Below are 72,089 nucleotides of genomic sequence, written 5' to 3'. Positions count from 1 at the left end.
AGATGTCATTAATTGGTGAGATAAAGTATTTTAAAGGTTTAAAAATACTGCAAATGAAAGATGAGATTTTCATTACTCAATCCAAGTACATAAAGGAAATCTTGAAGAAATTTGGCATGGAGGAATGTAAACCTATAAGTACTCCAATGACTACTAACTGTAAACTATCAAAGAATGATGAATCTGCATTTGTTGATGAGACACTTTACCGATCTATGATTGGAAAGATGCAATATGTTGTTCACAGAAGGCCAGATATAGCACATGCAGTAGGAATAGTTGCAATATTTTCTGCAAATCCCAAAGAATCCCATATGATAGCAATCAAGAGAATTTTCAGATACCTGAGAGGCACTGAAGATTATGGCTTAGTATATGAAAAAAAGAATGATTTTGATTTAAAAGTTTATACTGATGCTGATTGGGTAGGAAACATTGATGACAGGAAAAGCACAAGTGGTGGAGCTTTCTTCTTGGGAGATAGACTAGTAAGTTGGCTTACCAAGAAACTAGGATGCATTTCACAATCAACAGCTAAAGCTGAACATGTCACTGCAACATTGATTTGTACCAATATAGCATGGATCAAGCAACTATTGGAAGGTATAAATGAGAAAGTTACTGAGCCAGTAACTACATTCTATGATAATACTAGTGCCATTAACATTTCAAAGAATCTGGTAATGCACTCTAAGACAAAACATATCTCTATAAAGTATTATTATCTCAGAGAAGAAGTTGAAGAGAAGAAAGTTATGCTGGAATATATAAGTTCAAAGGAGAAAATAGCAGACATCTTCACAAAGCCACTGCCAAGGGACACTTTTGAGTATCTCAGAAGCAAGTTAGGGTTCCTACCCCTATCTTCTACTCACTGACAAAGTTCGGTGAAAGCATCAATTCGATGACTCCATCAAATATTATTTGTGGATTGATGTTGATTTACGCACTTTAGAAGATTTTTTAAAGATGTGCAGGAAATAGTGATTGGAGACAAGTTGCTCTGACTGAGACTGAGATGACACATGTGTAACACAGCAAGGCAAATCACTTCACAGGGGAAGAAACCTTGAATTAGCTCTTTTTCTTTTTGGCATTGTTGTCAAAGGGAGAGAAGACTAAATGGAGAAGATAACAGAAAACCAATGACAGGGGGAGAAGACTTTAGGAGAACGTTCGAACAGCTCAAGGATAGAAGTCTAAACATCAATCTAAATTTGCATCAATTGGAACAAATCAAGTTGGTGTTACCATTTAATTGTTGTTTTGCCATCAATGCCAAAAGGGGAGATTGTTGGCATTTCAATAAGGATATTGAGAAGGTTGTTGGAGATTATTGATATAACTAAAGAAGGATGATTATTGTCTTAATAATATTGTTTTGTCATTGATGTCAAGAAATTGATTTTCTGATTCAATATGATGTTGCCATATCTTGAGAAGTATGTGTTGATGAGTATTAGGAGGTCAGTAAGTGACACAGAAAGAATGTGATAATAAAGGGGAGATATCAGTTATTCAATGGGCAACTATTACCGAGCTAGACAATGATGAGATCATGTTGTTTTGATTGTTTTGATATCCTACACATGTTGTTGATTATAAGTTTAATACTGTATTATGTCACCGAGCAAGGAACCTAGTCGATAAACCCTAAGGTACCTAGTCAGTAAACCCTAAGGTTATCGATATCGGTTAAAGAAGGCAGAATGTGTTCCGAGCGAAGTTTAGTATTAACCAAGTAACAACCGAGTTATAATAGTTCGCATTGCATGAATAAAAGCATTATTTAATGAAGGATGCTAATGAGCTAGAGATGAATAAATGATTAGTTTGTTGTGCAAGAAGTTTGTTGAGGATCGATGACATGGAAAATACAGGAGGAAGATCTACAACATAGATTGAACTGCAATAACCTAGCATGAGTTCCAAGGTGAGCTAAAATGTTTTTAGATCATAGGATACATTGAACCTAGTCAAGTTTGAAGATCTGATAGCTAAGATTGATAATGGGAAATGTGATCAAGGAGATTAAGTGGTTAGAAATTGTTTATAAACAATGCATGTGGGCAAATGAATGCAAATGATGCTACAGGATTATTTATTGAGCTCAGAAGCTTGAAGATCTGAATGAAGAACAGATTGAGAAGCCCAGGAAGCCCATCAAGGGACTAGATAAGTCTTATGACAAGATTATTTTGAGGAAATAGAATCTGCTTTAGCATTTCAGATGTGAAGTTGCAGATATATTTATTACTGTTATTTATTTTGTAAGTGACAAGAAATCTCTTAACTGAGTGGACCTAGCAGTCTTATTTGTAAACCTTTTAGCAAGGTAACATTCTAAATGAGTGTTTGAAATCCTTTGACAAGGTAACTTCTAACAAAGTGCAAGACTCTAACAAGTCTGAGGAAAATCCCTTAACCGGGTCACATCTAGCAATTTGTTTGTAATCTTTAACAGGATTTGCTTTTAACCGAGCATACTCTAGAAGGGTATATTTCTTAGTGGGTCCAAAATCCCATAGTGGTTTTTCCCTATTTGGGTTTCCACGTTAAATCTGGTGTTATATGTGTTGTGATGTTATCTGTTCATGAGTTTGAATGTTTAATAGTTTTGGTTACGTATTCTGAAGTATAAGCTACTAAGGTTGAATCTGTTGAATATATTGAAGATTAAGTTTGTATGTTTCACGCCCCCCTCTTATCTTTTTTAATATTAGCATCAGAGCTTTACAATTGGTATCAGAGATGTGGACTTTGGAAGAAAATTTTAAAGGCACTTGAGGCAAAGATCTGAAGATGTATAAAAAGGATGCACCAAAGCTGAATAAGTCAAGTTTCTGCACATCGCAGAAAAGGATGAAGCCGCACTTATCAGGAATTCGAGAATATGCAACATATTATTTGAAGAATGATTACATAGCACCTATCACCAACCTCATGACCTTGGAAGAGATAAAGGCAAAGCAAGAACATATTCAAGCTATGATTGAAATAACACCAACATTGACCGACTCAGAGTTTAATGATCTAGAAGGCTGAAATGATGCAAAAGCGATGTGGACCAAGCTCATATCTCTGTATGGTGATGATGAACATGTTCAAAGAGGAAAAGTAGATAGTCTAAGAGGACAACTTGAATCCATGAGAATGAATGAAGGTGTGAACATAACATAATATAGTACAAGGTTAAAGGAAATTGTCAATCAAATTAAAGGAGCGGGAGGAACTATTGAAGAAAAGGATGTAACAAGTAAGTTGTTGAGAACCCTTCTACCTGCTTATTTCATTCGAGTCTCTACAATAAATGAATTAAGGTCTATACCACACATGTCAGTCTCTTTGGATGCCACTATCGGTAAGATACATGCATTTGACTTAAGTAATTTTGATAACAGTGGGTCTTTGGTAATAAAGTAGTATCTGCATTCAGTTCTTTTCATATTGGTGATTTTGATGACTATAATGATAGAATGAATAAGTATTCAGAAAGAAATTATAGTGGAGCAAGTGAGAGATTTCGTAAAAACATGGAAGAAGTACACAAACTATATGAGGAAATCAGAAAGCAAGAAGAGTTTGAAGCACTATTGGCCAGAAGGTTACCGAGAGGCAACGTTAAGTATAAAGGAAAGTTACCTTTAAAATGTTTCAATTGTGATAAAATAGGACATATGGCTTCTAACTGCCCTAGCAAAGAATCTAGTGAAAAGAGAGAATGCCGAGAAGACAAACATAAAGACAATCACTACAAAGGACACTGAGACTTCAGAAGGAGAGATAGAAAGACATGCCTAGTAGCTGATGAGGAATCCAATGATGATAAATCTGATGAAACTGATACAGAGGAAGTTGTTTATGTGGCAATTAAAGATGGATCAGATGAAGAAAGGTATGAAGAAAAAGCCTTAATATCTCACATAAATAATAATGATTCTTGGATTATAGATAGTGGATGCTCACATCACATGATAGGTGATAAACACAAGTTTATTAAATTAGAAAACTATGATGGAGGATATGTAAGATTTGGTAATGATGCACCATGTCCAGTGAAAGGTAAAGGATCTATAACACTTCTTGACAATGCTAAATGTGATGATCTATACTAGGTTGAAGGTTTGAAATACAATTTGTTGAGTGTAGCACAACTAAACAATATAGGATACCGAATAGAATTCCAGAAGGGATGTGTCAAAGATCATGACAAACATGGAAAGATGGTTGCTATCGGGACACAAATAAGAGGTAATACATTTCATCTTGACTCAACTTGGAACAAATGTCTATATACAAAAATAGAAGATACCTAGTTATGGCATAAAAGGTTTTGTCATCTAAATTTTGATAATCTGATCAAAATAAGTAAGAAGCAGTGAGTAAGAGGTCTACCGAGCCTGGTAAAACCTAAGAATGCTATGTGCCGAGGATGCCAGCTGGGTAATATGACAAGATCAAGCTTTACAAGTAAGTCCTACACTTCTAGAGGGATTTTAGATCTAGTACACATTGATCTTTGTGGTCCCATGAAAGTTCAAAGTTATTATGGTGATAAATATTTCATTATTTGTGGATGATTATTCAAGGATGATGTCAGATATGTTTTTAAAAGAAAAATTAGAAGCTTTTCAAATGTTTAAATGATACAAGGCAAGAGTTGAAAATGAAACAGGAAGACAACTGAAATGTCTTAGATCTGGTAGAGGAGGAGAATTCACTTCTAATGAATTTAACTTATTCTGCAATGATCATGGTATAAAAAGGCAAGTGTCTTCACTAAGAACACCTCAACAAAATGGGATAGCTGAGAGAAGAAACAAATCAATTGTAGATTGTGCCAGAACCCTGATGATAGAAAAGAGGGTACCTCAAACATTTTGGAGAGAAGCAATCAACACTACAGTTTACACCCTGAACCGGGTAAAACTGATGAAAGGAACTATGAAGGCACCATATGGAATCTGGTATGACAAGAAACCTAATGTAAGTTATTTTAAAATCTTTGGAAGTAGATGTTATGTTCACAAAGATGATAGAAATGGAAAGTTTGATCAGAAAAGCGAGGAAGGAATATTTCTTGGTTATTCTTCTAAAAGTAAAGCATTTAAATGTTTGATCAAATCATCTAACAAAATAGTAGAAAGTGCAAATGTGAAAATTGATGAATTTGCAGAAAGAAATGATGAAGGAAATTCCAAAGAACCAGAAAATTATGAAGAATTTATTTATGTTCAACCGAGAAGTCCTACCGAGAAAGTTGTTGAAGAAAATTAAGATAATACCCAGTTACCGAGTGATGAAGAACATAATACAGAGCGTACCGAGCCTATATTAGCCAAATATGTCAAAAAAAATTATGCATCAAGTCAAATCATAGGAGATAAGGATGATCCAGTGATAACAAGGAACAAACTGAGACAAAACACATGTCTGATATCTGAATTTGAACGGAGAATAGTAAAAGAGGCATTTAACAATGAAGATTGCGTAAATGCTATGACAGAAGAGATTGATCAAATCAAGAAGAATGAAACATGGACATTGGTTCCAAGACCGAAGGACAAAAATGTAATCGATACAAAGTGGTTTTTTAGAAACAAGCTAAATGAAAAAGGTGAAGTCATTCAGAAGAAAGAAAGACTAGTTTGCAAAGGTTATGCTCAAGAAGAAGGAATAGATTATGGTGAGACTTTTGCACTTGTGGCTAGACTTGAGGGAGTAAGAACATTGTTGGCATATGGTACTTTCAAAAATTTCAAGGTATATCAAATGGATGTTAAATCTGCATTTTTGAATGGTATACTAGGAGAAGAAGTTTATATTGAACATCCTGAAGGATTTGTTGAAGACAAGAGTAAAGATGAGGTATTTAAATTAAACAAAGCTTTATATGGTCTGAAACAAGCACCTAGAGCATGGTATGAGAGACTGCACTATTACTTAATCAAGATTGGATTTATAAGGACAAGTGAAAACAAGAATATGTAAATGAAGAATGATGAGGATAATGGAATACTGATCTCATCCATATTTGTTGATGATATTATTTTTTGTGGAAATAATTCTCTATGCAAGAACTTTGGAAATGAAATGTGCAAAGAATTTAAGATGTTATTAATCGGTGAGATAAAGTATATTATAGGTTTACAAATATTGCAAATGAAAGATGAGATTTTCATTACTCAATCCAAGTACATAAAGGAAATCTTGAAGAAATTTGGAATGGAGGATTCTAAACCTGTAAGTACTCCTATGACTACTAACTATAAACTATCAAAGAATGATGAACCTGCATCTATTGATGAGACACTTTACCGATCTATGATTGGAAAGCTACAATATTTTGTTCACAGCAGGCCAGATATAGCACATGCAGTAGGAATAGTTGCAAGATTTTCTACAAATCCCAAAGAAACCCATATGATAGCAATCAAGAGAATTTTTCAGATACCTAAGAGGCACTGAAGATTATGGCTTAGTATATGAAAAGAGGAATGATTTGATTTAAAAGTTTATACTGATGCTAATTGGACAGGAAACATTGATGACAGGAAAAGAACAAGTCGTGGAGCTTTCTTCTTGGGAGATAGACTAGTAAGTTGGCTTAGAGAGAAACTAGGATGCATTTCACAATCAACAAGTGAAGTTGAATATGTCGCTGCAGCATTGAATTGTACCAATATAGCATGGATCAAGCAACTGTTGGAAGGTATAAATGAGAAAGTTACCGAGCTAGTAGCTATATTCTGTGATAATACTAGTGCCATTAACATTTCAAAGAATCCTATAATGCACTCTAAGACAAAACATATCTCTATAAAGTATTATTATCTCAGAGAAGAAGTTCAAGAGAAGAAAGTTGTGCTGGAATATATCAGTTCAAAGGAGCAAATAGCAGACATCTTCACAAAGCCACTGCCAAGGGACACTTTTGAGTATCTGAGAAGCAAGCTAGGGGTCCTACCCCTATCTTCTACTCACTGACAAAGTTCGGTGAAAGCATCAATTCGATGACTCCATCGAATATTATTTGTGAATTGATATTGATTTACGCACTTTAGGAGGTTTTTTAAAGGTGTGTAGGAAATAGTGATTGGAGACAAGTTGCTCTGACCGAGACTGAGATGACACATGTGTAACACATCAAGGCAAATCACTTCACAGGAGAAGAGACCATGAATTAGCTCTTTTTCTTTTTGGCACTGTTGTCAAAGGGAGAGAAGACTAAATGGAGAAGATAATAGAAAACCAATGACAGGGGCAGAAGACTTCAGGAGAAGGTTCGAACAGCTCAAGGATAGAAGTCTAAACATCAATTTGAATCTACATCAATTGGAACAAATCAAGTTGGCATTACCATTTAATTGTGGGTTTTGCCATCAATGCTAAAGGGGGAGATTGTTGGCATTTCAATCAAGATATTGAGAAGGTTGTTGGAGATTATTGATATAACTAGAGAAGGATGATTACTGTCTTAATAATATTGTTTTGTCATTGATGTCAAGAAATTGATTTTCTAATTCGGTATGATGTTGCCATATCTTGAGAAGTATGTGTTGATGAGTATTATGAGGTCGGTAAGTGACACAGAAAGAATGTGATAATAAATGGGAGATATAAGTTATTCAATGGGCAATTATTACCGAGTTAGACAATGACGAGATCATGTTGTTTTGATTGTTTTGATATCCTACACATGTTGTTGAATATAAGTTTAATATTGTATTATGTCACCGAGCAAGGAACCTAATCGGTAAACCCTTAGGTACCTAGTCGGTAAACCCTAAGGTTATCGATATCGGTTAAAGAAGGCAGAATGTCTACCGAGCGAAGTTCAGTATTAACTGAGTAACAACCGAGTTATAATAGATCGCATTGGATGGATAAAAGCATTATTTAATGAAGGAACCTTTTGAGCTGGAGATGAATAAATGATTGATTTGTCATGCAAGAAGTTTGTTGAGGATCGATGACATGGAAAATATAGGAGGAAGATCTACAACATAGATTGAACCGTAATAACCTAGCACAAGTTCCAAGGTGAGGTAAAATGTTTTCAGATCGAAGGATACATTGAACCTAGTCAAGTTTGAAGATCTGATAGCTAAGATTGATAATGCAAAATGTGATCAAGGAGATTAAGTGGTTAGAAATTGTTTATAAACAATGCATGTGGGAAAATGTATGCATAGTGATGCTACAAGATTGTTTACCGAGCTCAGAAGCTTGAAGATCTGAATGAAGAACAGATTGAGAAGCCCAGGAAGCCCATCAAGGGACTAGATAAGTCTTATGACGAGATTATTTTGAGCAAATAGAATCTGCTTTAGCATTTCAGATGTGAAGTTGTAGATATATTTATTACTCTTATTTATTTATATGTGACAGGAAATCTCTTAACCGAGTGGACCTAACAGTCTTATTTGTAAACCCTTTACCAAGGTATCATTCTAAATGAGTGTTTGAAATCCTTTGACAAGGTCACTTCTAACAAAGTACAAGACTCTAACAAGTCTGAGGGAAATCCCTTAACCGGGTCACATCTAGCAATGTGTTTGTAATCTTTTAAAGGATTTGCTTTTAACCGAGCATACTCTAGAAGGGTATATTTCTTAGTGGGTCCGAAATCCCATAGTGGTTTTTACCTATTTGGGTTTCCATGTTAAATCTAGTGTTATATGTGTTGTGATGTTATATATTCATGAGCTTGAATGTTTTACAGTTTTGGCTATGTATTCTGAAGTATAAGCTACCGAGGTTGAATTGAATCTATTGAATATATTGAAGATTAAGTTTGTATGATTCACCCCCACTTCTCATCTTGTTTAATATTAGCATCAGAGCTTTACAATTGGTATCAGAGATGTGGACTCTGGAAGAAAAGTTTAAAGGTACTTGTGGCAAAGATCTGAAGATGTATAAAAGGGATGGACCAAAGCTGAACAAGTCAAGTTTCTCCCAATGGCAAAAAAGGATGAAGCTGCACTTATCAGGAATTGGAGAATATGCAGCATATTATTTGAAGAATGATTACATAGCACCTAGCACCAACCCGATGACCTTTAAAGAGATAAAGGAAAAGAAAGAACATATTCAAGCTATGATTGAAATAACATCAGCATTGACCGACTCAGAGTTTAATGATCTAGAAGGCTGTAATGATGCAAAAGCGATGTGGACCAAACTCATATGTATGTATGGCAGTGATGAATATGTTCAAAGAGCAAAAGTAGATAGTCTAAGAGGACAACTTGAATCCATGAGAATGAATGAAGGTGAGAACATAACACAATACAGTACAAGGTTAAAGGAAATTGTCAATCAAATTAAAGGAGCAGGAGGAACTATTGAAGAAAAGGATGTAACAAATAAGTTGTTGAGAACACTTCTACCTGCTTATGTCATTCATGTCTCTGTAATAAATGAATTAAGGTCTATACCAAACATGCCAGTCTCTATGGATTCCACTATCATTAAGCTACATGCATTTGAGTTAAGTAATTTTGATAACAGTGGGTCTTCGGTAAATAAAGTAGAATCTGCATTCAGTTCTTTTCATATTGGTGAATTTCATGACTATAATGATAGAATGAATAAGTATTCTGAAGGAAATCACAGTGGAGCAAATGAGAGATTCTGTAAAAACATTTAAGAAGTACACAAACTATATGAGGAAATCAAAAATAAAGAAGAGTTTGAAGCACTATTGGCCAGAAGGTTACCGAGAGGCAATGGTAGGTATAAAGGAAAGATACCTTTAAAATGTTTCAATTGTGATAAAATAGGACAAATGGCTTCTAACTGCCCTGACAAAGAGTCTAGTGAAAAGAGAGAATACTGAGAAGACAAACATAAAAACAATCACTACAGAGGACACCGAGACTTCAGAAGGAGAGATAGAAAGACATTTCTTGTAGCTGATGAGGAATCCAACGATGATAAATCTAATGGAACTGATATAGAGGAAGTTGTTTATGTGGCAATTAAAGATGGATCAGATGAAGAAAGGTGTGAAGGAAAAGCCCTAATATCTCACATAAATAATAATTATTCTTGGATTATAGAAAGTGGATGCTCACATCACATGACAGGTGATAAACATAAGTTTTTTAAATTAGAAGACTATGATGGAGGATATGTAAGATTTGGTAATGATGCACCATGTCTGGTGAAAGGTAAAGGATCTATAACACTTCTTGACAATGCCAAATGTGATGATGTGTACTGGGTTGAAGGTTTGAAATACAATTTGTTGAGTGTAGCACAACTAAACAATATAGGATACCGAATAGAATTCTAGAAGGGATGTGTCAAAGTTCATGACAAACATGGAAAGCTGGTTGCTATCGGGACACAAACAAAAGGTAATACATTTCATGTTGACTCAACTCGGAACAAATGTCTATATGCAAAAATAGAAGATACTTGGTTATGGTAATATGACAAGATCAAGCTTTACAATTAAGTCCTACACATCTAGAGGAATTTTAGATCTAGTACACACTGATCTTTATGGTCCCATGAAAGTTCAAAGTTATTATGGTGATAAATATTTCATTATTTGTGGAAGATTATTCAAGGAGGATGTCAGTTATGTTTTTAAAAGAAAAATCAGAAGCTTTTCAAATGTTTAATTGATACAAGGCAAGAGTTGAAAATGAAACAGGAAGACAACTGAAATGTCTTAGATCTAATAGAGGAGGAGAATTCACTTCTGATGAATTTAACTTATTCTGCAATGATCATGGCATAAAAAGACAAGTGTCTGCACTGAGAACACCTCAGCAAAATGCGATAGCTTAGAGAAGAAATAGATCAATTGTAGATTGTGCTAGAACCCTGATGATAGAAAAGAGGATACCTCAAACATTTTGGAGAGAAGCAATCAACACTGCAGTTTAAACCCTGAACCGAGTACAACTGAAGAAAGGAACTATGAAGACACCATATGAAATCTGCTATGACAAGAAACCTAATGTAAGTTATTTTAAAATTTTTGGAAGTAGATGTTATGTTCACAAAGATGATAGAAATGGAAAGTTTGATCAGAAAAGTGAGGAAGGAACATTTCTTGGTTATTCTTCTAGAAGTAAAGCATTTAAATGTCTGATCAAATCGTCTAACAAAATAATAGAAAGTCCAAATGTGAAAATTGATGAATTTGCAGAAAGAAATGATGAAGGAAATTCCAAAGAACCAGAAAATTATGAAGAATTTGTTTATGTTCAACCGAGAAGTCCTACCAAGAAAGTTGTTGAAGAAAATGAAGATAATATCCAGTTACCGAGTGATGAAGAAGATCATATAGAGCCTACCAAACCTATATTAGCCAAATATGTCAGAAGAAATCATGCATCAAGTCAAATAGTAGGAGATAAGGATGATCTAGTGATGACAAGGAACAAACTAAGATAGAACACATGTCTGATATATGAATTTGAACCGAGAATAGTAAAAGAGGCATTTAACAATGAAGAGTGGGTAAATGCTATGAGAGAAGAGATTGATCAAATCAAGAAGAATGAAACATAAACATTGGTTCCAAGACCGAAGGACAAAAATGTAATCGATACAAAGTGGTTTTTTGGAAACAAGCTAAATGAAAAAGGTGAGGTCATTCGGAACAAAGAAATACTAGTGTGCAAATGTTATGCTCAGGAAGAAGGAATAGATTATGGTGAGACTTTTGCACCTGTGGCTAGACTTGAGGGAGTAAGAAAATTATTGGCATATGCTACTTTCAAAAATTTCAAGGTATATCAAATGGATGTTAAATCTTCATTTTTGAATGGTATACTAGGAGAAGAAGTTTATATAGAACATCCTGAAGGATTTGTTGAAGACAAGAGTAAAGATCAGGTATGTAAATTAAACAAAGCTTTATATGGTCTGAAACAAGCACCTAGAGCATGGTATGAGAGACTGCACTCTTACTTAATCAAGATTGGATTTATAAGGACAAGTGAAAACAACAATATGTACATGAAGAATGATGACGACAATGGAATACTAATCTCAGCCATATTTGTTGATGATATTATTTTTTGTGGAAATAATTCTCTATGTAAGAACTTTGGGATTGAAATGTGCAAAGAATTTGAGATGTCATTAATCAGTGAGATAAAGTATTTTATAGGTTTACAAATACTGCAAATGAAAGATGAGATTTTCATTACTCAATCCAAGTACATAGAGGAAATCTTGAAGAAATTTGGAATGGAGGATTGTAAACATGTAAGTACTCCTGTGACTACTAATTGTAAACTATCAAAGAATTATGAATCTGCATCTGTTGATGAGACACTTTACCGATCTATGATTGGAAAGCTGCAATATGTTGTTCACAGCAAGCCAGATATAGCACATGCAGTAGGAATAGTTGCAAGATTTTCTGCAAATCCCAAAGAAACCCATATGACAGCAATCAAGAGAATTTTCACATACCTGAGAGGCACTGAAGATTATGGATTAGTATACGAAAAAAGGAATGATTTTGATTTAAAATTTTATACTGATGTTGATTGGGCAAGAAACATTGAAGACAGGAAAACCACAAGTGGTGGAGGTTTCTTCTTGGGAGATAGACTAGTAAGTTGGCTTAGCAAGAAACTAGGATGCATTTCACAATCAACAGCTGAAGCTGAATATGTCACTGCAGCATTGAATTGTACCAATATAGCATGGATCAAGCAACTATTGGAAGGTATAAATGAGAAAGTTACCAAGCCAGTAACTATATTCTGTGATAATACTAGTGCCATTAACATTTCAAAGAATCCAGTAATGCACTCTAAGACAAAACATATCTCTATAAATTATTATTATCTCAAAGAAGAAGTTCAAGAGAAGAAAGTTGTGTTGGAGTATATCAGTTCAAAGGAGAAAATAGCAGTCATCTTCACAAAGGCACTACCAAGGGACACTTTTGAGTATCTCAGAAGCAAGTTAGGGGTCCTACCCCTATCTTCTACTCACTGACAGAGTTCAGTGAAAGCATCAATTCGATGACTCCATTGAATATTATTTGTGGACTGATGTGTATTTACGCACTTTAGGAGGTTTTTTAAAGGTGTTCAGGAAATAGTGATTGGAGACAAGTTTCTCTAACCGAGACTGAGATGACATGTGTAACATAGCAAGGCAAATCACTTCACAGGGGAAGAACCATGAATTAGCTCTTTTTCTTTTTGGCATTGTTGTCAAAGGGGGATAAGACTAAATGAAGAAGATAATAGACAACCAATGACAAGGGGAGAAGACTTCAAGAGAAGGTTCAAACATCTCAAGGATAGAAGTCTAAACATCAGTCTGAATATGAATCAATTGGAACAAATCAAGTTGGTATTACCATTTAATTGTGGGTTTTACCATCAATGCCAAAGGGGGAGATTGTTGGCATTACAATAGAAAGGAGATTGTTGGCATTTCAATAAGGATATTGAGAAGGTTGTTGGAGAATATTGATATAACTAAAGAAGGATGATTATTGTCTTAATAATATTGTTTTGTCATTGATGTCAAGAAATTGATTTTCTGATTCAGTATGATGTTGCCATATCTTAAGAAGTATGTGTTGATGAGTATTAGGAGGTCGGTAAGTGACATAGAAAGAATATGATAATAAAGGGGAGATATAAGTTATTCAATGGGCAACTATTACCAAGTTAGACAATGATGAGATCATGTTGTTTTGATTTTTTTGATATCCTACACATGTTGTTGATTATAAGTTTAATACTGTATCGATATCGGTTAAAGAAGGCAGAATGTCTACCGAGCGAAGTTCAGTATTAATTGAGTAACAACCGAGTGATAATAGATCGCATTGGATGGATAAAAGAATTATTTAATGAAGGATGTTGATGAGCTGGAGATGAATAAATGATTGGTTTGTCGTGCAAGAAGTTTGTTGAGGATCAACAACATGAAAAATATAGGAGGAAGATCTACAACACAGATTGAACCACAATAACCTAGCACAAGTTCCAAGGCAAGGTAAAACATTTTCAGATCGAAGGATACATTGAACCTAGTCATGTTTGAAGATCTGATTGCTAAGATTGATCATGGGAAATGTGATCAAGGAGATTAAGCAGTTAGAAATTGTTTATAAATAAGGAATTGTTGATAAACAATGCATGTAGGCAAATGTATGCATAGTGATGCTACATGATTGTTTACCGAGCTCAGAATCTTGAAGATCTAATTGAAGAACAGATTGAGAAGCCCAACAAGCCCATCAAGGGACTAGATAAGTCTTATGACAAGATTGTTTTGAGCAAATAGAATCTGCTTTAGCATTTCAGATGTGAAGTTGCAGATATATTTATTACTATTATTTATTTTGTAAGTGACAGGAAATCTCTTAACCGAGTGGACCTAACAGTCTTATTTTTAAACTCTCTAGCAAGGTAACATTCCAAATGAGTGTTTGAAATCCTTTGACAAGGTCACTTCTAACAAAGTGCAAGACTCTAACAAGTCTGAGGGAAATCCCTTAACCGGGTCACATCTGGCAATGTGTTTGTAGTCTTTAACAAGATTTGCTTTTAACCGAGCATACTCTAGAAGGGTATATTTCTTAGTGGGTCTGAAATCCCACAGTGGTTTTTGCCTATTTGGGTTTCCATGTTAAATCTGGTGTTATATGTGTTGTGATGTTATATGTTCATGAGTTTGAATGTTTTATAGTTTTGGTTATGTATTCTGAAGTATAAGCTACCGAGATTGAATCTGTTGAATATATTGAAGATTAAGTTTGTATGATTCACCGCCCCCCCCCCCCTCATCTTGTTTACTATTAGCATCGGAGATTTACAGTTCACTACCTTTGGAGGGGGTATCTTTCAGCATTAACATGGGAGCCCTTGAGCATTTTTTTAGAGACTTCATTCATCATTATTTTTTTTCCTACATCTTCCCTTCATGATTGGGGAGACTTCATGGATACAACTTTGGTTTTGTTTCTTCCCAAGGGAACAAATTTTGTTCGACATTCATGGAGCAATTTATTCATTTATTCTCGATCTTCTACCATTGGTTCAAATTCTACATTGAGGGGGGGGGCTACCTAGCTTTTCTTCTTCTCTCATATGGGGGGGACTTTTTCCTTACATGGGGTTTTGTCCTTCTCACACTTCTATGAGAGTTATCCTGTATATATTTCATCTCTCTTTTGGGGGGGAGATTTTTTCCCATTGGGTTTTTCTCTCTTTTCCCTCTTTGTGAGCGATTTTAATTGCATTGGTTTGTATGTATTTGCATTTGTACATGGGTACCTAATATGTCCTCATAGTCAGGACCCATCTTGGATTGCATAGTTGCATTGTAGAGTTATGTTCATTCCCTAAGTTGTACTTAAGGGGGTGTGTTGGTGTAATTAGTTATTCATGTTGGATTTTATTACACCTTACTTTAGTTTACTTAGGATAATGTATTTCATAGTATTTTGCGTATGAGATACTTGGGCATTTGTGTCACATTGGGATAGTGTGTGTAGGAGAATTTCTATCTTTTGTGGTCTTATCTTGTTGTTACATTCCACATTCGACGGGTGATCCACCTCATGTGGAATATTGTATTGTTTTTCCTACCTACCACACCTATTTCCTACCTACCCTTATTTCTTATTGAGCCACATGTCATGTTTGTGTGCTCACATATCCATATAGCCTTGCGTATATAAGAAGGCTCATATTTATTGTATGTAACAACTATTGAACAATTGATCATTTATCTATTGATGAGAATATAGTTTATTCTTGTCCTATTTTTTGTCTCTCTATTTTGTACTTTTCATTGAGCTCTTGATCTTGGCAAAATCTCACACTCCTTTTAGTGTTATAACTCTTATTGAAAAACTTGTATAGTGAGGGTTGTGTTCTTTACTACTTCTATGTAGTAGCCAATTAGGTCTTTGATGTTGTTAATAAGGGTGTCCTAGTTTTTTTTTTATTTTAGCCACTTCTGCTTCATTTTAAGCTAGTTTCATTTTTTAAAGACGTTTCTTAACATCAAACAAATAACTAGAAAATTATTTATATTTATATGAATTCATCTCACCATTTTGATGAAAATAATATAATTTATAACTATGGATCCCCAATTAGAGTCTAGGAAGGACCTAATGTCATTCAAAAAAAGATTATATCTTAAATTTAAATACCCATTCCATGAATCATTGGAAGAAAAATCGCCAACCATGACATATTTCCTAAGTAACATGATCAATATTTATATATATAAATGTTAGATTAAAATGAAATGTATTTTAACAATAATATATATTAGTATTTATTATAATTATCAGTGGAGATTCTAATTCAAATTAGTTTATCCATATTAATTTTTACCACTTGGATTGTGGCTAAAATGAATGGTCCTTAGAAAGTTTATTAACATAATTTTTATATTCCTTGAGGAATTTCCATTGAAATAGCGGATAAAAAAGAGGCCAAATAATTAATTTAATTTATTTATATTTTAAAGTAATACAATTATATTTCATGATTTATAAAACTCAATTGAAAATTTTCCTCTATAAAAACAAAATAAAAGATAACTACCCATTCATAACCATTAACGAGAGAGGAATATTGTAAATTATTGAGTAAAATTAAATTGCATTTTATAGATTGAACCCTACCTTGAGTGTTTCTCTGAAGGAGAAAACATGTAATCCAAGATTTGAATTGAATTGAATTCTTGAGAAAACCTTTTTTTGATAGACATGAGTCAATCCTTGAATACCATGCTCTTTGTGTTTGCTTGAGACCATACAAGGCCTTCTTAATTTTGTAAACATAATTATCTTTATAAGATATTTCAAAACCTTTAGGTTGTGATACATACACTTTCTCATCAATATATAGATACTAAAAAAAAATCTTTACATCTATTTGATAAATTGACCAATAGTACTAAGATGCCAAATAAAAAATAAATTTGATAGTGTCCATTCATGCTATAGGTACAACTAATGCCTTCTTGTTAAGTGTATCCATTTCCTACCAATCAAACCTTATGCTTATCAATTCTCCCATCAAATTTATAATTAATTTTCAACACACACCTTTCAACAATATTTTTTTAACCATGAGGTAGGTGAACCAAAGTTTGTTGGCAATGTGGAAGGATTGATTATGTGTTGCATTGATGTTTTGTCATTGATGTCAACACTAGCTGTTATGGTTGGTTACTGACAGACAAGTTTTTGTTACTGATAGAAGATCTAGTGTTACCGGCACTAGAGACTATCGGTTGGACACTTTCAGCATGTTTGGAATAATGGAATATTTTTGGTTATGTGTTACGTGCTTTTGGAGCATGTCTTGGTTAGATGGTGTTGACTTGGTGTTCAGATGCTATCATACACTCTAGTAAACCCTTACCGGTAGATCTTTTATTGAGAATCTTTGACATGATGCATAAGTAGTGTTGATGTGGTTTCTAGGATGCAAAAGATGATCTTCGATCATACTTAAACCAGGTGAAGACATCACTTTGGCATGGTGGACCCAGAATAGGTTTGATGCCTATCTAGGTTATGGACCAGTATCATGTTAACATGTTCTCTACATGTTACTAAGATGATTTATGGATTGGTTAATATTGTTTTGATATATAGCCAACATGGCATATCATTGTAATATGGATGTATGTAATGATATAATTATAATATCTTTTAGGTGGCCGGCATAATTGGTTTAGGCCTTAGGGTTTGTATCAATGAATGAAAGATCTCATTGTAGAAATATGGATATGACAAGGAATGTAATGAGTGAATATTGCAATATGATTCAGGCAGAGGATTTTGTCGATCATTGAAGATCAAATTGGGTTTATGTAAGAGGTCAGAGGCCTTTGGTATTGAGCTTAACCGAGACTGTAATCAGGCATGGTAGATGTTATCTCTAGCAGTTCACTCTACTGGATTGTTGTCCAATTATCTTTAGGTGTTTTTATCCTCTTTATAGTCAGTGAGACTCTTTTGTAATGAGCAGTGCGCTCCAGGTAGTGTGCCTTCCTCTATATGAATCTCCTCCAAAGTATTACAAGGTTGACACATTATAATGAGTGCATTTACAAGGACATTTATTATATTACAATTCTTTCTATGCCTCCAACCACCAGAATTTCTTATAAAAAACAAAACCTTATAGCTATGTTATACTCTTCAATACCTTATAATGACTATTTGTTTTTTTTAAATGGAGTTCTGAGGTAAAACATATGGTCTATTGAAGAGAAAAAGATGTTGATTCAACCTACAATATCTGATTGAAAATGACATTTTTTTCTTATTAAAACCACATGGAGGGAAAGTGCTCATTTCCAACTTCCCATCAAGTAATCATTCACAAAAATATGATACCTAAAGCAGAATTTATGCAATTTTAAAAAAATGTTGCTAAATCTGCCAACTAAAAATGGCTCATGCCTAACTCAAAATTGTGTTTTGCAAAATTTATTGACTTTATGTAAAAAATAAAAGATCCATAGATAATTATTTTATGGTTGGAAGTAAAACCAAAAATTTATTTTTTTACAATAGAATAGAAACTAGTTTTCTACAGCCAAAACTAAAAGAACTCTAATGAAATTATGATTTTTTATTTACTGTGTCATCCAAACTTTGATTTAGGTGATATAAAAGTTAGTTTTGAGTTTCTTGATCCTTCTAAACACTTCATAAATTTTGGAAAATGCTCCAATAGTACCAAAAATATGTAGTGACCTAGATCTCACAAGAACAAATGTATATATAGACCAAATTAACTAGAAGCTTATTTTCCATTAAATTGTTCTAATTTTCTAGGTCACATGAGAATGCATGAGAAGAGCACACTTATTTTTTAATAAAAATATTAGATATCTAATATTTCAAATCTCTCTAAATATTAGAAAAACAATGAGCTATACTAGATAACATGACTTTGACACCATGTTAGATTTTGTGAGAAATGAGAACTGGTCCAAGATTTGATCTTTTTGTAGATCACATTAAACTCCAACCAATAGATGATCAAATATCAAAATAGATGTATTAGGTTAAATCTAAAATGAGATAAAATAAATAGAAACAAAGAAAGAGAATTTGGAGAAGACTCGCAATACTCTCACTAAGATATCATTGAACTAGTGAAGGTGAGAGTAGAGTGTTGATTGTATAGAAAAATGATACCATCCAAGGGATACATTAAGGGATACATTAGCTACTACTCCCAATAAAAATTTGGAAGGTTTACCTACTTGATAAAATGCCAAAATGGCATAAGGTCCTTACATTAAGATAGGAAATGATTTATGAAAGTTGGCACATAAAGCCAAAAGACGGTGAAAAACCCAACTACCACATAATCCACTTGGGAAATGACAAAATAGAGGTTTTGAGAGGTTTCATAGCAAGAAAAAAGAGAGTGTATAACTCAACTACCAATTTGTGGGTGAGAGTGACACATGTAGTTGATGTATTTTTCCATGTATCCTCGTATTAACCAATTGCAATAACCTAAGCAAACTTCAATAAATTTTGTAGTAAAAATAAATACCCCCAAACATAAGGAAAGTAAAAACTTACACTAACACCATGTAATTTTCAAAATCTCTATTTGTATTAAATTTAGTCTTGTAAATCTATTTCACATCTATGCAATAATTTCCCTTAGGAAAATCTACTAATTGTCACGTACCATTCTTTTCAATACATTTAATTTCTTCATTCACTATATTAACCCAATGTTTTTTAATTTCAGCCTTAAACTACGTAGGATCATGACTAGAAAAGGAAAATTTTGATTGCACATCTATTCCATCTCCAAAATTATAAATTTATTGTGAACTTCTAGTTTTCTTACTTCTAATTTTTCATTTCAATGATGTAAGTTTAGGATTAGAATCATTACTTACTTTTGATTATTTGTGTTCAAGATACCTTTATGAATTGTATCATTGTGGACTTCTTTCTAATTTACCCTCTTACATACTTGATTGATCTTTTTCTTCTTCTTCATTGTGAGCTATTGTTGTTGCAAGTTAAAAAAAATTGTCTATCCTTCCATCATAATTTTCTTATTCTTTGAATAAAACATCTCTTCTAATAATTATTTTTTTGGTGATGAGATTAACAAACCTATAAGCTTTGGAATATTCACAATAACCAATAAATATGTCTTTCTCTCCTCTATTATCCAACTTTCTTCTTCTGTCCTTTGGCACATATTCAAATTCAATACAACCAAATATTCTAAAATGAGATACACTATGATGCTTGCAACTTCATGCTTATTATGGAATCTTGTCTTTTACACTTTTTGATGGACACCTCTTCAAGATAAAAACTACAGAAGCTACTAATTTAGCCCAATATTCATTTGGTAAATTATTTCCTTTCAACATGCTTCTTGTCATATCCATTATTGTCTTATTCTTCCTTTCTATAATGTTTTTTTGTTCAGGTGCACAACTTGTAGTAAATTGTTTCTTTATTCCATGGTTCTTACAATAATTCAAGAACTCATTTGATTTATATTCATATTCTCTATCAAATCTAAGTACCTTGATGGATAAGCCACTATTTTTTTTCAAACAATGCTTTGAAATATTTGAATTTTTAAAATTAACCCATTTCTTCTTACTAAAGTCATCAAGGAATGTTAGAAAATAAATTCTCCACCTAGCAATGGTGCTTGAATTGGACAACATAAATATATATGCACAAATTCTAAATGTCCCAATGCTCTACATGGCATTCCTTTAGAAAAAATTTCTCTATGTTGTTTAGTCAAAATGAAACTTTCACATGAGTTCAATGGCTCTTTACTTTGGGGTAATCCTTTTGCCATTTTATTTTTATGTAGAAAATACAATCCTTTGAAGTGAAGATGGTGATACCTTAAGTGCCATACCCATGTTTAATGTATACATGTTTCTTTGAAATATGCTTCAATTTTTTCTACCTTTCCACTCTTCATTTGAAGTGGAAACATCCTATTATTTATCATTGTGACTTTTGCAATTATCATGTTACTAGGATATACATCAAGTATGGTGCATAAATTATTCTAAAAAATCACTCTATAACCTTTTTGTATAAGTTGAACCACACTTATGAGATTGTATTTCAAACAAAGTATTAAATAAATATCTGTAATGGTCCTCTTACCCAGATTTGTTACCACATTGATTGCACCTTTACCCATGTCTTTTATTATGTTATCATTGCCCAATTTTACTTCTAATTTGACCTATGTATCCAAGCTTTAAAATAAGTCTCTATATCTTATCATGTAATTTCTACAACCACTATCTAGATACCAAAAGCTACTAGAACTTTCTTGAGCGTATTACATGTAATAAACAATGTCATTGAAAAACATTTTAGAAAAGTTTCCATTTCATTTTTCTACATCTTCTTTTCTCTTTCAACATTAATTTGCAAAGTGACCATACTTATTGTAATAGTAACATAGAGTATTACACTTGTTATATCTTTGTGCTAAGTGATTATTATTGTATCCTCTAGAATTGAAACTTTGACTTCTTTCTCTTAGCTTAGTACTTCTCCTCCTTTCTCTTCAAAATTTGTTTCTTGCTCTTCCTTTGAATATCGAGTTTCCTCTTTATCTACCTCTACCAAATATCATATGTGATTACAATGCATCCTCCAATGAAATGTTGTTATTTTTATTCAACCTATATTCATGAGATAACTTTGATTCAAACAATTTATATATAGACAATTTCGATAGATCTTTAGTTTCTTCAATGGAATCCACAATAGTATCAAACTTGTTTGGCAAACTTCTACGGATATTTAATACAACTTTTTGATCTTTTAATTCATCACCATTTAGTTTAGTTTGATTACCAAAATTCATGACTTGAACTGAGAATTCATCTATTAGATTTAAATATTTAATTAAAAAAAATTCAAAGTCCCCTCTAAGTGCTTGTAATTTGACTACTTTTGCTTTAGTTGTTTCCTAATATGTATTTTCTAATATCTCCCATGCTTTTCTTGATTGTAGTTGCATTTTTTAATCTCTCAAAAATTAAATCATCCATACCTAGTTGAATAAGTTGCAAAACCCTTCCATCCTTTTTCCAATCTTCTTGAGTTTTTTTATTTTATTTCTATTTAATGTTGTCTCATCATCTAGTTCATTAAATCCTTTTTCTACTATCACTAATAAATTTTAAGATCAAAATAAAGTTTTCACCTTTATAACCCAATTGTTATATTTCTTAATCGTTAAAAATAGGATTTGGTGATGCAAATAATTGATACTCAACATCATACCCAACAATTTTGGGTCACTTGAACTTACTTCTCTCTCCTCCAATGTCTTCAAATTTATTCTTGTTATATTTTCTAGCTTACTTCAAATTGGCCTGGATAGTGAGCCTTCCGTATATTCTCTTAATTGCTTTAAAATAAATACCTTTAAATATTGAATTCCAATTTTTGTTTGGAGGAGTGGCTTTCTTCAATAATTTCACTCATAATCAAAGTCATAGCTAATATCCTTATAATGGTTTCAAACCTTACAACCATTTCTTTCATCACTTAGCTCTCTTATGAAAACCTATAAAAGATGTAACTTTTTTGTTATGATCCTTGGTAGTGATAGTATGGCTTTAGTCCTTGCACTACTTAATAGACTTCACTTCTCCTTTAGCAGCGAATGACATAAATTGGTGACTGCAAACAATATTTTACTTCTACAATTTCCATTTCCTCATCAAACTGCGACCTCAAACTAGCAATCTTCTATGATTTCTCTAGATGTGATGTAATTCACTTTGTCTTATCCAAGATATGATCCTTGTATATCACAAAAATATTCTAGAAATTGGGTGAATTGTAGCACAAATTCTCGACTTAGAATTATTCCAGTCTAAGTCTCCTCAACCAACTATATCCATATATTGTGGCCTTGATATAAATATGGATCATTATAGATTAAATTTTAGATTATTAAATAATGTTATGTATGATTTTGATTTGTCAAACATGCTTGTGTAGGTGAGCCAAATAAAATTTATCATGACATTACCATGTGAAGTGATAATAATAGTGGGAAAAAAGGTAACCTTAGAAACTCAATCCAAAGATGCATCCAAATCATCCTTTTATTTGAAGAGTCACATATCCAAGGTTGAAAATTGAGAAAATATGGAAAAAAAAGGTTTGCAAATCATGTTTAAGGATGGCCTCTACATTGTTAATCTTGACAAATGGAACAAAAAAACTATTTTGAATTGCATCAAGACAAATTCCAAATTTAGGACCAAATTTTTGTTCCCATATTCTACATGAATTTTGGGAGAGCTATCCTCTAAAATTATGCTATAAAATTTCAATACTTTAGTCACTTAAATGCATTAACAAACTCAAGCATGGATAAAATGATATTCATAGAAGGATCATAAAGCTTACCTCATAAAATATTTTCAATGCAAAATTTCATGGATTCTTATTTGAAGGAGTTATGACTCAAAGCTACCAAACCATAAATACTAGTAGAAGTTTTTAGTTTGATACAATTTGAAGCCATGTAAAAGACTACTCAAAAAACTTGAAGTCAAATGGAAGATTATATTACATCATATGCCAAAGGAACAACTAACATAAATATGGAAAGAAACTTCCAAAAAAAGACACGAAACCTAGTAGAGAACATCCCACAACCATCATGGTCTCCTTCTTTGACATTGCATTCCCAAAATGATTTAAAAATATTGTCACCAAGAAAAATATTGAAAAATATTATCATCAATAAAAATATGAATCTGATTTTTTTAATATAAAGTTCATCATGAATTCAATATTTGTCTACGAGACTCAAAATTTGAATTGGATGTAGACTTAAGATTACCTAAACCCATATAATTACCAATATTTTAATTCTCAAAACTTTGACATAAAATTATTTACAAATGATTTTTCTTTTTTTTTTTGTTTATATATCATGAGATAACCTAGTGGCCTAGCCCAATGACCAACCACACCTTGCCTCAGTCTTCCCTTTTTTTCTTAGTATTGAGGTATAGAAGGGGTGATATGAGACAAGAATACCTTGATTTATAACTAAACGGGCTCAAACAAGCTAGCCACCGAGTAAACCCTATGAGAAAAATAACAAGTGCAGAAAATTTGCAAAGAAGAACAATAGAACATAACACAGGTTTACGTGGAAAAATATGGTAAAAATATACCAATAAAAAACCAAGTGGGCAAATTATCTTTCATATTGATTCTCAGGAATTGGGGAGTTACAAAAATCATACTTCAAAAAATGACTTCGATTAGCCTAAAATGACCAATTTGTAGAGTCCTACTAGAAGATAACTTATTAAATATAGTAAGTATGACTCACACAACTACATATAAAACACAAGTCAAAATTACTATTTATAGAAATTTTCTTAACAAGACTTTCTATTTATAGTGGGCAATCCATGATGATGCAACCACTCCTAGCTATGAAGGCCATGATGACTCAACCACTTCTAGATGGGAATCTAAGATGACTCAACCAGTGCAACTAAGAGCCCAATTTGGACTTAAATTTCCAATATTCTCCCACTTGAAGTCAAATTTCAAACTTTGAATAATTCCTCTACTGAAAGACCACTACTGCCAATGTTGTCTATCATCACATAATCTGTAGACTAAGAGAAGTTTTGCACCAAACGAACTTCTCTCTACTAATAGGTTTCATCATAATATTTGCAGGGTTTACATTAGTATGAATCTTCCAAGCTAACAACAACACAGGCTGGAAAGGAGGCAATTTGGCTTTATGGACTTTTGGGTGAATTGCAAGTTAAGTAGGATAACATGGTACTGCATTGTGATAGTCAAAGTGATTTACACTTAGCATGAAACTCAACACACCATTCCAGAATAATATCAATATGCTTTGTTCTAGAATGGTATATTGAAGCACTGCAGAACTTTCTCTAGAACAATATCAATATTAATATGAATAGGAAATGTAGTCCTAACTTTTTGTGCATTCTACATATTGAAGCACTATAGAACCTTCTCCACATAAGCTTTCTATGAAAACCATAATTTTTTGTTATTTATGTCTCTATGTATCTTCATTTCAAGAATTTAATTTGCATTGCCTAAGTCCTTCATCTGAAACTCCCTAGCAAGATGATTTTTCAAATGGATGGTTTTATACATCCTGGGACCTGCTACCAACATATCATCAACATACAATAGAAGAATAATAAAGCTGCCATAATCATACCTTTAAACATAGGCACAATGATCAACCTCATATCTACTAAAACCCAAAATAAACTTGAAAGAATCAATCCACTTGTACCAACACCGTGGCACCTGTTTCAAACCATAGAATGATTTTTTTAGCTACAAACAAGATTATCTTTGCCTCTTTCCTCACAACCTTCTGGTTGTTGCATATAAATCTCCTTAGATAGATCACCATGCAAGAAGGTTTTTTTAACATATAACTATCCTAACTCCAAATCAAGACTAGCAACAAGAGGTAAAACAAGTCTAACTATACTCAACCATACAACAGATGAAATTTTTTAATCAAAACCAATACCAGATTTTTGTACATATCTCTTGGCCACCAACCAAGCTTTATATCTCTCTAAATTATCATTTAAATCCCTCTTCAACTTGAAGACCCACTTGTTCCCAATAGCTTTTCTCCCCTTAGGCAATGACTCAAGCTCCCATGTCTTGTTCTTATATAGAGATTCCATCTTCTTCTATAGAAACTCTCCATTTTCTTGCACATTCAACTTCATAAGCCTCCTGATATGAACTAGGTTCACCAACATTAGTAAGTAATGCATAAGAAAAATTACAAGAGAATACCTTATAGGTGGTTTGATTACTCTACTTTACCTTCTTAAAATAGGTACTGATTCATCATGTGGCTCAATTAGTTGTAGTTCTTCTTACTAATCATCTAATTTTTTATCAAGAACATCTAGATGATCATCACATTTTTCTACCTCTACTAGATTAACTTCCATAGCTTGTTGTTCTTCACCTCTTTGTATTGCTTTTTTATTAAAGTAAACATCTCAACTAACAGTAATCTTGTGAGCACTCTCTTAGCTGAGTGGGTGGTCCAGTTTTTTGGTTCAGCGTTTTTTTGTTTATTTTTTGTTGTCATTCTGTGTGGGGTTTGTCCCCTATTCTTCTTAGTTTTTCAGTCTAGTTGGCTGTTGGCCTTGGTCTGTAATACTTTGGCTTTCAAGTCCTTGTAAAACCTGTTTACCTTTATCAAAAACAATAATCTTGTAGGCAACACTATCCCACAATCTATTCCACTTTGTACCTTCTACATAGACAACAAAAATATATTTTGTGGACCTCTTGTCCAGCTTATTTCATTTCTCTTTAGGAATAAGTACATAATAATTATAACAAAAAAATATGGAGGAATGAGTAATCATTTGGTTTACCTTTCTATATTTTCTTCTAAATTATATAATCAAGAGCACTAGTGGGAAATCTATTGATCAGGAAACAAGTCGTATTTACAGCCTCACCCTAAAGTTTTTGCTCCAAACCGGCAATACTCAACATGCATCTGAGTCACTCCATAATTGTACAATTCATGTGTTCAACAACATCATTTTTTTGTCGTATCATACAAACCATCATCTATCTTGTAGTGCCATGCACACTACAAAATTGGTTAAATTTTACTGAACAAAACTCACCTTTGTTATCAGTTCTAAGACATTTTATCGTCTTACCTTTCTGATTGTCTACTAGAGCCCTAAACCTCTTAAAACAAAAAAATACTTTAGATGTCTTCTTGAGAAGGTAAATCAACACCTTACAGGAATAATCATTTATAAATGAAACAAAATATGACAAACCTCTGATAGATGCTACTAGAGCTTCCCAAGTATCTGAATGAATTAAATCTAATACATCTTTGCTTCTGGTAGTACTTCTAGAAAAAATCAGTCTATTATGTTTTCCAGAAAAAAAATGTTCACAAAAACTTAAATATTTAGATTTTGCACTTGGGAGAAGATTTCTATCTAGCACTACCTTGAGACCTCATTCACTCATATGGCCTAGCCTCTGATGCTAGGTTGATATGAGCCAATCTCTGCATTAGATACCACAATGCCCTCTCGAATGTCAGTTTGTCCAACCAGCCTATAGAGATTTCCAACTTTCTCTCCTTTTAGTACAACCAAAAATACCTTTTTTACCTTGAGACAACTATTTTCACCACTAAATCAATAACCTTGTTCATCAAACACTCCAAGTGAAAGTAATTTTTTCTTTAAACTAGGTACATGCCTAACATGTTGAATAGTTCTAATTACTCCATCAAACATCTTGATTATTACCTCTCCTTCATCAACAACCTCATATGGGTTGCAATTTCCCATGTAAACCATACCACCAACACACGACCCATAGCTAGAAAACTAGTCTCTGTGTGGTGTCATATGAAAGGAAGCACCAGAATCAAGAATCCAAACATGAAGTAAAGAGCTTCTCATATTAGCAATTAATACCTCTCCATCTTCCAATGGTGCTTGAACTTATAGAGTGTCAACCTCAGATATAGGTGCACTAGGATTCTCCTTGGTTGCTTTGGGCAGCCTGCAATCCTTCTTGACATCTCCATTCTTGCTACAATTCTAGCATTTCACCCCTTTTTACCCCTTGGATTTTGAGCTGGTTTTTCCACGCTAAATATTTTCTCTTTCCTGAGTTATGCCTCTTACAGCACAGGCTTCATTAGAAGAAGACCCTTGAGATGTCTTCAGCCTTGAAGCTTTAGAGATTAAAGCAACCACCACATCTTCAATGACTGACTTCCTACTTCGTGTAGAATTACTAAGAGCCATAACCAACTGATCCCAACTATCTAGAAAGGAGCAAAGCAATATTTCTACCTTATCTTCTTCATCAATTTTCACACCCACTGAAGCCAACTTCCTTGTCAGTGTGTTGAAATTGTTGAGGTGATCTGTGCCAGATGAATTATCACACATTCTCAAATTATATAGCTGCCTTCGTAGCAGAATTTTGTTTGACTAAGACTTTGTCCCATATAGCTTTGCAAGCTTATTCCACAAGTCATGAGCAGATTTCTCTTTTGTAAGATTAAACATAACTGAACCTGCTAGAGATGACTGGATTGTTTCTCTAGCTATGCTATCCATGGTATTCCAATTCGATGTGCTCATATTTGCAAGTTTTGATGCAACTCCTTTAAGAGATCTCTCACATTCATCCTTCACTAACAAAGCTTGAATCTTAAGCTTCCATAGTGCAACATTCTAACCATCGAATTTATGCACCTAAAATCTGGTAACAACACTATTTATAGCCATTGCTCACTTCTCAAAACAAAAATTTTTTACACCACTAACCTATGCTCTGATACCAATTGTGAGAAAAATAACAAGTGCAAAAAATTCGAAAAGAAGAACAATAACACATAACAAACAAATTTAGGTGAAAAAACCTAGTAAAAATATACCACTAAAAAACCACAGGCAAATTATCTTTCGTCTTGATTCTTGGGAATTACAAAGTTACAACAATATTCAAAAACTATACTTCAAATCATGACTTTGAGTAGCCTAAAATGACTGAGTTCAAGAGTCTTACTTGAAGACAACTTACTAAATATAGTAAGTATGACTTGCACAATTACATGTAAAACACATATCAAAATTACTATTTATAGAAATTTTCCTAACAAAACTTTCTATTTATAGTGGGCAATCCATGATGACACAACTACTACTAGGTAAGCCCATGATGACTCAACCATTGCAAGCTAAGAGCCCAATTTGGACTCCACACTCCAACAAACCCAACCAACTAGAATTCACACCAGAATAATAATAAAACAAAATTCACGACAACACAAATAATAATTTAACTTTGGATTTATAATTTATTTTAAGAAATTATTATTTAAAAAGCAAATTGCTAAAAACTTCAGTTTCTTATTAATTTTCATAAAATTTCACGTTTTCATCTAAAACATAAATTATTCAAACATACTATTAACCTGATTCTCAAACTCATCATTCACTTAAAGATGTCTCAGTTCATCGAAGGAAAAAGTTAGAATAGAGTATCTGCATGTCAAACATAATGATGGTTAAATAAAATGTGGCAAAACAACATCTGGTTTGGTCGAGAATCAGCCGATCTGGCTTAGCCTTTGACGTTTACAATATGAAGGCTATGTACAACTCATATTTGTCGTTGGATGCCAATGTTTAATGCAAACAGCAACAAAAACAGCCTCTCAACTATAAGTAACCATTTGCTATTGGTGGATCTCAATTTGCACTATAACATGGTTTAAATTAAGCAATAAACTCAAACTTATTATAACATGACTCTAAGTTTCAATTCCAACACGTTTTAAATTGAACTCATGTTTGTCGTTGAATGCCAACGTGTAATGCTTATCAGCAAGAAAACCCTCTCAAAAATTGAAGTACCTTTTTGTTAATAAAATGAAGGAATAGACTCTGTAATTTTTATGTCAAAGCTTATCATAGCATGGCTCTAAATTTATCTTAGAGTAAATATGAATAATTCAGTTCACGGTTGAATTCTGATAAAACATTATACTTGAAAAGAACAAATAAGGCCACCATGTGTTTTCTACTGTTAAAAGATTGTAAGTTGAGCCTTTAACATTGGGAATCTCATTTTACTGTACTTGCCATATCAAATAATAGTTAAAATTATTGAAAATTATGTTTCTATCAAACGATCTGTAATTCTGTTGTCTACTCGTCAGTTCTGACATTTTACAATTCAAACACTCAAAAGAAATACACATATGCACAACTCAACATCATCGGAAATGTTGTCTCCTCATAACAAGATATCCATTTCTCTAAACTTCAAATGGGAGAGGCATGTTCTTAATTTTATTTTGGTTGAGCAAAAGAATTATCTATTGGATTTTTTTCTTCTTTTCATATTGCTTTTATAAGGTTAATATTGATTTGTTCGTAAAGAGGCTTGAAAGTATTCATATCATCCTTCTTCGGATGATTTCTATGTGTAAGTTTAGGTACATTGGTTGTACTTGATATTCCTATGATGTAGGAAAGGAAGAGGGCTTTGTTTTCTCCATATCTCGATGTCCCAAAACTCTTTATTTCATTATTCTTTTTAATCTCAATGCATATTGTATACCTCATGGATATTATCATAACACTCATAGGGAGATTCCATACATATATTGAATGTTAAATGACTAAACTTAGAAACAAGTATACATTTATCTCTTTTAACTTTACAATTCTAACACCATGTACATACTCTAAATAATGATGCACCATATAAGGCATTTCTAAGTTACATATAAAATATATTAAAATATGAAATAATTTAGAAAAAGTCCTCAAATTACTTAATCCCCACTTGTAGAGGCAAGATTATGCATTAGAGAGTATCAAAGAGTGTTGTATTAGCCATATTTAAGGAAATAATAGAATATGCATAGTTGTCTTGTTATAAATAATTATTATATTAAAAATATTTTACATAAATATTCAATTAGTTGGTTCACAAAGAATTTCATCATATGGGCAAGCATGCATAGAACCTTGAAATTGAAGTAGTCAGTAGTAATCATTATGGTGAATCTCCTTATCATAAGAGGAAATAATTGAAGGTGTAAGAGGATAAGGAGACCTACCATAACACATGACAACATTTATTGCTCATGTGCTTGGATTCATTAATTAATCACAATATTTCTATCTCATATCAATTATTAAGTGGCTAATTGATCATAAGAATACTTATTCACATAGTTTAATTAATTAGTTAATCATTTACATCATTGTTATCATTACACATTGCTTAATTAGTTGGTTCGTTGATTACATCATTATCATTTCATTTTACATTTACAAAAAAAATTGTGAGATAAATCAATTTATTAAACACATAAATTAATTTCCCCATCTTGGCCTTTAGTTTTCCTTTATTGCTTTTTAGAAATAAGAGATATATGTTAGAATAAGTTATCGACTTATGGCTTCCCTTACCTTAAAAATTAATGGTGTTGAGCTTGAGTTGCATGATAACTTATTCCCACTAAGAAGCTTAGGAGAGCAATCATCCCACAATCCAAATGCATCTTACCTAACTTACCTATAAACTATTCCCCTCAACCTTCTCATGATGAGGATAACCCTTCAATACATGTGTCTAATGGACAATTGACGAGGCTTGACAAGGAATTGGAAGGTCTTCAAAAATTTGCGAGTAGAGAACACCCGGTTGAAAAGGCAATCCCTTTGACTAAGAATCTAAGGAAGTTGATACAAGGTGGTTCACATGGTGTAGTATAGCTCACATAGTGGATGGAAACACTATGAATATAGCTAGTTGTACATGAGTACTTATATATACTAATCCTAAATTACAAGTTGAGATACCAATGTGCATACCTACAACAATCCTCACTATTCTTACATACACATCCGTTGTTATATCTTTTGTTGCATGAAATTGTAATGCCGCAAATCTTATAAGTAGGTTAGATAATCCTATCAATCAACATAGTTATGTGCCACCTTCAACCAATCTTCCTTTTGTTTCTCCAAACACCTATCAACCATCTCCACCTCTCATTTACCATAATGTTCCACATACCTACCATGTAATATCCCTTTAAACCTACTATCATAGTTGAACTTTTCACAAACTAATTCACCTATTGATGCCACTATAAATGGATCATTATTACAACAATAATCGACCAACTTGAAACAAACCTAGTCCCAAACAATCGTCCCATCATATTGCACAAGTAGCTTGCATTCAATTGTGATTCTTAAGACTCCCATACCACAACACATACTGATACCTCATTTTAATAAATATAATGGGAAAGTTGATCATAATACTGATGTGTTGGAATTGAGCACAGTGAATTAATTTTTGAGGATGATCTTGTTGTAAAACTTTTCCTTAGATCCTTGAAAGAAACTACCTTGGATTGCTTTTTCTATTTGCCTAATAACTCAATCAATAATTTTGAACGATTAGTATTTCAATTCTTGTAAGATTTTTAAAATATTACTGGGCCACAAGTTACGTTAATTGATTTGGTGTACCATAAATAGGGTGTGAAAGAGAAACTAACTAATTTTATTAGTAAATATCAAAATTTGTATTCACAAAATTATTATTCTCTTTTTTATGTTGATATTTAGAGGCTTTTCATTGGTAATTTACAACTACATATTAGAGATAAAGCACCTAATTCCTTCCACGTGCTATTTCCTTCCACCACTTTGTGCTATATAAAGCACCTAAGCAAGCAGTCTTGACACGCTAAAATTTAGTTGAAGTTTCAATATTGAGAGAGTTTGAGCTTCATTTGCAGATTCAGATCAGCAGCACTTTAGCTGTTTTTAATACATTAATCATGTCAAAACGTTACTCGGCAAATTTTATGTTAGTGCTGTTTACATTCATTGTCTTATTTGATTCTCTAGCATGGGCAGACTTGCACAACTACACATTCGTTGTAAGTAGATTTCTATATATCTGTGTTTTTCATAAACTAAGATGTTTTATAATCTATCGAGGGGCTTAATGAATCTTGTTATACCTGCTGAATTGGATCTTCCATTAAATTAGCAGAATGAGAAAGGCAAGCTCAGGAGACAGATTTATTGCTGTTATTGAGTTTCTAGTTGATGTTTCATCTAATCTTCATTGTGTGTTTTAACGTTATGTAATAGAATTGACAATTACTACAATAGTATGATAGAGATCATAGAGATCAACAGTTTTTCATTCGTTGATTAATCAAGGGTAGAGCTGTAAACACAAATACGGTCCAACACAAATTTCTATTTAAGAGATCTAAAGCAAAATTTTCTTCTTTTTATTCTATTTGCACAGATGGAAACCACAAATGTTACCTGACTGTGTAAGACTTCCAGGTTCCACTCTTTATATTCGAAATGGGGACACACTTAATATTACAGTTTATAACAAAGCCAAGTAAAACGCCACCATCCACTGGTAAATTTTTGCTCTTGTAGACTGTCAATTCCATTGATGATTCAAAACATATTAACAAGAACTTGATTTTCAGGCATGGAGTGAGACAGATGGACCCGGGTACATTACACAGTGGCCCATCCAAACAGGGGAAAAATTTACATACAACTTCACAATTACTAGACAAGAAGGAACGTTGTGGTGGCACGCCCATGTGTCATGGCTCCGTGCAACAGTTTATGGAGCAATGGTCATTCTTCCAAAGAAGGGCATCTCTTATCCATTTACCCAACCCCAAGATGAGTTTCCTATAGTTCTAGGTAATGGAAAGTTAAACAAATTTAATATAAATCTTATTTGCTTATTGATTTTTAAAATATCATTAGTCAAACGTTTCTTCAAAAATTGACAAAGGGCGTTTAACCTTTAATATTAAAATGCTGTTTTAAGTTATATTTTTAAGCATTCAATTTTCTATAAGTAGGTCATATTCAGGTTATTTTTTATATCTCGTCTTCTTGTTTTCAATATTGTGTTATATCTATTGATTAGACTTCTTACTAGATTACTTGTGATACTCTAAACGTATACAATTCTTCAATATTCAGAAAACTTATTTTTGAGATGGAAAACTCTTTATAAATCAAATTGTCTTGAAGAACTTAACATTGATGATCCAACAACTAAATATTGAATTGGAAATATTATCTAAAAGAAGAAAGATATTTTTTTTTTTGACAATCATAGAGAGGAATAATTTGTATGATGTATGGATTTAAATTGTTTTATATAGAAAAATTAGGAAATTTCTGTATGCTCGTCATTTAAAATTTAAAATTTAATTATTGTCCGTTAGCTCATGAACCCACTCTTGTTGATTCTATACTTTTGCTCTCTAATTTGCTAGAATCTCTATTTCTGACTTGTTATCAAGGATGACTGTTTTAGAAAATTGTTTACTTACATTTTATTGAATGAAATAATCAAATTGAACAGGGGAGTGGTGGAATAGTGATCCCATCAAAGTCGAAGCTGAAGCAAAACTCAGTGGAGGTGCACCGAATGTTTCAGACGCTTTCACTATAAATGGACAGCCAGGAGGCTCCTATAACTGCTCAAAATCAGGTATCAATTTTCTCTTCAAAACAGGCACTGTGAATGTAACCAAGGCTCACCCAATTCCGTTTTTCACTAATCATAATCAACACTGCAATCAACTTTAATGAAATTTTATGTATGCATGAACAACAAATTTCTCTGTAGAGAAGGGGAAAACCTACCTCCTTCGTATCGTCAATGCTGCAGTCAATAATCACCTATTTTTCAAGGTAGCATCACACAATCTCACAGTGGTAGCCGTGAATGCCTCCTACAGACGTTCTTCTCACAGCCAATCAAGCGGAAGCCAAATACTATATGGCCACCAGTGTATACACTACTCAAGGATTTTATGACAAAACCAATGCAACTGCCATTCTAAACTACGTGGGCTCTAATTCATCTGCCACTCCAATTGGTCTAAACCTTCCAGAATTCAACGACACTGCAACTTTAGTCAAGCCTTACGAAGCCTGGCTTCAGAGGAGCATCCAGTGGACGTTCCCCAAAACATAAGCGACAGTAGCATCATAACCGTGAGACTCGATTTACTTCTTTGTGCAACCGGCGCTAACTGTAGCGGCCCTGACAATACCAGAATGGCTGCTAGTATGAACAACGTATCAGATGTCTATACCACCGACTTTCCTTCACCTCCACCCGTTGAGTTTAATTATACTGGCGATGTACCTAATACTCTCTGGGCGCAAATTTCTGGCACAAAAGTGAAAGTGATTGAATATAACAGTTCAGGTGGTGTTCCAGGGAACCAATATCTTCCAATCAGACAATCATCCAATGCATATTCATGGTTATGACTTTTATATTGTAGGAGAGGGATTTGGTAATTATAATGAAAGTGATCATGACCCTTTCAATCTAGTCGATCCACCTCAACGAAATACTGTAGGGGTTCCTGTCAATGGATGGGTTGCTATCAGATTCAAAGCTGACAATCCAGGCAATAAACAAAGTTTCATTATTTTTCATGATTCTAGAGATAATATAGAGCTTGAAATTGAAAAATTGAAAATATGTATGGAGGATTGAAGGATTTTTCCGTTTGTGCAGGTGCATGGTTCGTGCATTGTCACTTTGATGACCATGTAACATGGGGGTTAGTAACGGTCTCTCTTGTGAAGGACGGCACTCGTGCTTCGGAAAGTTTGATCCCTCCTGATGACCTCCCCAAATGCTAGAGCAAGTTCCAATGTTACATTACTTTTTAATATAAGAATTTGAAGCTCTAGAAAGTTCGAGATCGTCACTTTTTAATATTGTAATAGCGAAATCAAGACTTAAATAAATCATGTAACATTGATCATGTTATTATTTATTATGTATATGTTGTTTGTTGATGCTATGCTTGCATCAAATTGCAAACAATCTATATTAGGATGTCATTATGGGTTTGTAGATTTCACTTTGTATGTTAGAGTTTGATTTGGATACACATGATCTGATTAAGAATTTAATTGTGTGAATTTGTGAATTTTATTGTTACATTTTGTAATGGCTTTTTGTGCTATAATCTTGGTCAATTCAATGACGTCTATTAAATTGATCATTCTAGCCTAGTGGAAGTGCTTAAATTTTTTATATTGATCCTAATATATCTTATGGTGTAATTATGTTATTGTGGTCTATATTATGTGTGGTAGCCATATCATGTTCCTCTAGTTTGAGCTTCATATTCATTCATGTTGCAATTTACAATGCCTTGATTCCCTATATCATGCCTTGGTTCATATTTCATTGGCCTCAAATACTATGTCCCTATGTGTGTGTGTGCTTTGAATCGTTTGAATGTTAATTGATGCTTGTCACACTCATAGAACTTAACACATATCTTTAACTCACTACCTTTATTCTTCTTGATTATATTGATTATTCTTATCACCTATACACTATTCGAGAGTTGGTGCATTGATGCCATAATGTGCTACATGTCAATTTTTTATTGAATTAGGTGTGAGATCCCAAACAACCTAGTATCTCCTTTGTACATTCATATAGCTAACCTATCCTATCTACCAAATTTGATTATCTTCTATTGCTTATAGTTCATTCTTCTTTCATGTGCTCACCACTCACCCACATTATTAAATATATACAGTGTATAACACCACAATGCTCTTTTTTTTAGATAATAGTATATTGGCCAATGATTGTAGCCCATGTGATACTAGTTAGTAGAGATGGTGAGTCCAATTCTCCTCCAACACCCTTATTTTTCTTCTAAGATTTTACATTAGCAACATCAAGAGGCAATATTTTCAATGGGGTGTAGAAACATGATCCTACATCTATGAATGCAAACTAAGATCTGAATTGTCCACATATATCATTGGGAAACCTAAATAGTCTAAAATACTATCTTGTAGGAGAGTTAAACACTTAGATCTATTTTCCCTTTTTGGAATGTGTAAATTAATTAAGATGAGTGTATGGCTGATCTAAGTTTAATGATAGGAAAATGATAACTTTCAACATTAATAGTAAATTATAGAACAAAAAACCAATACAATAGACCAGATTTGGAAAGAGGACATAGAAAGGAACACCTATCTACAAACTAACCTTGAAAGTGTTAAATTGGTATGCTGGAAGCTCTAGTCTGAGGGTGTGTGTGCAAAAAGGGGAAAAATTATAATCGAGATTTCCTCTAAGTTTCTCTCTTAAAAATTTAGTCAAAAGAAGTTAGACATGTGTGTTGGGTGCCCTAGTCAAAGGGTTTTTACCTCTTTGAAATTTGACAATGTCTGACATAGTCTTCAATGTGCTTCACATTCATATCTACGCTTGTACACACAAGAAATGGAAAATAAGGGTTGTGATATATAAGGGCTTACCTAAGTCAAACTATGTGTTGGTGTTTCCACCTTCACAATAGCTATGATTGATGAAAAAGAGAGTTTTTCCTCAAAATCACATATGGTAAACAATAATTTAAATAATCTAATTGACAAATAATATCTCAAATATGAAACCTTTAGCATAAAGTCTCACATAAGGATTGATCTTGCTATAAGATGTTAATGCATTCCTTCATCATGGAGGAACAAATTATGATTGATCATGATTGTTGTAACAAAGTTGCAATACCCTGCTTTGTCAGAATAATTTATCAAAGCTCGGAATCGTGGTGAAGTTTAGGTGGGTAAGGTGAAATTCATTGTGTCTATGGATACTATTAAAGCTTCTATGAGTCTAGCAGTTGAATGCTTGACCTTCCCTAAGAGGAAAAAGGGTAATTACAAAGAATATTTTAATAGGTTCTTGAAGCCAAGGAGAAAATGTGGCATATTATCACAGTTGTTTCAACGGGAACAACTTGCCTAGTATTTGGAAAGAGGCAACATTGCTCCTCATTAAATTCATCACCTTCGATGGGAGGTTCAAGCAATTCCACTCACAACTTTTCCCCATGCTTAATCACTTGAGGTATGGTTTGAAAATGAATTTCTTCTTTTGGCCTTTTTCATCTATTTCTCAATCTTTTGTTGTGGCCAAAACCATAGATGTCCTTCCCCTGCACCAGGGTCTTATTTTTTTACTTTACAATTTTCATCCGAACATAACCCCTACTAGTGGTCTAGATTTGAATCCTTTTGGCCCTTCTCTGAGCTTTGAAATTTTAAACATCTTGGATTGCAAAGAACCTGACCCCATTCCTAAACATAAGGGGACCACTACTTGGGTCAACCCTAGAAAAATGGCTAAATGTAAGAACCCCTCGACCCCTCCTACTATTTAAAGTATTGTTGATGAGCCAAATGATAAGGTGAATATTTTTGAGTATTTTGCCTCATCTTGGTCTATTGAGTCAAAATTGACCTTGGATAGCCCTATTAACAAAGAGGGTACCCCTTCCATTGGTTCCCGCCCCCTCTTGGTGAATTTTCCAAGAAAATGGGACTGCCATGTGTATGCAGGGAGAGTTAATGGACTCTATGATAGTTACAATAAGCAACAAGCTATCATCTGCTATCTTTTGGGTTAGCTTAATGTGGCAAGGAATAAAATTATTATTTTTGAAGCCCTCATTGAAGTTGATTCCAAATCTTCTAGCTAGGCTATGGAGGACCAAGATCAGAGAGTTTGGGAAGTAGCTAATTATTTGGTCGAGAAGCTAGACAAATGAAAAGGTATAAAGGAAGAATTGAATGGGCTTTATGAGAAAATTGAATAAATAGAGGACAAGAAGGAAATAATGAAGGCTATGGAGGAGATTCAAAGTAGCCAAGTGTCCCTCAAAATAAAAATGGAGGATGTGATTGTGAAGAGTAATAAAATGTTTAAAAGGAATTTGGCAACCCTATAGGGTATCCAAGAGGAGATTGAGTAGAAGTAGGCTTGAAAGAAGAGGTCCTTCCCCTGCACCAGGGTCTTATTTTTTGACTTTACAATATTCATCCAAACATAATTCCTACTAATGGTCTAGATTTTAATCCTTTTGGCCCTTCTTTGCGTGTTGAAATTTCAAACGTATTGGATTGCAAAGAACCCAGCCCCATTCCTAAACATAAGGGGACCACTACTTGGGTCAACCCTAGCAAAATGGCTAAATGTAAGAACCCCTCAGCCCCTCCTAATATTTGTAATATTGTTGATGAGCCAAATGATAAGGAGAATGCTTTTGAGTATTTTGCCTCCTCTTGGTCTATTGAGTCAAAATGGACCTTGGATAGCCCTATTAATAAAGAGGGTACCCCTTCCATTGGTTCCCACCCCCTCTTTGGTAAATTTGCCAAGAAATGGAACTTCCCTGTCTATGCAGGGAGAGTTAATGGACTCTATGATGGTTATAATAAGAAACAGGCTATCATCTTCTATCTTTTGGGTTAGCTTATTGTGACAAGGAATAAAATTATTAGTTTTGAAGCCCTCATTGAAGTTGATTCCAAAGATTCTAGCTAGGCTATGGAGGACCAAGACCATAGAGTTTGGGAAGCAGCTAATTATTTGGTCGAGAAGCTAGATAAATGAAAAGGTTTAAAGGAAGAATTGAAAGGGGCTATATGAGAAAATTGAATAGAAAGAGGACAAGAAGGAAATAATGAAGGCTATGGAGGAGATTCAAAGTAGCCAAGTGTCCCTCAAAATAAAAATGGAGGATGTGATTGTGTAGAGTAATGGAATGTTTAAAAGGAATTTGGCAACCCTATAGGGTATCCAAGAGGAGATCGAGTAGAAGCAAGCTTGAAAGAAGAGGTATTTATACTCTTCCCCTACTACAGGGTTGGAGGTGTTAGTGTCAATGGTGAAAGTGACTCAAGAGTCACCTACTATTTCTTCTAGAAAGGGATCCAACAAATGAATTTCCTTCTATAATAAGGTGAAGGATATAAGTCTAAATTAGAAGATTGAGAATCCTCCCACTAGGTAGGCCATTGGTTTGTACCTTTAGTATGGATGGGTTTGTGTGTTTTTTTGTGCTAGTTTTTATTCTTGCTTATCTTTAGTTTTTGTTGAATCTAGTTGGGTGCCTATTGGTTTTCACTTTTTTTGGCAATTAGCATAGGGGTGTTGGGTTACAATTGCTCATGAGTCACATGGCTTTTTTCCCTTTTTTAGCTTTGTAGTGGTTATGTAATGGTTCGGTCCTCTCTTGATTTTAACTAATAAAAACAAAGATGTATGCTAAAATGCTTGGTTCATTCATTATAGATCTATGCTCAATTGAATTGGTTGTTCTCAATAAGAATTTAATTATTTCACTAATAGTTGATTGAAATGAGAGAGGAAGTTGTATTTATATGCAACTTATATGTTTTCAAATATAACTTCTAGGGATTCCAACATCAGAGGGAAATTTTTTCTACTTACATAAATGACATTCATATTTTAAATTTTGGGGATAAAATTCTTTGATAGAGCCATTCTGCACCCTATTCCTAGCAGTTTGAGCTAGGAAAAAATCATAACTAGCTCGAAATGCACCAAATTAATAGATTTGGTCTCAAAACTAGGCACAATCAAGCATAAGTTAGGTACACCCTAGGCACAACCACCAAAGTGGGTCCAAATTAAGGGTGAAATTATAAAGTGATATAATTTACTATAGCACATTTAGCCTCCACTTTAGCAAGTGTATGAACTTACCTTCATACTCTTGGTAAAGTATAAATAATCAAAAGATCATTTCCCCAGGCTTGGCATGGTAGTGGCCCTCAAGACTTATGATCTTATCATTCTACAATATGAATATAAAATGCAAGAACACGGTGAGCAATATGACCAACATTGGTAACTCACATGGATCATGCAAAACACAAATATATGGCATCTAAGACTACTTATACTAGAAAAAAATAACTAGGCTCCATATCAAAAGATAAGGCATCACATCTAGGACTAGTAAGAATCCTCGGATTCATACTAGAATTCATGTTATAAAAAATAAAATATGGCCTCTAAGACTAGTAAGATCCCTAGATACTTTCAAGGGTCCATGTACACAAGGAGTAACAAAGCTATCAAGTTTTGTTGTGCTAGGTGGCTCATAAATAAGTGAAGATATTACGAGGAATAGAAAATTGTGTTATTATAGGTGAGCTTCATGCCAATATAGATTACTAAACCAGGAAAAACTCTATTTTCTAGGTAATCTTGATAGGAGACAATAATATGGTGCTACAATAGCACAAGCACGTTCATGGTGTGTGGTCAAAGTGTACAACCAATCTCATGGTGTATGCATAAAGTGAAATGTTGACAGGGTAAAAGTACAAACCTGTGTCACATTGGAAAAGGTTAACACAACAATAATTATTCAAATTCAATGCCATAAAAGTGGCATTTGTATTTCAAGTTTGAAGATGATGTAAATTGATGAAATGTATTAAATTTGATGAAGTTTTAGTCTATTATTTTTAAAAATTTTTTTTTTATCAAGGATTGATATTGTTTGATATGGTTGTTCATTGCTTCTGCTAGGATATGTTGTTGACATTTATGTCAACATATTCCTGTGATTTGATCCGGTGTACTTGGAAAGATCTTCTGATCCGGTGTTGCCGATCACTATAGTCTATTTTGTGGAGGTTGATATTTCTCGAGTATATTCTTGTGTGATGTGATCTTGTGCTGAGACTCTAAGATATTGTTTTGGGTGGTCTTGTGCTGATAATATTTTAGATGGTTCATGATTTCATGCTCCGCGAGTTATCTTTCTTGATGACAGTTAGTGATCGGTTGTGTTCTTGAGCTTCTACACGTTGACGGATAAATATTTGAAAAGTGGTGTTGGTGCAACTATTCTAGATGATTATAACATTCTTTCTGATGTTTCCTAATCATTTCCTATTTGTTTTGGCAATCCTCATTGATTGTGGTGCAAGTTTTTAGTGATTTTCATCAACCAGTATTGATTTTTGTGTTATGCGGTATTTCTGGCGGTGTAGTATGTTTTGGTTGACCTTGGAGTGATTTTCGGTGGAGTTGATCAATTGGGAATTCGAATTTGATCCATGTTATGCTATACAAATCATCATATTGGTCCGATGGTGGATCTTTGTATCATGTGATGTAATTTTGTAATTGAGGGTTGAGGGTTTAGCTGACCTTGTTATCAAGGTTGATGAATTGTATATATAGGTGATATAGTCATGTAATTTAGGTGCTGATGTTGTGTCTACATCATCAGAAAGAGATTTATGAGTGAACAAGTGATTTATCCTTCGGTGTTGAGTTTTTGGTGAGATTAGTATTGCAGGGTAAACATTGGTGCTTAACTGGAACTGTAATCAGGCATTTGGAGATTCTATTCTTTCAGTTCATTTCTTGTGGATTGTAGTCTGAGTATTATTATAAGTCAGTGAGAATTTCTTGAGGGTTGTAGCCTTCTGGGCCATTATATTTGAGCAGTGAGCTCTAAACAGTGTGCTTGAATGCATTAACATTCCCCATTGTAATATTTTCACATAATACTACAGAGTATCATCTTACTATGGGTAGGTTCCCACAATGGTTTTCCCCTTAACTGGGTTTTCCATGTCAAAAATCTTGGTGTGGTATGTCATGCTATTAATTTTCTTATTTATTTATTGTTGCAGTTTGTTAGATCTGTTGTTGTGCTTAAAGTTTTATATTTCAGTAAAGACTGATTCACTCGCCCCCTCTCAGTCTTCCTTCTTTATTGCTTCTAATGATTGGTATCAGAGATAGATCCTCTGGTAGAAGCTTAATCGCTTGAGGAGATCCGAGATGGAAGCTCAAGGTATTATGTAAGAAGTAAAGTCAGAGGTTTGATGGAAGCAACTATACTATATGGATGAATCATATGGATGTCTTGGAGAAGATTACTGGAAGATTAAAAAGAATCCCTATGTTGTTCCTTAGAATTGACCATCTACTCATGTTGAAGTTAAGGAAGTATAATACAATATTAGAGTGAAGGAAGCATTGCTTAGTGCCTTGACTGATTAAGAGATGACAAATATTATGGGACTTCAGACCGCACATGAGATCTTGGAGAAGCTTGAGATTTTGTGTGAAAGTGACAAATAGGTGAAATTTGATAAGTTGCAAAGTTTGAAAGGAAAATATGAGACATTAAAGATGGGAGATGATGATAACATACATTCATTTATGGCTAAGGTGGATGACCTTGTTCTAGGTATCGAATGTACTGATTGAAGCATTAAGGAAGATGAAATTGTTGCTAAGGTTCTGAGATCTTTGCCTCTTCCTTGTAAACAGAAGGTTGTTGCTATTGATGAGATCCTAAGTGTGACTATAATGACGAGAGATGTATTGGTTTGAAAGCTTGTTGCATTTGAGTTGTGTAACTTTAGACAATCATATGAAAAGTTTGAGATAGCATTTAGAGAATCTACCTCTATATTCAATAAGAAGAAGTATGATCCTAATGAGTGTAGGATATCCATATATGAGAGGGAGAGAAAAGAGATTGAAGCGAAAGAAAGAGATCTTGATGAACTTGAAGAACTGATTGCCTAGAGATTTCCTAAAGGTGTTGGTAAGTATGATGGAAAGTTGCCTTTGAAATGTTTCTCTTATAATAAGATAGGACATTTTTCTTCTATATGCTCAAAGAGAATGGCTAAGTATGATAGGCATGATAAGTTTGATAAGCATGATAGGAATGATAGATATGAGAAGAATGATAAGCCTTATGTCTAACCAAAAGTTTAGGAACAAGAAGAACTGTTATTTTGCTGTTGATGAAGGTGTTACAGATGATTAATCAGGAGGAGATGAAGTTGTGTTTATTGCCATTAAAGAGGATAGACATGCACCTATTGATTCCACTAGCTATTTTGTTGAAGAGAAATCTTTGGCAACTAAGGTAGAAGAAAAGGATGAATGGGTGATTGATAGTGGTTGTTCACATCATATGACCCGTGATAAAAGAAAATTTGTGAGAATGGAAAGGTATGATGGTGGAATAGTTATATTTGGAGATGACAAAGATTGTGTAATCTGTGGGAGAGGCTCTATTTATTTTGATGGTAAGCATAACACTGATGATGTCTTGTATCTTGAAGGTTTGAAGGATAATGTTTCAAGATTATTGGATAAATGGTTGATAAGGGTTATGATCTACAATGCCTTCGGTATAGAGATTGCGTCTAGGAATAAGACTAAAGGTAACATTTTTCATTTGAATGCTGGTGAGAAAAGTTGTTTGATTGCTAAGATAGATGAGAGCTGGTTGTGGCATAGGACAATGTGTCATGTAAACTTTGATTCGATAATTAAGATCTATTCTACACAAGATGTAAGAGATCTACCTAAGATTGTTAAGTATGCTAATCCGGTATGTAAGCAATGTTAGTTGGGTAAGAAAACAAGAATTTTGTTCAAGAGAAAAAAAAAATATCTGATGGACTTCTAGATCTTGTGCATAGAGACCTATGTGGACATACAAATGTTAGAAGTGTGCAGGGTAATAAATATTTTATGCTACTAATTGATAACTATTCCAGGATGATGTGGGTTGTCTTTTTGAAGGAGAAATCAAAAGAATTGGACAAATTCAAGATATTCAAAGCTATGGTGGAAACTAAGTCTGGATTGAAGGTCAAATGTCTGAGATCTGATAGAGGTGGAGAATTTTGTTCTAGTGAGTTCAAATCATTTTGTGAGATGAATGCAATTAGAAGACAATTATCTGCTCCTAGAACCCCACATCAAAATAGAGTTGTTAAGAGGAAGAACAAAATTGTTTTGGATGTTGAAATGAATATGTTGATTGAAGGAAATGTTTTGAAGATCTACTAGGGAGAAGCCATTAGCACTGCTATTACCACATTCAACAGAGTTCATATCAAAGGTGATACTGGTAAGACCCCTTATGAGCTATGGTTTGGTCATGTTCCTACTGTAAGATATTTCAGAGTATTTGGTAGAAAATTTTATATCAAGAGAGATGAGGATATAGGAAATTTTGATTCTATAAGTGATGAAGGTATCTTCTTGGGATATTCAATGAAGAGCAAGACCTACCACTAGTATAATAAGAGATTGAGAAAGATAGTTGAAAGTGCAAATATGAAGGTGGATGAGAACCTTGGGAAGGAAATCAAAGCATGCACTTATGATGATGGTCAACATGTTGTTATGGCTCCTATTCATCTCGAAGAGCCTATGAAGAATGATCTCGTAGAGACTATTAATCTAGATGTTGTTGTTGCTGGTGAAGATGTACAGGAATCTAAGAATCAAAATAATCGGAAGACTTTGAGGTATGTAAGATTAAATCATTCTGAAAATCAGATTATTGGTGATAAGAAGAAGGATATTTGCTGAAGAAGTATGTTTGATTTCTAAAGTTGAACCTAAAGATGTTGCTGAAGATTGTAAAGATGAAAGTTGGATGAGAGATATGGAAGAAGGACTAGATTAGATTGAAAAGAATAATATTTGGGAACGTGTGCCTAGACCTAAGGATACGAATGTTATTGGTACTAAATGGGTATTCAGAAACAAGTTGAATGAAGCCGATGAAGTTGACAAAAATAAAGCTAGATTGGTTTATAAAGGGTATTCACAACAAGAAGGAATTGATTATGAGGAGGCTTTTTCTCAGGTTGCTAGACTTGAAGTTGTCAGACTGTTGCTTGCTTATGTTTCTTATTAAGATTTCAAGGTATATCAGATAGATGTTAAATCAACCTTTTTGAAAGGTGATCTAGAGAAAGAAGTTTACATTGAATAGCCTAATGGATTTTCACTATTAGATGATGGAGACATGGTATGTAAGTTGAAGATAGCTCTTTATGGATTGAAACAAGCTCCTAGAGCCTGGTATGCTAGATTAGATAAACACTTGTTAAAATTGGGATTTACTAAAGGTATTGTTGATAGTAATCTATATTTTAAGATTGAAAATGATAACATCTTGATTGTTGAGATCTTTTTTGATGATATTAGCTTTGGTGTTGATGATGAATTGAGCATGAAGTTTATCGGTGATATGCAGAAAGAATTTGAGATGTCTATGATTGTTGAAATGAAATTCTTCTTATGTTTGCAAATTGCACAGACAAGAAAAGGTATATTTATATCTCAAACTAAGTATGTGAAGGAATTACTGAAGAAGTTTGGATTAGATTACTCCAAACTGGTTGGAACCCATATGGTGACTAGTTTTAAATTATCTAAAAAAGATCAATCTTCAAAAGATAATTAGAGTTTGTATAGATCTATGGTTGGTGGACTGCTATATATTACTTAGACTAAGCCTAACATTATGCATGTTGTGTGTATGGCTACTAGATATCAAGTTGATCCAAAGGAGAGGAATGTCACTATTGTTAAGAGGATATTCATATATCTAAAGGGAACTCTGGATTATGGTTCATGGTACCTGAGGAATGATGATTTCATGTTGTGTGCCTATATTGATGTTGATTGGGCTGGTGATGTAGATGACCGGAAGAGAACTACCGGTGGAGCATTGTTTTTGGGTAATAAGTATGTTTCATGGGCTAGCAAGAAACAAGATTCAGTGTCCTTATCTTCTGTTAAAGTTGAGTACATTGTTTCTTCTAGTAATTGCACTCAAGTGGTTTGGATGAACCAAATGTTGAAAGATATCATTTATTCATGATGAGCCTATTATTATTTATTGTGACAATTCCAGTGCTATCAACTTGACAAAGAATCCGGTACAACATTCAAAGACTAAGCATATATCAATCAAATAATTACTCGAGACAAACAAGTAAGTTAGGAGAAGATGAAGCCAGAGTATGTATCTACAAAAGAACAGATAGATGATATTTTCACTAAATCTTTGCTTGCAGATACATTTGTCTACTTGACAAACAAGTTAGGCGTATCCAGCCCTCCTGATGAGAACTTGTCTTATTATTCTATCCAGATTGGCGAGTTGGTGCTTCTCCTCTGCTGGAGTAGTCTATGTTTTGGGGAGAGAGATTTATGTTTCTATATTGGGAGAGAGTTGGGTTATCTATTTTGGAGATCTTTGGCATTTTTGTCAAAGTTGGAGAAAAATCATGTAAAAAACTTCTTTATCTGTCTTGATCTTAGGGGGAGTTTTCTTGTGATATCTTCTTTCTTTGCATTGATTGTTTTTCACATTCATATGTTGCCATCAATAACAAAGGGGGAGATTGTTGGATATGGTTGTTCATTGATCTTGCTAGGATATGTTGTTTTCATTTATGTCAACATATTTGTGTGATTGGATCTAGTGTACTTGACAAGATCTTTTGATCTGGTTTTGTAGTTTGGTTTTGTTGATCACTGTTTTGCAGAGGTTGATATTTCTCCAGTATATTCCGGTGTGATCCGATCTTGTGGTGATACATTGGGATATTGTTTTGGATGGCCTTGTGTATCTTCATTTTAGATGGTTCATGATTTGGTGCTCTGCAAGTTATCTTTCTTCATGACAGTTGCAGATTGGTTGTGTTCTTGAGCTTCTACATGTTGATAGATGAATATTTGAAAAGTGGTGTTGGTGCACCTATTCTGGATGATTCGAATGTGCTTTCTTGTTTTTGCTAGTCATTTCTTCTTTTTTTTGGTGATTTTCATCAACCACTATTGCTTTTCATGTTATGTGGTATTTCTAGTAGTGTAGTGTGTTGCGGTTGATCTTGGCGTGATTTCCGGTGGAGTTGATCATTTAGGAATTTGAATTAGGTCCATGTTATGCTATGCAAATCATCATATTGGTCTGGTGGTCGATCTCTATATCATTTGATGTAATTTTGTAATTAAGGGTTGAGGGTTTAGCTGACCTTGTTATCAAGGTTGATGAATTGTATATATAGGTGATATAGTCTTGTAATTTAGGTGTTGATGTTGTGCCTATATTATTAGACAGGGATTTGTGTGCAAACAAGTGATTTATCCTTCGGTGTTGAGTTGTTGGTGAGATTGGTATTCTAGGGAAGACATATGTGCTTAACCAAAATTGTAATCGGGCATTTGGAGATGTTATTCTTTCAATTCATTTCTTCTAGAATATAGTCCGAGTATTATTGTAAATCAGCGAGACTTTCCTAAGGGTTGTAGCCTTCCGGGCTATTATATTTGAGTAGTGAGCTCTAGGCAGTGTGCCTGAATGCATGTGCATTCCCCATTGTAATATTTTTGCATACTACTGTAGAGTATCATCTTATTGTGGGTAGGTTCCCACTATAGTTTTTTCCTTAACTGGGTTTTTCACGTCAAAAATCTTGGTGTTGTGTGTTGTGCTGTTAATTTGCTTATTTGTTTATTGTTGCAGTTTGTTAGATCTATTGTTGTTCTGAAAGTTTTGTATTCCGATGAAGATTGATTCACCCCCCCCTCATTCTTCCTTATTTGTTAGACATGTTTTCCTATTTTAAAGTCAAATTTCTTATTGCTGAAAAATGTTGAAAATCAGGAGGTTTAGTTCCCACAAGAAAAACAACTATAAATCAAGTTATTTTTTTCTTATTTTGATATCCCTAATAGATGACATACATAGACACTGCATAGAAAAATAAATAAATAAATTCAATGTATATTTTCTTCGTTGTAACATTTTAAAGTCGAACATACTTGAATTTGACAATTTTTATCTCCCATCATATTATGTTTATTTAATTTTTGATAATTTAAAAAAAAAACCCTTTTGGAGAAGAATCTCTCTTCTAATGAACCATATTTTTTTCAATTTTTTTTGAGGTGATTCAATATAATTTTCTGTTTTTCAAACTAGCCTCTTACCAAATATTAGAATAGCTACTTGTAGTATTTTTGAAATAATATATATTAAATCTAATCAAAACATCATAAAATATATGAGTAGATTCTTGACTTTGATCTCTACAAAAGTTTATTTTTTGTTTAATTAATAAATTGAATTTACTTGTAGAATTTTGTTGCGGAAGTTTCAGAAATTTGTCAAATTTGATGATGTAGCTACCACTTCGGATGACACTAAGGACGTTCTAGCTGGAAGGAACATTGGAGGCCAACTCGATCGGTCATTCGAGTGACGATGCCTATTAAACCCCATATAAATAATGATTTATTTTTTTGTTTTTAAATATGAAAATCAAGGAGTGTGAATTAATATAATTTATTTTTGAAGTAAATCAATTGTTTTTTGTAAATACAAGCGGCATTTTTGATATAAAGTGGCAAAGATTTCCAATTTTTTTGAAGATTTGTGTGGAAGGCTTCTACTTTTTTCAAGTATGTTATTTTAATTTTTTTAATTAAATAAATATCCAATATTAAAAGACTTTTTCAAGTATGTTATATTAAACTAAATATTTTTTAGATTTTATTAAACATTATTTTTTGGATGCATAAATTGTTAAAGAAAAAATTGCATTGAAATGTTATTTACCTTTTATTTGTGGATTCATTCATGTAATTGTTCTTGAAAAAAAAAATTAATTGTTGATCCAATATTGTATTTTCACTTGAACCTTTTATTTACATGTATGGATTTGTTTCTATGTGTTTATGCACTTTTTATTTACATGTATGCATTTATTTTTATTTATGTCTATGGATTCATTTATACTCTTGACATCAGCAATAGAAACATCATCATTGATTTTTTGCCATTTTATTGTACCAGTAACACTACGTCTAAGAGAAGAATAGAATGCATCAATGCTAATCTCATCATAGGGGTTATATGACTCAAAAACGTTAATCATATGACATAGCTCATCACTAATGGTCTCTACCCTTTCCTTATTTACATGGTTAGGGGTATTTTTCAATGTGTGCTTTAGGTGATCTAAAGAACGATGTAATGTTTATGCGGTTTTCGCATAAAGACATTGCCTGTCATCAATAGATCTTGTAGATCGATGTGATGTCTGCTCACTTCCACCTTGTTGAACACTTGGCTCTGATCTAGTATGATGTGAAGTAGGATGATCTGACATGATGGTATGAAACATATATAGATATCTGCATGTGTGTGCACAATGTACATTACAATTTAAAAACAAATTTTTTCCTTAAATAAACAACAATTTAATATGTAAATATATTTTAACATCTTTTTTTTCTTAAGAATATTAAAATAAAGAACAATTAAAAAAAAAACATGTTTAGAACTACATATATATAATTAAATATAACAAATTTCAAACATATATAGAACAATGTATGTAAATTAATACATAAATGACATTTTAAACATATAAAAAATATTGAAAGAAATTTAAACATCTTGAAAACATCTTAAAGTAATAAATTAAATGTCATGTTTAATAGCTGGTCTTAAGGGGTGTTAAGGGGATTTATGCAATGGGGTCATATGTTAGTACACAAGCGCAACCCGTTAGGACCACATATGACCCCTTAGGACACTATATGATCCTCTATGGTCATATTGGGTACTAAGGGATATGTTGTACATATTAGGATGTTAAAAGAGGTCATATGTGGACCTAAGGGGTCATGCTTGTCTTAGAACACATGTGTGACCCCTTAGGAACACATGTGACCCCTTAGGACACAATGTGACCCTATGTGGTCATATTGGGCCATAAGGGTTATGTTGTACACACTAGGATGTAATAAGGGGTCATATGTGGTCCTAATGGGTCATGTGTATGTTTTAACACACATGGGTAACCCCTTAGGACCACATATGATTAGTTAGGACACTATGTAATCCTATGTGGTCCTATCGGGTCCAAAGGGGTATGTTGTACATACTATGATGTTAAAAGGGGTTATATGTGGTCCTAAGGGGTAATGAATATGTTAGAACACATGAGTGAAACCTTAGGACTGCACATGACCCCTTACGACACTATGTGACCCCAAGTGGTCATATTGGGTTAGAAGGGGTATTTTGTACACAGTAGGATGTTATAAGGGGTCATATGTGGTCCTAAGGGGTCACACATGTGTTAAAACACATGCATGACACCTAGGACCACATATGACCCCTTAGGAGACTATGTGATCCTATGTGGTATATTGGGTCCTAAGGGGTACATTGTACATACTGGGATATTAAAAGTTGTCATATGTTGTCGTAAAACACATGTGTGACCCCTTAGGACCACATATGACCCCTTAGGACACTATATGTTATCCTATGTGGTCAAATTGGGTCTGAAGGGATACGTTGTACACACGAGGATGTTACAAGGGTTCATGTGTGGTCCTAAGGGGTCATCCATGTGTTAGAATACATGCATGACTCCTTAGGACCACATATGACCCCTTAGGTCACTATGTGATCCTATGTTGTCATATTGGGTCCTAACAGGTACGTTTTACATACTAGGATGTTAAAAGGGGTCATACTTGGTCCTAAGGGGTGACACATGTGTTAGAACACAAATGCGACCCCATAGGACCACAAATGATCCCTTAGCACACTATATGATCTTGTGTGGTCAAATTGGGTCCTAAGGGGTATGTTGTACACACTAGGATGTTAAAAGGTGTCATATATGGTCCTAAGGGGTCACCCATGTGTTACAACACTTGTGTGACTTCTTAGCACCACATATAACACCTTAGGACAACATATGATCTGATGTGGTCATATAGGGTCCTAAGGGGTACATTGTACATACTAGGATGTTAAAATGGGTCATATGTGATCCTAAGGGGAACACATGTGTGAACCCTTAACACCACATATGACCCCTTAGGACACTATGTGACCCTATGTTGTCATATTGGGTTGCAAGGGGTACGTTGTACATACTAGGATGTTATAAGGGGTCATACATATGTTAAAACACATGTGTAACCCCTTAGGACCACATATGACTCCTTAGGACACTATGTGATCCTATGCAGTCATAGTGGGTGCTAAGGGGTACATTATACATATTAGGATTTAAAAGGGGTCATATGTGGTCCGAAGGGATCATGCATGTGTGTTAAAACACATGTATGACCCCTTAGGACTATATATGACCCCTTGGGACACTATATGTGATCCTATGTGGTTAAAGTGGTTCCTAAGGGATATGTTGTACACACTAGGATGTTATAAGGTTCATATGTGGTCCTAAGGGGTCACCCATGTGCTAGAACACATGTGTGACCCCTTTGGACCACATATGACACCTTAGGACACTATGTGATCCTAAGTGGTCATATTAGGTCCTAAGGGGTCACCCATGTGCTAGAACACATGTGTGACCCCTTAGGACTACATATGATACCTTGGGACACTATGTGATCCTATGTGGTCATATTAGGTTGTAAGTGATATGTTGTACATATTAGGATGTTGAAAGGGGTCATGCAGTGTGTTAAAATACACACATGACCCCTTAGGACACTATGTGATCCTATGTGGTCAAATTGGGTCCTAACGGGTATGTTGTACACACTGGGATGTTATAATAGGTCGTATGTGGTTCTAAGGGGTCACCCATGTGTTAAAACACATGCGTGATCCTTTATGACCACATATGACCGCTTAGGACACTATGTGATCCTATATGGTCATATTGGGTCCTAAGGGGTACATTGTACATGCTAGGATGTTAAAAGGGGTGATATATGGTCCTAAGGGTTTCATGAATATGTGTTATAACACATGTGTGACCCCTTAGTACCACATATGAGCCCTTACGACACTATGTGACCCTATGTGATCATATTGGGTCATAAGGAGTATGTTATACACACTAGTATGTTATAAAGGGTCATATTTGGTCGTAAGGTGTTACACATGTGTTAAAACACATGCGTGACCTCTTAGGACCACATATGACCTCTTAGGACACTGTGTGATCCTATGTGGTCATATTGGGTCCCAAGGGGTATGGTGTATATACTAGGATGTTAAAAGGGGTCATATTTGGTCCTAAGGGGTCACCCATGTCTGTTAGAACGCATGCGTGACCCCTTAGGACACTATGTAATCCTATATGGTCAAATTTGGTCCTAAGGGATACGTTGTACGCACTAGGATGTTATAAGGTTTCATATGTTGTCCTAAGGGGTCACCCATGCGTTAGAACACATGCATGATGCCTTTGGACTATATATGACCCCTTAGGACATTATGTGATCCTATGTTGCCATATTGGGTCCTAAGTGGTACATTGTACATACTAGGATGTTAAAAGGCATTATATGTTGTCCTAAGGGGTCACTCCTATTTTAGAACACATGTGTGACTCCTTAGGACCACAAATGACCCCTTAGGACACTATGTGATCCTATATGGTCAAATTGGGTCATAAGGGATATGGTGTACATACTAGGATGTTATAAGGGGTCATATTTGGTCCTAAGGGGTCCCACATGTGTTGCAACACATGCATGACCCCTTAGGACCCCATATGACCCCTTAGGACATTATGTGATCCCATGTGGTCATATTGGGTCCTAAGGGGTATGTTGTACATACTAGGATGTTATAAGGGATCATATGGCATCATGTCTCGGAAGAAGTGATTGTGCTCTACTGTTCCGAAGTGCATGGATAGCAGAGAGCAGAGTTACAATCGAGGCACCGATCGACTATAACTATCTAAACTATCTAGAGTCCTCTCCTACGTGAAACACCGCAACCTATTTTTCCTTACGTAGATAATCATATGGGCGTTCGTGTGCCTAAGGCTCCTGCATTCCGATACAATAGGCATTGGCATATTTGTTGGGATGCAGTGATTCTCTTGATCAATTCTCAGATTATCTTGATGCAGCTTCAAAGTCACTCATGTCTACGGGAAGTACCGCTCACATCATGGTCGTTGTATTCCATCAATCCCGATCATGGTGGGCCGACCATGGTATGTTGTTCATCTCTTTAGGGACCTCCCCAATTCGTGAGAATGAATCAATCCTATTGTTGACAAACCCGCCTTCCCCAAACTGCACCAATCCTCTTCACAGGCGGGCGAGAGAAGTGATCCCCTCTCCCTCTATCCCCCGACTATTGCCACAGTTAGGAGAGAAAGAATAAGTTCTTGTGCCCTACTATCTAAAGGTGAATGAGCCGAAGAAGAAGCCAGCCTCAACCTCCTAACCGCAACCCACTACTGTTCTTGTTGGGGAATGGAGTTGGATGAGGTTGGAATTGTGCCACTAAAGGAAGGGCTAGAATCACCACATAGAATTTTCCACGAGGCCTACCCACCTTAGTGATCGCCCCCTAGCATCGTAATCGGTAGTAGTCCCCCTTTTGCCAATATAAGCACTGGGTGTATCAATTTGTTTGCTCGACTAGTTCTTACTATTGAAAGCTAATTGTTCTGACTCTCCTCTATCTAATAATTCATCTCTTCCCTTGTCCGAATCAACGATCCAGAGCCTTCCATTGTTTCCTTCTTTCTCCCCAAACCTTCTCTTCTCTCCCTCTGATTCCACCATAGAATAGTAGGGCTCATTTCTCCCTTCCCATCCCTCCATGTGTGATGGCGACGAGCCCCCTTCCTCTATCCTTTCTGAACCTGGATCATTAGTCTCAGCCAATCCGAGCGATAATCCAAATGCTTGCCTTTAATCAAAGGCTTAAGCTCATGCAGGCTATGCATTCATAGGGAATTCTAGTTGTACCATAGTTGGAGTAATGAATAAATATCTAGTGGAAAGAATCATAATGTGTGTGGGAGGTTGAATGTTGATTCGAATGAGTGGCTCCCTCTAGTTCATGGAGAGGTAGATTAATTGCTATAGTTGGGCATGTCATGTATAGAATCAACGACATTCAAGGATAAATGAGTTAGTGGGGGTCGCTTTCATAGTATACGGAGCCAGACAAATGCCCGGCTCAAGCTAGGGTTAGGAAGCCCCCCTACTATTCTATGTAGTTTGGTCACTTCGCCAGTCATATTCACCAAATGAATTATCTTACTGCCAATAGGAAACAACTCTATTATTATAACTAATTGATCAGGGTTGCTTTCATAGGTCATAGAAACCAAACTTTTGAGAAACATGTCGGTAGGGCCCTTTATTAGATTATTCCCCAACTTATTAGAACTAATTGAGGGTCACAACGATAATATGGAGGGGCGGTCATGTCTATGATCAAAATGATCAATGGAGAGAGGGTTGCCTACAATTCTATGGTCGGAATGGTAGTTGGTCACAATGATAATATGGAGGGGCAATCATGTCTGTGAGAAATCAGAAAAAGAGGACCAGCCCATCCCGCAAGGTTCGACCCCTCTTTAAAATGATTGATTGATGGATGGATCAAAGTAAGAATCTAGGAAGAAGGATTGATTCATGGAGGAAGGGAGGGATTGATGGTTTGAAAAGCCTATATTAATACATCATGAACAATGATGGAATTAAGGAGTTAACCCTAAATAGAATAAGGCGCATAATCCTCCTCATTGGCTAGTTCAGCAGAAAGAACCTTTGTCCCTTCCATGCCCTAATATTCGATTGGCATTCACCTAGTTGTGGTGGATCACAACTATATATAATAGAAGTGTAGAATTTTGAACCTGACCTTTCCTCTCTGAACCAACTAATTAGTAAACAATAATAGCAAAAAGAAATCACAATTCAGAATAAAAAACAAAGTGCCTTGTTTTTTGGAATTGCACACACCAATTTCTTTATTGAAGCTTAATTAAAAAAATTACATAGAGGTTGTATATATAAAGAATTTGTAGCTTAGAATAATTAATGATAACTGTAGTTCTAAATATATTCCTAGCATTGCATGGAAAGCTACTAAGGCTCTCAAACTAAAAAAATAAACTACTCCCTAAATTAAGAATACAATAAGTGCATGCACATCATGCTTTATTTAGTAAAAACAAACTCATGCAAAAAATAAAACTAAAAATAGTCCTAAGGATTAATGCATGCTGGAGTACATACTTTATTTGCATGAATAAACAAAAAAACTATTAACTAAATTAATCTAGCTGCATGCTAGAGCAACATCAGTTATCAACATACTCCCCCTTGATGCTGAGAGGGCTCACAATCTTATCTCGTAGTGCTATAAACTGAGTTTTTGCAATTACTTTGGTGAATATATCTGCTAGCTGATCCTGGGTGTTGATGTGCCTCAATTCGACATCCTTCTTCTGCATGAAATCTTGTATGAATTGATATTTCAAATCAAAATGCTTTGTTCTACTGTGATGAACTAGATTCTTTGCTAACTTGATGCCACTCACATTGTCACAATAAATTACTGTAGGCTGAATTTGTTTTTCTCCAATTTCTTCTAAAACATTTCTGAGCCAAACAGCTTGTGTACCTGCTGAGGTAATTGCAACATACTCTACTTCTATAGATAAGAGGGCAACAATACTTTTCTTTTTTGAGTTCCAGGTAATTAAACCATAACCAAAAGAAAAACAATTTCCAGATGTAGATTTATGGTCATCCATACTACCTCCCCAATCTCAATCACTAAAGCCTACAAGATTGAACTTTTCAGAAGAGTAGTAATGAAAACCAGAACTTAAATTCCCTTTCACATACCTCAAAATCCTCTTGGCTGCCTTCATATGTATTTTAGATGGATTTGTCATATACCTTGAAACAAGTGAAACTGAATAGGCAATATCAGGCCTTGTGTGGATTAGAAACATCAAGCTCCCCACAATACCTCTGTAAGTTGTCTCATGAACTAAATCAACACCATCATCTTTACATAACAAAACTCCATGAGCACTTCGAGTGGAGGCAGGGTTACAATCAGTCATATTAAATTTCTTCAACATATCGTGTGCATACATTGTTTGAAAAATGAAAATCTCATCCTTACTTTGATAAACCTCCATTCCTAAGAAATATTTCATCAGACCAAGATCTTTCATCTCAAATTCTTTCATCATAGCAGCTTTGAATTCATCTTTCATCTTAGAACTACTACCCATATACAAAAGATCATTAACATATAAACCTATGATGAGAATATCAGTACCTTCTTGTTTGTAGTAAAGGGTAGGATCACTCTTACTTCTCTGGAATCCATTCTCTTGAAAGTATCCATCAATCCTGGCATACCACGCTCTTGGTGCTTGCTTGAGGCCATGCAAAGCCTTCTTCAACTTGTAAACATAATTATCTTTTCTTTCCACTTCAAAACCTTGTGGCTGCTCCACATATACATCATCTTCTAAGTACCCATTCAAGAAGGCACTTTTCACGTCCATATGATGTATGCTCCACTTCTTTTGAGCTGATAATGAAATCAACATTCTTATGGTCTCTTGTCTTGCTACTGGTGCAAATGTCTCTTCATAATCAATTCCAAACTTTTGTGTGAAGCCTTTAGAACCTAATCTCGCTTTGTATCTTTCAACACTCCCATCACTGTTAAACTTGGTCTTGTAGACCCATTTGGTGCCAATCCTTTTTTTGTCATGTGGAAGTTCTGTTAACTCCCACATGTCATTCCTATGAATGGAATCCATCTCTTCTTCCATGGCTTTCACCCAAACCTCATTAGTACATGCATCTTCAAAACATGATGGTTCAAAATCAGCCTTGGCAAATAAAGCAAAATTCATTGTCTCACCTATTGGGTGTTCTTCATGTACTTGATTTCCACTCTTTTGGTAGATATCACTCAATCTCCTTACCTTCCTTGTAGAACTTGGAGAAGAAGCTAGACTTGAACTTGGTACTGAAGAAATTGATGAAGGGCTGCTTGGTGGAGTTAAACCACTAGATACAGAAACATTAGTTGGCTGCTCATGATCAATATCAGCAATTATATCATCATTCAAAACAGATTTTGGCTTCTCAACATGGCCTTTTTGATGACCATAAACTCCCCCTTCATCAAAAATCACATCTCTTGAGACAATAATCTTGTTAGTGAGGGGATTATACAATCTATAAGCCTTGCTTTTCTCACTATACCCAATAAAAATATATGACTCACTCTTTGCATCTAACTTCTGTCTATGCTAATCAGGTACATGCACATAAGCTAAACAACCAAAAACTTTGAAATGATTAACATTAGACCTTTTTCCATACCAAGCTTCATAAGGAGTCATATTTTCTAGTGCACTGGTGGGGCTACGGTTGAGGATGTATACCACTATAGCAACTGCATCTCCCCAATAAGAATTGCTCAATCCCTTGGTTTGTAACATGCACCTTGCCATTTCAACCACAGTACGATTCTTTCTTTCAGCTACCCTATTTTGTTGAGGTGTGTATGCAGTAGTAAGTTGCCTCTTGATGCCATTAAAATCACAATAACTTTGGAAAGCCTTTGAGCAAAACTCTCCTCCATGATTAGTCCTTAAACAATTGATCTTGCACCCTTTCTCATTTTCCACAAGGGCTTTAAACTTCTTGAATGTATCCAAGGCTTCATCTTTGGCCTTCAAAAAATATACCCAACAATTTCGTGAGTAATCATCAATAAAAGTGATGAAATATGTTGACTCACCCAAACTCTTAGTCTGCATAGGACCACATATATCTGAATGAACAAGCTGAAGTGGGTGATGAGCCCTCCATGCATTGCCCTTTGGAAATTTTTCTCTTGCATGCTTTCCTTTAGCACAACCTTCACAAACCTCCTTGTGTTCCTCAACCTTGAGCAAACTAGAAACTAATGCATGTGAGGTTAGAAACTTCAAACTATGAAAATTTAAATGTCCATACCTGAGATGCCATAACCAACTTGAATCCTCATAAGCCATATTTGCCAAACTATTTTTATGCTCACCAAACCTCAAGGGGAACATCCTATTTCTTGTCATAGGAACAATAGTGATCACCCTAATATCCTTATTCTTATCATAGATAGTACAAGTCTTATTCTCAAAGACTACTTTATATTTTTTCTCACATAGCTGCCCAACACTTAACAAATTGTGCTTCAATTGTGGAGTATAATAAATATCATGATTACTCTTTATACCTTCTTTTGTTTGGACCTCCATAGCTCCTTTGGCAGCAACCACCAATGATTTATCATCACCAAGCTGGATCTTGGATTTGAAACTTCCATCCTTTGTTGAGAAAAACTTCTCATTCCCTGTCATATGGTTAGAGCATCTAGAATATAGGTACCAAACATCTTTACTAGTATTTTCACCCTTGGCATAAGATAAAAATAAGTGATAAGGAGGATTCTCACTACTTTCTTGAGCATAGTTAGCACTTTTACCTTCTTTCAATCCGCATTCTCTTTCAAAGTGGCCATACCTATTACAATGGTAACATTGAACATTTCTCTTATCAAATCTGCCTCTACCTCTTCCTCTGAAACCACCACTTCCTCTTGAGCCACCTCTTCCTCTACCTCTTGACGAATTTTGGCTTTGCCCTTTACCTTGGCCTTGATTGATTTTGGCACTACTACTGCTTGCATCTTCATTTTCTGTGATTAGCAATTTAGAAGAAAACACTTTCTCTACACCTTCAAAAGAATCTTTCAATATTTCTTCATGAGACATCAGAGATCCAACCAGTTGATCAAACTGTATTTTTGTCAAATCCTTGCTTTCTTCTATGATTATTGCTACATGATTCCATCTAGGTGTCAAAGATCTCAACACCTTTTTTTTATCAAAACTTCATTGCTTACAATTTCCCCAAGTATGGCCATTTTATTGACCACATCTTTGACTCTGACACAATAATCACTTATACTTTTCGCTTCTTGCATCTTCAAATTCTTGAACTCTCACTTCAATGTCTGAATCTTGACCACTTTAACTTGATCACTACCCTAGTAAGCTTCTTGTAGAGTCTTCAAGGCATCTTTGGCAGTTGTTGCTCCTGATATTCTTGGAAATAAGCTCTTATCAAGAGCTATCTGAATGTGAAACAAAGCATGAGCATTCTTTTTCCTTGCTTCCTTTCTTGTTGTTCTTTCATTGACTATAAGGGCATTCCAATCAGCTGGCTCTTCATAACCCGATTCAATAATCTCCCACAAATCTTTTCCAATCAAAAAGGTCAGCATCTTAATGCACCAATAATCATAATCATTCTCATCAAATTTGGAACGGGCATATGGTTAGAATTCGACATGATTAACTTGGGCGAAATTCCAACAATAAAACTTTAACCTAATACAATTTTACCTGCTCTGATACCACTTGTAGAATTTTGAACCTTACCTATACTCTCTGAACCAACTGATTAGCAAACAATAATAGCAAAAAGAAATCACAATTCAGAATAAAAAACAAAGTGCCTTGTTTTTTGGAATTGCACAAAAAATTTCTTTATTGAAGCTTAATTAAAAAATTACATAGAGGCTGTATATATAAATAATTTGTAGCCTAGAAGAATTAATGATAACTGCAGTTCTAAATATATTCCTAGCATTGCATGGAAAGCTACTAAGGCTCTCAAACTAAAAAAACAAACTACTCCCTAAATTAAGGATACAATAAGTGCATGCACATCATGCAAAAAACAAAACTAAAAATAGTCCTAAGGATTAATGCATGCTAGAGTACATGCTTTATTTGCATGAATAAACAAAAAAACTATTAACTAAATTAATCTAGCTGCATGCTAGAGCAGCATCAGTTATCAACAAGAAGTCTATTCCCATATAGAATTATATGACCATATTAGAGTTGGGAATAGGACTATAATAGCTCAATGAGTCTTCTAAGTAATAACTTTTAGTTCATGAGCGACCGTGGCAAATAGTAGCTCTATTCTATACATAACATGCCCCTGGGTGGGGGCCCTCGCCCTATTCTATGGTAGATTGATAGTTGGTTGAAAGGAGCAATATTTAGTTTACGAACAGAATTATGCTGTTACCAATGAATAGTAGGGTCCGCTGCCCATAGCCCATATAATTATAGGTAGGGGGGCCTTAGTATATGCTAGTTGGGTCAAATAATCTACAATTATTATTGGGGGGTGGGGGGGCAAGTCATATTCACTAGATGAATGATCAATATGCGGTAGGCCCTACCCTGTTCTATGCTGTTAGGGGAATTGAGTTCGGTCATGATAATCTAAACCTCCTCGATTAATCAACTTGCTAGCCCTATAACAATAGCCGGGGCCAGCCATATGAACTATATTTTTTATCTTCCTCAATCCTCACTATTCATTTTTTGTCCCAATGTAATTTTAGGCTTCGCCTGAATGAACTATAAATTAGGGGGTAGATTATGGGTTGCCTTGGCATGTTATGTATAGAATCTATAATCTAGTCTAGCCCTATAGTTCCTTAGTGCCATGTAGCCTAATGATATCCGTGCCCCTACAACCCGGGATGCTACACATCGGAGGTAGGGCAAAGCTTCTATCTTCGTTCCCGTGTTTCTATCTTTGTTCCCATGTTATGTACGTAACATGATAGGCAGCCTCATGACACCCTTAAAAACTTCTAACTTTGTTCCCATGTGGGGGGGCCTATCTGTAACCGCCCTATCTTTGAGAAACTGCCCTCTCTTTAGCCGCCCTCTCTTTGATCAAGAGAAACGATTGAAGGGCCAGCTCTAGTTCCATTCATTGGAGATCCATACTAAGATGATATATATGTAGTAGAGATAAGAGCAGGGGTGAAGGTAGATTTTAATCCATTTATTGGTATTGGAGATCAGTCCCAAAGCAAGCATAGTCGGCAGCTTAAGACCCAGCTAGAGATGTAGTTGACTAAGTTTATCCATGCCATTATCACGCACTTAAACTATGCTTACACGCATAGGGAATAGGAAAGCAGCACCAACTATGGTACGTGGAGGTACCAACAGTAGATCCATCAAAGGAAGCGGCATAGGCATAGGCACAGGCATAAATGGGAGCCAGACCATCGGCATCAAAGCTAGCATCCTCGCTTGTTTGTCTCATTGGCCTACTATATCCAAGGGCATATCTAATCCCATAACCATATCCTAGAATATGCACCCATCCTACAGTCGCAGATTGATATTTAGTTCTGAAGAATGCGGATCCCACGGTTCTAGATCTATACCCAGATTGATATCCAATTTAAGCACACGTAGTAAAGCACCTTCTAATTGACTAAGTTTATCAAGCAGATCCCTTATAAATAGTAGGGCCAGTGGCCCCCCTATACTAGCACTCGGGTTGGCCCCCACGCTTAGATTCAATTGTGGGTGGGAGGAGACGGGGTAGCGGGTTGATTAATTAATAATCATAGTTCCCATAGGGGCCCGACCTAGATAGGCAGCATAATAAGGGTAACAGGTTTTGCAAAGGTAGGCATTTTATTAGGGGAAAGGACTGAGTAGTTGAGTGCATTCCAATTCTTGTGATAGAAGTTGTTGATTTAATACCCCACTAATACATTTGCCCTAAAATTCCAACGGCGGTTTCCGATGGAGAAGGTATATTGTGAACAAATTTGATTTTTTTTTTTAAAAATTGCTCGCATTCATTGGAATTCTGATGATAATTCAATATATGTTTGTGGCAGAGAAGGAATTAGCAAAGACATTTGTGTTTTTTTACAAAACGTGCCGATGTTCGTCAAAATTCCGACGACAGCGGGCATTACTTAAAAAAAAAAAAAAGACCGAGACATTTCAAATCATTTTTGTGGTCTCTTCTCATTCTCTCGTTGCCACCCCAGCAGTGTATTCTCACCCACAGTTCCACCTTTGTTTGCTAGAATCCCCCAGCCTTGCCTCCGCCACTACTCATTGCTTTTTCCTGGTCATAGTTGTTTAAGCGGGAACCACTGGTCAAGCGGTTAACTAGTTTTTGTTCTTATGGTGGAATTTTCCTACAGGAACTGGAACAAAGCGTAGGATCTTTGAAGCAGAATCTTTCACTCAGCCACAGAAGGAACTCGAACAATGATTGAATGCCCCCCACTTCATGGTCATGGTGTGGTTGACTATCTATACAATATACAATATAGTGACAAACCCTAGCCACGACCAATTTTTTCTGGGCAGAGGAAGCAACATAATATATCAATAAGCTGGTGGTCAAAGCATTGTTGGGGGCAATTGTCGAGTCCGAATCCAACATTCCCGGGCCCCCCACCCCCAAGTGGTGGGCATTGGCATTTAGCAATAGTGATCATCCAGGCTGGCCTTGAAGCGGACCCGCAGGGAGAGGTTTTTTTTTATCTTAACACTTTTTGTTTTCATGACATTTGAGTGAAGTAGACCACAACTACAATTGTTATGGAACCCGAGAAGCTTCTTGAAATTTCATATTGATCAACCTTGTGAGTAAACCACGGCTCCATTGGGTTTGTTGTAATAATTTCAGCACCATCCATGATTAGTCCATCATCTTTCATGATTAACAGTAGTGAACTTATCCAATGTCACATAACACCATGCAATGAAACTTAAGACATAACTCATTATTCTTCTATATGATATTTTTTAACCAAGATTATCATATTTCAGCTTGTGTGATAAGTTTAGGCATGGGAATCATTTAATAGACAACATAGATATTTATCATCAACCTCTTTTTTTTTCATCAAAGGGATAAAAATTTATTAAACACAACGAGAATTACAGAGCAAGAAAGTAGATACATAACCTAATCTAATCTGCATTTGCATAACTTAAGAATGTAGATACAACTAAATAATCTTGAAAGAATTGCATATGAAGGGCACTATTAGAAAATAACTTATGTACCATGCTTGTCTATGTAGCTACTACTAATTATTGCATAGAAATATATACATGTGTTAGAATGTGTTGAAATAGTAGCTAGCTCGAATACCTATCTATTGTATTTTAATGTTGTTAATGAGATTTAAAATACACATGTATTATCTATTATGTAAATCGAACTTAGTGTTGGGCCCAAATACATGTAACTTGTAATTATGTCTTCTTGGGCAAGACCTATATATAATGTAACTTGTGGATAGGACATACCCTATAAATGTAACTTGTAATTTGGTCTGAATGTAACTAAGGATAAATATTCAAAAAGTATAATAATTACACTAATACATATATCACTCCCATGCCTTCCTTAATTTGATATAAGGTCCCTCTATCCTATTAATACATGATAGCCTCGGTAAGATAAATGATTGAATGAGAGATAAATGAAGTCTCTCATTCAATCATCTATCCTATCAATAAACTATGATGAATAATTCAAGCTATTGATCCTTCATTTGATTGATGATCATTCTTAAATTTGTATATATTCAACCATACTTGCAAAGTTCGATCAATGCTTAACTACCGATAATCATCCGTTGTAAATCTCATAGCATAGAATACCGATTGGTATCAGTTTACATTAAAACTAATGCACTCTGATTAATATTGGTTAACATATTAACTATGAACACTGATTGCTATCGGGCTTAACCAATGCACTCCGATTAATATCGATTAATATATTAATTGTGAACATTGATTGTTATCGGGCTTAACTAATACATACTGATTAATATCGGTTGTCTTGCATATGATAGACATGTCAATTAAGTATCAGGTGGTTTGTTAAGTGCTATACACAGATTTAGGTTTCTATCCTCCTCCTTTGTTGATATCCCCTCCCCCATTGTCTAATATATCTATGAATTTTCCAACAACTTTTAATATCACAACAAGAGATAATTTTGTATGAGTTTCTTAAAGCCAACTTTATTACTCTCCCCTTGAAAAATTGAAGAAAAAACCATAAACAAAATTAGGGCAATCCTTTTTTCAAGCATCATTAACTATTCCAGTAATGAATGTCATGATTTGGAGATTAAAATTCAACAACTTATTGTAGTTCTAGTAACATTTAAATAATAGGTGACAATGAGTTATACACTCATCATATCCCTTCTAAATGACATTTATAACCTATTATGTTTTTATCTTACTATATGACATTGGTAGCTTAATTACCTATTAGGGGCTCATTGTCATTCATGGTACTATGATTTCATGTGCAATCATACTTGGGAGGCAACGCAATAGCCTAGTTCTTCTTGTCTCTACATTGTGGAGCAAGAATAATAGTTATCAATTGTTCCTCTTTTTTAAGGATCCACTTTACCTTTGTTGATTTTTATCTTTTATAACTTGGTATCCTTTCTTGCATAGAATTATCCTGAACACAAATTCTCTCCTTGCTTGGATGCACGTGTTCCTTGATTAGGACCTCTTTTATTATTTTGCAGGCAAATAAACAAAGACATCGACCTCTCCTCTCTACTTATACACAAAATGTCTCCTTGCACTGTTCGAGCCTAAAAAATGTGACACCCTTGTTCAACAAGGGTTGATACTCTACAACATGATGCCTATCAATCACGAGCTGAAGGTGGTTTCTTTCATGCTCAATAAAAATATGATCAAAACTTTTTGTAGTTTTACCACCATCATAATATCATTTTGCTATTGTTGACATCATACATCCTCATGCTATGCTGGCAATTCATTGGGCTCTTCAATTTATTCACTCTTTATATGTTAGTGACTACCTTTAACTTGTGAACCTTCAAATAAATCATCATAATGACCCCTTCACTATCTTGTGTTGAATGAAAATCATTCAACTGGATTGCATTGTATAAGAATTTGGTGTGGATCTTTCATTTTTTCCTTGATTTACCATTTTTTATTGTTCCACCCTACAATCTTTTATTTGAGATATGTAAAATAGTTGCTCTATAGAGTTTTTTTATCTCTTTGGATTCTTTTGGTTGCCTTCATTTAAGTTATGTTTAATGTTTCCATAATATCTCTTTTACAACTATCTCTTCCTTTCTTATAGCAATGAGGCATGTACAAGGATCTTTCTTCCTAGCTTGGAATGCATGTATGTTTATTAAGGGTATCTTCTTGGTGTTGAAGGTTCTTATCGGCCTTGCTCGCTATCTACCTTAAGATATCCACCTAGAGTTATGTTGACATCTTAAGGGGAGGCATATGAGCTCTCCTTTTTTCTCGTGTTAATTCTTTTATGTTATATCCTCAAACTAGAAGTGTTGTGGTATATAGCACCCCCTAGGGAATGGTTATCATTTTTTTGAGATTCGTTACTTGGAATAACATGGATTAATGCTAGTGTGACCATTGTTGTTGTTTACACCTTTGCTAGTGTTGCTTATTATTGTTGTTTGTGTTTTGTGTCACTACAACAACCATTTTGTAGTAGATTTTTTGGATTGCCTTGCAAACAAATGGTTTTGTTTGTTAATCTTCTCTATCACAGATCACCTAGCATAACACAACTTGCTAGCCAATGAAATCCATGATGTAACATGAATCACCTAACATTACACAACTTGTTAGCTAGTCGTGTTCACGTTTCTTCTATTTTCTCTTACCATATGACTAATAGTAAGCATCTCCTTAGTATACCTAGAAGTCATATCTCTTCTCCCATGACAGAGTGTTCAAGTAGAATTGTTGGGACTAGGAGGTGCGGATCAACTAGATCCTCCACCTGTCGGATGTAGACAAAATGAAAGCTTATGCTTTTCATGCCATCAAAATTTGAGTTTGATTGTCATCATTTACTTTTCCAAATTATTCACATGCAACTCCTGAATCAATTTCATACACACAAAATGATGAAAAATAGGTTTGTTGATGGGGTCTTTCCTAGGTCAATCCTTGGGTTGTGAATTAACCTTTAAGTATAATGTTTTCCTTTTGAGGGAAAGGATAGATCTAATCTAAAAATGCTTAAAATTGAACATCATACCTTGATGAATCTTTCTTGAATCCTCATGACACAAGGTTTTAGGATGTCATGCAGAATGGTGTGCTTTAACTTGAATTCTCCTTCAATGCTTGATGAATACTTGATTGCTTGTTCACTTGGAATTGAATTGATTTTATAATTAAGAGATCACTTGAATTGTAGGTAAACCCCTTCAATTGACAGGGTAGGCTTCCTTTGATACCTAATATATGTGTTGGTGTAAATAATTATTCATCTTGGATATTATTACACTATACTTAAGTTTACTTAGGAAATGCATTTTCATAGTAGTTTGGGTATGAGAAACTTGGGTGTTTGTGCCACATTGGGATAGTGTGTGTAGGAGAAATTCCACCTTTTATGGTGTTGATCTTCTTGTTACACTCCACTCTTGTTGTTACACTCCACATTCAGTGGGTGATCCACCTCATGTGGACTATTATATTATTTCTCCTACCTACCCACACCTATTTCATACCTACCCTTGTTTCTTATTGAGCCACATGTCATGTTTGTGTGCTCACATATCCCTAGCCTTGCCTATATAAGCAAGCTCATCTACATTGTATGTAACTATGTAATTTTGATTATTGATCATTTTCTATTGATGAGAATACAGTTTATTCTTGTCCCATATTATGTCTCTATTTTGTACATTTCATTGAGCTCTTGATCTTGGCAAAATCTCACATGGTATCAGAGCCATTGGGGCTTCATTGATTCATCTTGAAGAGGCATTATTGCGATGTCAAGAGGCAGATTTGAGGAGCAATATCTTTTGGAGGCGTCCTAGACCAAATCCGACCCTGCCATTGTGTCCAAAAGGCTATTTCCATGAATTTTGGTTATAAAGTCGGCCTATTTTGGTGAGAAAATTTTTTTCGCAAATTTTGCTATAATCGTACGAATTTCGAAATTTTTTTATATATTTTAAAAAAAAAAAAATTTATTTTCTGAAATTTTTTTTCAAAAAAATCAAAAATCAAAAAAAAAAAATTGAAATTTTTTTCAGAAAAAAAAAAAAAAAATCAAAAATATCAAAAAAAAAAAAAGGTTTTTCTGTTTGGGGCTCCGCAGATCCCCGTACCCCATACCCCGTACCTGCAGTCTGTGTTGCAGGTCTTACCTGCGTCGCTGCAGGAACCCATTGACCATGCCGCCGCCGTCGCCGTTGTCCGCCACCGCCAGTGCAGGTCCACCCGCCGGTACCCTCAGCCACCGCCGCCGGTCCTCGGCTCCTGACCCGCCGGGATCTCCTATCTCCAGCAGCACCTCCTCCGCCGGTGACCACCTAAACCAGGCGGCAACCGTGCCCACCACGTGGCAGGCGGCCACTGGCCTGTGGGAAAACCGTACCCCTACATGCCACGTCATCGCACCACGTCACAGAGCCACGCAGTCATCCGTATAATGCCACATCATCCGTACGGTCTACACAGTCACCTCACACGTCAGCCGTCCGTACAGTACGGACGCCCAGTTAGTAGGGGCGAAGTTTTTTGTGACGGTCATACGGTCGTCAAATTTAACACAATGACATGCTAACGTCAGCACCACATCATCTTTTTCAAAAATTTTACAGGCCCCTCTCATTGAGCTTTTTGATTTTGCAGTTCAACTTCAAATGGCCATAACTTGCTCATTTTTGCTCCTTTTTGAATGCAATTTTTTTTGAAATGGGCTAGAATTTCGTGCTCTCCGCAGTGGTAAAGAAATTTTTTGATTTTGATTCACTTATTTTTTATAAAATGCAGTTCTTGGTGACTGTACTTGAGTAATCCCAGTTTTTGCAACTTCAGAGGCTTCGTTTGGGGTCGTACGACCTCCTTTTCAGGTGCTGTTTTTTTTGAAAGTGCGTAATTTTTTGTCTACTTTCACATGATGCTATCAGATTGATGAAATTGCAAGTATAAATTGTACTTTCAGATTTTGGCCATCTTTGGCTCTCTTGGTACTTGTATATTTGCTTGAATCTCAGTTAGATTTATTGCACTATTGATTGAAGTCTCTTGTATCTCATTTGAGAAGTTGTAAAATTTTCATCATAAGTCCACTTTGCCTTGTTTTGCAAGTGGCTCATTGTAATCACACTAAGTATAAAGTGCCAAAATCATCACTTTGGGGGGGTACTTTGATTGAGTGAATTTGGGGGGGTGTCTCTTGTGCTTTTGTGCTCTTTTGTTCCTTCCTTTTTTTCTACTATGGGTTCTTCTAAGTTTCCTCTCTTAACTCCACATAATTATGCTACTTGGAAAATTGATGCATGGAGTAAACTTATGGAAAAAGGACTCACTCATTACATTGATGGAACTATTGTTGCTCCAGCTGATCCTAAGGTTGATCCAGTTGGTCACTTGGATTGGCTCACTAAAAATATCATGGCAATTGGTACCTTAAGAAAGTATGTATCAAAGGATCTCATTTTTCATAATGAGAAATGTGCTCTAATCAAGGATGCTTGGCAAAAGTTTCAAGACTTGTATGGTCAAGTTGATGAGATTAGGGGATATCAAATTGATAGTGATCTCACCATGTTAGATCCCAAGAAATTTGATACTATACAAGATTATGTCACTAAGGCAAATGAGTTGAGGGCACAACTCAAAGATTGTGGCATTGATAAGAAGGATACTCAATTGATATTCAACTTGATAGGCAAGCTTCCACAAGAATATGCAGCATTTGTTTCTAGTTTCCAAACCCATAGGATGACAATGGGTTCAAGCTACAAAATGCCTACATTTGATGATTTCAATGAAATGTTGATGATGGAACAAACTAAGTTGATAAGCATGGGCATTCTTAAGGCTTCTAAGTCTCAAGAATTAGTGGCAAATCAAGGGAACAAAGGAAATCAAGGAAAGGACAACTCAAACAAGAAGAAATGGCAATCAAAGCCTAAGGATAAAGCATCATCTTCTCCACAACAAGGAGATTCATCCTCTTCCAAGAGAGATAATTCACCAAAGAGGGAAAGACCTACTTGTGCTTATTGTAAAAAGATTGGTCATGAGGAGCATCATTGCCATTCTAAGAAGATTGATGAGCTCACACATATCATCAAAAAGCATAACATTGATTTGCCTAAAGTCTACAAGAAGGATGATTCATCAACTTCCACTTCCTCACATTCAAAAGGAAAAGGGCAAGCATTCATGGCTTCTACAAGTGGAAAGACTCACTCTTTTGGAACAAGAAAAGGAAAAGATCTATGTGCTACTATCAGTCATGATTCAGAGAGATGGCTTCTAGATTTAGGGGCTTCTCATCATATGGCATCTTCGCAGTCTATGTTCTCTACATTTGAGCCTTGCACCATGCCACAGATTTTGATGGGCAATCATACATACATGGATGTGATTGGGAAAGGATCTATTGACATTGGGGATAACTCCTTCAATGATGTGTTGTGTGTACCCCACTTGACAAACAATCTCCTTTCTATCTATCAGATCACACATGGTGCAACTGAGAGAGTTGTGGAGTTCACACCTGACTCAGTTTTCATTAGAGACTTGGAGACTAGAGCTATCATTGCGACTGGGGTGGTTGATCATGCATCTCGGTTATACTCCTTTTCAGATTTTGTTGATGGTGATGATTTCACATTTGATGATTCTACACATGATGATCACATTTCTTGTGATGGTTCAGATTTTGAGGAGAACTTTGGACACTTGAACATGGGGATTCTCACATGTGACCCCATTCTTGAGCCTTGTATTTCATCTCCTCATATTTATATCACATCACCTATTGCACCTAATGATGTAGATAGTGCGACAGTTTTGCCTTCATGTGATTCAGTGCAGCAGGATATTCATTGTCTTCCAGCTTCAGATTCATGGGATGATTACTTGACAGATATTGCAGATTTGTTTGTGGAATCCTACATTGCAGATTTGGGAGACATCATTGATGACATTCATCTTCTCTTTGATGAAGGTAATCCTTCTTCGATTGTTGCGAGGGCACACTCTGACCCTCTTGTTCATTCTCTACATGATCATTCTTTCGAGGTTGACATGATTGTGGATACTTATGTACAACAGTTGGAGGAGGTCTCTTTATTTTTTGAGGAGACATGTGAGTCTTTGGGACATGTTCTACATCCATCTCCACTAGATCTTGGAGTGCCTTTTTCAGCAGTGTGGCACAGTTTACCACCTTTGGAGGGGGTATCTTTTAGCATCGACATGGGGACACTTGAGCAGTTTTCAGAGATTCCTTTCATCATGAGTATTCTTCATACATCTTCCCTTCATGATTGGGGAGACTTCATGGATACACCTTTGGTTTTGTCTCTTCCTAAGGGGAGGAATGTTGTTTGACATTCGTGGAGCAGTTTCTTAATACATCGAGCTTCTACCATTGGTGCAGATTCCACATTGATGGGGGGCTTCCTAGCTTCTCTTCTTCTCTCATATGGGGGGAACTTTTTCCTCACATGGGGTTTTGTCCTTCACATTCTTCTATGAGAGTTCTCTTGTATGTTTTCATCTCTCTTTTGGGGGAGGATTTTTTCCCATTGGGTTTTTCTCTCTTTCCCCACTTTGTGAGAGATTTCATTGCAATGGTTTGCATGCATTTACCTTTGTACATGGGTACCTAACATGGCCTCGTAGCCGGGACCCATCTTGCATTGCTTAGTTGCATTGTAGACTTAAGTGCATTCCCCTAAGTTGTACTTAAGGGGGTTTGTTGGTGTAAATAATTATTCATCTTGGATATTATTACACTATACTTAAGTTTACTTAGGAAATGCATTTTCATAGTAGTTTGGGTATGAGACACTTGGGTGTTTGTGCCACATTGGGATAGTGTGTGTAGGAGAAATTCCACCTTTTATGGTGTTGATCTTCTTGTTACACTCCACTCTTGTTGTTACACTCCACATTCAGTGGGTGATCCACCTCATGTGGACTATTATATTATTTCTCCTACCTACCCACACCTATTTCCTACCTACCCTTGTTTCTTATTGAGCCACATGTCATGTTTGTGTGCTCACATATCCCTAGCCTTGCCTATATTAGCAAGCTCATCTACATTGTATGTAACTATGTAATTTTGATTATTGATCATTTTCTATTGATGAGAATACAGTTTATTCTTGTCCCATATTATGTCTCTATTTTGTACATTTCATTGAGCTCTTGATCTTGGAAAAATCTCACAATATGTCTTGGAAGCATTTTATCCTGATGGCTTTAAATTAAAGTACTTTCTCTTCTATCTGGTATTGGTAGAGCAGAGGTTGGATTGCGTCGACCTAGGATACATATTTCTGCAGATACAACACAAGTTAAATGTATCCCAGGTCGATGCAAAGCAACCTCCGCTCCAAAGATCACCAGAAAATAGAGAAATAACTTTAATTTAATGCCATTAGGATAAAAGGCTTTCAAGATAGATAAATGGTATGCAATTGTATCTATTTGGAATGCATTACCCAAACAATGCAATCGATTAGTCGCCTTCAAAAAGAAAGTGGTATGATGAAATATTTGGGCATAAAATAGATGAAATGCACTCCATACTACTATTGTACAATGTTTTGGTTGATGATATTTTTAAAATAGTAAAGCAAGGTGTATGAAACTGGCCTACTCTTCTGCTTTTCATGCCATCAAAATTTGATTTGATTGTCATCATTTACTTTGCCAAATTCTTCACATGTAACTCCTGAATCAATTTCCTACACACAAAATGACAAAAATAGGTTTGTTGATGGGGGCTTTCCTATGTCAAATAGGTTTGAATATACCTTGAAGTGTGCAATATGGAATGTTTTTATTCTTAATCTTCTGCCCATTTCTTAATTTAAAAGATGATATCTTTATTAAATATCTCATTTATTTTTGGAGGTAGACATCTCTAGGAAAAGATCTCTTCCTCCCTCTTTATAATGATCCCTTTAGATCTAATCCAAAAATGCTTAAAA

General features: G+C 34.9%; 1 pseudogene; it reads left to right on the top strand.

The window, feature by feature from the left end:
* Window positions 1-32,678: 32,678 nt before the first annotated feature.
* Window positions 32,679-35,340, top strand: LOC131044764 (laccase-3-like; annotated as a pseudogene).
* The last annotated feature ends 36,749 nt before the right edge of the window (window positions 35,341-72,089 follow it).

This window comes from Cryptomeria japonica, chromosome 9, assembly GCF_030272615.1.
Source record: "Cryptomeria japonica chromosome 9, Sugi_1.0, whole genome shotgun sequence".
NCBI lineage: Eukaryota > Viridiplantae > Streptophyta > Pinopsida > Cupressales > Cupressaceae > Cryptomeria > Cryptomeria japonica.
The sequence above is the reverse complement of the archived record's forward strand: the minus strand, read 5'-3'. Positions and strand labels throughout refer to the sequence as shown.